The 56,578-nt window shown below is 44.1% G+C and overlaps 2 protein-coding genes across 2 annotated transcripts; one reads left to right on the plus strand and one right to left on the minus strand.

Annotated features, from left to right (window-relative positions):
- Positions 1-11,818: 11,818 nt before the first annotated feature.
- eloal (elongin A, like) lies at positions 11,819-39,096 on the minus strand (the record flags this gene model as incomplete). The annotated part of the gene is made up of 11 exons (XM_084322037.1): positions 11,819-11,890; positions 18,144-18,259; positions 27,033-27,417; positions 28,863-29,043; positions 31,049-31,146; positions 33,031-33,195; positions 33,294-33,393; positions 33,830-34,823; positions 34,941-35,053; positions 35,173-35,229; positions 39,016-39,096. 11 exons carry the CDS (start codon positions 39,094-39,096, stop codon positions 11,832-11,834), a joined length of 2,349 nt encoding a protein of 782 aa, XP_084178163.1. The 3' UTR covers positions 11,819-11,831.
- A 2,196-nt stretch (positions 39,097-41,292) lies between these two features.
- Positions 41,293-47,222, plus strand: klhl31 (kelch-like family member 31). Its single transcript, XM_084321751.1, has 3 exons — positions 41,293-41,413; positions 43,504-44,706; positions 45,349-47,222. Exons 2-3 carry the CDS (start codon positions 43,532-43,534, stop codon positions 46,085-46,087), a joined length of 1,914 nt encoding a protein of 637 aa, XP_084177877.1. The 5' UTR covers positions 41,293-41,413; positions 43,504-43,531; the 3' UTR covers positions 46,088-47,222.
- Positions 47,223-56,578: the final 9,356 nt, after the last annotated feature.

The following is a 56,578-nucleotide window of genomic DNA, read 5'->3' on the forward strand; positions in this document are numbered from 1 at the left end:
AGTGGTCAAACGGTTCAAGAGATACACTGAGGGGGTGTGGCCTAAGGGGGCGTGGTCTACGGATCGGGGGAGTGGTCAACATCGACCAATGAAAGGTGGTCAACATCGACCAATGAAAGAGGATATCCCTACTGAGTACAATGACACAACCCGCAAGACAGAGGGCGCTGTCAAGCAATTCAGTACTGCAACACAGAGGGTGGGTAACTTAAGGTTAAGTCGATGAGAGGTCATTGGCAGGTCAGCTTGAGCCATGAGCCACACAGGTGATGCAATCACGAATGACTTTGCATTTTCACTTTGAATGTATTCCAATGGGGGCAGATGCATGACTGCATTGTCACGATGATTAAAAGCAAACTATAAGAGATGAAGCGTTGTGAGTGCGATATTGTGGCGATATTGTGGCATTCCGTCGACAATTGTGGCCCTGGTGGCGATCGGAACAGAAGGGGAAAAAAGCTAAAAAATCATCGTATTTCTAGAGTGGGATTACATTGGTGTCTATGGGGAGGAGAACCTTCAAACAAATGGTCATCAGTTGAGATAGAAATGTCCAATTCCATTTATTTTTCTTTTGTGAGCGAACAGACAGCCGTGTCATCGTTTTGATGTGTTTGTTTTTTTTCTACGTCCAAAATTGAGATCACTCTCGCAATTTACCCAAGGTAGTGGAAAAAAATTATTCCAGCTCCCGCTCTCTAACTTGCAATGCATTTCCAATGAGACCGAAATGTTCCCGTTTAAAGTTTCGTAGCCAAACGGTGCGGAGTTTGAATAGCGCTGTTGCCATAGGCAAGCCGGTCGTTTTGATACCTTTCACCTGTATGGGGCGCGAACGCTCTGGCACGGGTAGTGTTTGCAAAATCGGTGGAATAAAGAAGAAATAAATAAAAATAGTATAGATTACTATAGTGTGGGTGGCAACCTGGCTTCGCCGGGTCACCCACACTAATAATAATAATTGATATTGTCCTTTGGTTCATTACAATTTACTCAAGCCTATGTCAGGGAATTTACCCGGATCAAAGATGTAGTCAGACAAATGTAGACGTAATTAACACAGGTTTATTTAACTGTTAGCTTACAACCCAGGAGAATTGGCTTGAGAGACAGGGGGATGGTCTCATAACTGGCTCCCTGAGACAAGGGAAACGTAGATATATTTTTTTTTAATAATTTTTTTGTTCTCACTTTTTCTGTATTTTTGCTCCCATCCCAATTTAGTCGTTATGCCAATTCCCTTCCTGGTCGTTGCGCGCATTGTCCCACTGTCGGCCTAGGGAGGGTGTATAACTACCACATGCCTCCTCCGATACATGTGGAGTCAGCCAGTCGCTTCTTTTCCCCTGACAGCGAGGACTCTCACTGGGGGAATGTAACGCATGCAGAGGTTCACGCTATTTCCCCCCGATCCCTTCCCTGCTGAACAGGCGCCCCGACCGACCAGTAGGAACCGCAGTTCACAACGACCAGGACACATACCCCGCCGGCTTCCCACCCCGCTAACACTGCCAATTGTGTTAGTAGGGACGACTGACCAAGCCGGAGGTACCGCTGACAGCTGGATTCGATCCCAGAGTCTCTGCGGTGGTAGGCGAGTGCATTCTCCACTGCGCTACCCAGCCGCCCCGGTAAACGTAGATCTTTATAGTCAGAGAAGATGGGTGTGCTCAGGTGAGAGGGACGATTGGATTGGAGGAGTCAAGGGGGGGGGGAGTTAGGAGGAGGGGGTAAACATGGGTTGGGGGAGGCTGGAGAGGGTTGAAAGGGGGGGGGGGGGTGAGAGACAAAAGGTGGATAAATGGGGGAGGTGTGGGGGGGAATAATGGGAATGGGAGGGGGGTTGGAATGACTGGGAAATGTTTGAGGGAGGAGGGGATCATTATTCCACACCTAGTAACAGACACAATATTTCTGACACTGATGTCCATAGATGTCCCTAGATACCAAGAACATGCAACTGGACCTTGTAGAAGTGGAGCAATCTGGTATGGTCTGGTCCATTATTTTGACAGAACTATTGAGAGATAGTTAATTATAATTGTATCAATCTAACCCTAACTAACCTTACTGTCATGCACTTGTCCTAATATACTAACCTACACTGTAGCACTCGAACACTTTGATGAACATTGTTACTCAGCTGATAGTTGTACCCTTCCTGCTGTCTTGTTGTACAGAACTTGTACAGTAAGTCGCTTTGGATAAAAGCGTCAGCTAAATGACAAAATGTAAATGTATCATACATCTTTTACATGCCATCTTAGATTTTCCTCTCTTCACTAAACTAAACTATGACAAAAACGTTTAAAATTTAACACAAATATTATACCACAGGCAACGGATCAATCCAACGTTCACATGGATTGTAAAATGTTTTATAATTGTCTCTGAATAAAGAAAATGTGATTCTATATGTTTGCAATGACCAGTAGGTAGGTACTGTTACATCACCATTTGAGTGTTTGGTTATTATCACAATCCTTTCCTCAAATCCTGTACGCATCCCTCCCGACAGGGTCAAATGTGACCTTGTGAAATTCCTCGCTTGTTGTTCTAATGATGTTGGACTCAAGTGTCAAAATGTAAAAGTGCATGATTAAAAAATAGCCCCATAATGATTTAGACAGGATGGCCCCTGCATGGCGATACCTGCAGGGAGGAAGGAAACGCATACAGGTAGATAACAGGGAAGTAATAACAGGGAAGACTGCGATCTTAGCATTGTCGCTGGATGTCATCTATAAAATCATCTCCCGCCTCGACTACTGCAACGCACTGCTAGCTGGCCTCCCGGCCACTGCCACCAAGCCTCTTCAACTCATTCAAAACGCAGCGGCCCGCCTGATCTCAAACCTACCAAAGTCAGCCCATGTCACCCCACTTCTTAGGGACCTGCACTGGCTCCCCATTGCTGCACGTATCCGCTTCAAGGCCCTCGACCTAGCATACCGTGCGGCAAAGGGAACCGCTCCCGCCTACCTCCGGTCAATGGTCTCTAACTACACACCCTCAAGACCCCTACGCTCTGCATCTTCTGGCCGCCTCACAGACCTACTCCTATCCAAGCTCCGGGAGGGTCATCAAAGAGAAGCCGCTTATTCTCAGTCCTTGCCCTACAATGGTGGAATGAACTACCCACCCCAGTTAGGACAGCCGAATCCTGTCCAATCTTTCGCCGTCGACTAAAGACGCACTTCTTCAACCATTATCTGAAATAATAATTAAAATTAAAAAAAAAAATCTAACCCTAACTAACCTTACTGTCATGCACTTGTCCTAATAAACCAACCTACACTGTAACACGCAACACTTTGATGAATATTGTTACTCAGCTGATAGAGTTGTGCCCTTCCTGATGACCTGTCGTACAGAACTTGTAAGTCGCTTTGGATAAAAGCGTCAGCTTAATGACTTTTTCCACCCACCATTGTGAACTGTATAAATCAATAGGCTGGCCCTCCCTCCACACCAGGAGACTTCATCACTGGCTTCTACTCATCCACAAGACTCTTCTAGGAAAGACACCTCAATACCTCTCCAGCCTCCTGCACCTTTCCCATACCACCTGAGGTCCAGTGATCACATCACTTTATCAATTCCCAGGGCCCACACTGTCTTTGGCTAGAATTCCTTTCATTTTGCTGCAGCAAATGACTGGAACTATTTCCAAAACTCCCTTAAAAAGCCTTCGTCACTGCCGTCATTTCACGCGTTTAAGCAGAAACTGCAACAGTCCCTAGCCGACTGTTGCACATGTTGATTAATAATAATAAATTGTATTTGTATTGCACTTTTCGTTCACTAAGTGCTACAGGGTTAAAACAGTTCAAAAGATTAAATAATTAATAATACAGAATACAAATAAAATAAGAAAAGTTAAAAACATAGTATAAACAGAAAGTTAAAGACAACAGCACAAGAAAAAATAAAATCACAAGGAAAAAAAGAAAAAGCTAGCAATCAAAGGCCTTTTGAATTAAGGTTTTCAGGCCTGCTTTAAAAGAGTCCAGGCTCGTTGGTGCCCTCAGCTGGATGGGGAGGCTGTTCCACAGGTGTGGTGCAGCCGTGCAGAAGGCTCGGTCCCCCATGGTGCAGAGCCTGGTACTGGGGACCCGAAGGAGAAGGCTACCTGCAGATCTGAGGGTACGGGTGGAGGATTGTGGAGTGATGAGTTCCTGTAGGTAGAGGGGTGCGTGTCCGTTTATGCAGTTATGGGTGAGCATCAGGATTTTGTAATTGATCCGGGATGAGACGGGGAGCCAATGTATTGAGTGGAGGATGGGGGTTATGTGCTCGTGTTTACGGACTCTCATCAGGATCCTGGCAGCGCTGTTTTGGATGTATTGCAAATGATGTGACCTGCCTGGTTACATAAAGGTTAAAAAGTGATATAGACACAAAATAGACAGGCATACAATTTGCAGATAATTTATATTGAACCTACCCTGAACGTTTTTAATTAATTATTTTTTCTTTTTTTCATTATTAAACCTCTTAACATGCGGGCAGAAAAGTGGCCATTTATGTTTTCGTTTTTGAGGACTGCATACCTTTTTTGCAAACCAAAATAATATACTTTATACTTATAGCACATTAGGGATGGGTACCGAATTCGGTACTTTTGAGGTACCGAACCGAAACACGTCGGTACTACCGAGTATCGAATCAAGTGAGAAACCTAAAAAAAAATATTTTTTATTAATTTTTTCTTTTCATGTCAACGTTCACACGCACAATATATGCTTACCTAGGATTTGACTTGATTCAACAACAAAGCAGTCGGAGCAATGACAAGCCGAAAACTGTCGAAATTGTAGTTATTTGAAGTTTGGATTTTTTTTTTAGGACTGAGGTAGGTAAATTAAATTTCTTGAGACTAAAGTACCGAAAAAAGGTACCGTTGGGTACCGGTATCGATTCACAGGTACCGGTATCGGTTCAAATGTGAAAGGTACCCATCCCTATAGCACATGCATAAGCCTGGTCTCCTTCGAAAGATACAATAAAGAACTTGAGTTGTAGAAAAAGTTGTTACTCAAGTTTTTCTGTAGTAGTTAGTAGTCCAGAAGTAGTATTTCCCCAGAAATTCGTATGGCTTAAAAAACTCCCGAGATCCATAGCCTGAAGTCTTATGTAGTACATGTCCAAATTTCATAAAGATCCGTTCAGAATTATATATAGTGATTAGGAGTGATTTTGGTAAACTGTGTACAAAAGAAAAGCTCAGTTTTCTCATAGACTTCAATTCATGCTGCGGTTTTTCTCTTCCTGTTTTCGCTCGTAACCTTTCACCTAGATCCCTGATTCGTACATCCCCAGCTGGGGTATAATTGGAAAGCCACACTCATTGGCTACAACCCTGTCCAATAATTTTTGAGATCGCCAAATGATTGACAGAACTAGAGCCCCAAGAGTCGGGAGTAGTATTTGTGCAATATCATGTACTTTGCGCAAGCCTCAAATATCGGCATATAACTCGAGAACCGCTGAACGGATTTTGTCACCTGAAAGGGCTATCGACAGGCAACAAATGGGGCTTTAATTCGATATATATATTGTATTAAGAAATGCACAACTGAGCCAAAGTGCCGGTGGGCAAATCGTCCTCAAAAGGGCCCACATGTGGGCCCTTGCAGCTTGTTAAGGAAATAAAATAAATACAAATTAAATCCTTCCAAAACACTAATATGAAAGTTAATTTAATAAGGAAAGCGTTTTTTTTCCTGTTAACTATTTGGGAAATTGACAGATGTACTAAATACTATGGACTTTAAAGCCATGTTACAAAACCAAGTGAGGCAGCACAGATGGAGAGGCGCAACAAACACTGGTATTTGTTCATTTTTAAGGCCCTTATTGGTAAGATACCTCCTTATACTACATCATTATTGAAATGGAATGTTGGAACCTATGGAACCTGTTCTAGTGACTGGCTGGTCCTTAACTCATTGACCGCCAGGAATTAGTCTGCCCCCGTTCTAGCACTGCCACGCTTTAAAAGATAGGCGTGCGTCACCTTGTTTGTAGAGCTATAACTATATTCTATATTATAGCTATGGATACAATACTATGGCCCATTTGACATCACCTATCTATCGTTCAATATGTGAAAAAGAATACATTTTTCCATCCATACGTTCCCGTGTTATACCGTGGTGAATATAAGTATGGTTTTAGAGCGGTCTGGGGTAATTCCCGAAATGCTGAGTTATAGCCTTATACGTCAATTCTATACGTTGCCGTTTCTTGCCTGTACATGCTACTATTCCCAAATCACATCTATGTCATAGCAGGTATTATGTTTCATCATGAATGCATGAAGGGGGGGGGGTCGTTTCTGATTATTTGATTGTCAGTAACGGCATTCGTATTGAACACTAAAAAACGCTTATCAGCCCGATCGGTATAAAAGCATTGCACGATCAAGCAAAGATTTACGTCAGATAGTCCTTACCTGTGATCGGGAGTATTCCAAAAATAATATTCCAATTGTTTGATTGCCATCTGGTACATCCGATGTCCATTTGGTCCACGGCATAACCCACCACAACATATGGATCGGGGATATTTGACGCGCTTCAATGGAACCGGGAGAACAGCTCCACTCGGCCGACAAGGAAAAGTGAGCCCGGTGACATTTGACCATTGCACAGGCCAAGATACAAGGTTACAAAGGGTGCTCGATACCGCCGTCTAGCTGGATGCGGCCGGTATTGCACTTTGGCGACCTCAGACTCATTCCATATGGTCCCTGGATGAATAATGAATACAAATATCGAAATATCGAAAAACGATCAAATAACGTATATATACGTGGTTGGCGTTCAGCGGTTGTCGGGCAAACACGTATATAATCTGCATTTAGCTACGATGCCCCTCTAGCTCATGGGAAGAGCAAATGGCTCAGCAGCCAGAGGGCAGAAAATCAGATTCCAGGGCTCGAGTAGACATACAGTATGTTTTTACGTTTACATTTTAATGTTTAATGTTTTTATGTCTTCCATCGAGGACCACCTTGGAAATAAGTGTTTTAATTAATGCTTTTAGGCGATATCCTCAGAAAAACAAATCGGTCATGATAATTAGTTTTTATGATGCGTTTGTAATTTCCAAATAAAAAAATGTAATCATGGAATGAACTCCAACAATCCCGACAAATGTTGATTCTCCCCTCTGTTGCAGAGAACCTTTATCACTAATCATTGATCAAGTTGTACGGGTCTTAATCTATTTCTTATCCTTGCTTTTGGTCTACCCTCGTCTTTTTGTCATTTTATATGCTGCTATGCTGCATTTACAGAATGATTGCTCATCTCATGCATGTAAACCAGACATAACGGTAAATGAGGGAAACCTCAGTTGCCTTTTGAAACTAGGTTTCAGGAGGTTGTCATGTATTTGTCTGAACCCTGCGATCACTAGTGTTAAGGTTTTGCATACATAATATATAACATGTTTTTTCTTTTTTTTTTATTATTATCTTTCTTCCCCTCCTTTTTTCCCGATTTTTCTCCCATCCCACCCTTCCTGGTTGTTGCGTACTTTCCCCTACTGTTGGTCCGGGAGACCGGAGACTGTCACATGCTTTCCTCCGACGCATGTGCAGCCTGGGGCAGGCCAACCTGGCCGCGCAGGTTCTCACCGGGGAGAGTGTAGCGTGTGGGAGGCCACACTATCTCTCCTCAGATCCAACCCTCGCTGAGCAGGCGCCCCGACCGAACTGTAGGGGTCGCTGTACACAACGCCCAGGACCCACCCTTCAGCTTCCCACCCCCTGATACAGCCAATTGTATCAGCGTGAGAGGACAGCCAAGAATATATAACATGTTGATGAACAGCAAGCAGCAGTCAGTCAGAGCTGGACCACCACCTCCATAAAACAGGGTCACGTACCCAAATACTTCAAAATTGCGAGAGTAACCCCCCTGCACAAAAAGGGCAGCAAATTAGACCCAGGCAACTACCGCCCTGTTTCTATTCTTACCTCCATCTCGATCCTACCTGGAGGGGAGAGAACAGATGGTGGAGGTAAACGGTACCCTATCTCCCCCCCTCCCAGTGAGCTGTGGTGTTCCACAAGGAAGCATACTAGGACCGCTACTGTTCCTAATTTATGCAAATGACATGTCGTCAGCTTGTGACTGCAACTTGTTCCTGTTCGCGGACGACTCAGCCCTGCTGGTCTCTGACAAGAACAAGTTACAGGTTGAAAAAAGCCTCAGCTCGGAACTAGGCAAAATCTGCACCTGGCTCGCTGACAACAAACTATCATTACACCTGGGTAAAACAGAGTCCATTCTCTTCGGTTCAAATAACAAACTCAGCAAGGCCGACGGCTTCTCAGTTACAGTGGGTGACAATATTGTCACAAGGAAATATGAAATTACATACCTAGGTTCCATCCTAGAGGCAAATCTTTCCTGTGACAAAATGGCATCCAATGTAATAAAAAAAGTCAACCAACGAACTAGATTCTTGTACCAAATCTCCTCTCTGGTAAACACGAATACCCTGAATAATCTGTCAGGAGCACTCATTCAAGGGTACTACGACTATGCGTGCACCTCATGGTACCAAAGCACCTCAAAGGCACTAAAAACTAAATTACAAACATCACAAAACAAACTGGTCAGACTACTGCTTGACCTTACCCCTAGAACCCACCTCACCCCTGCCCACTTTGACAACCTAGGATGGCTTAGAGTAGACGACAGAGTACAGCAACTTGCAATGGGCCTGGTCTACAAGATACACTACACGACCAAGGTACCCATGTACATGTCGAAATACTTCCCAAAGGTCAGTGAATACCACGATCACAACACCATGAGGAGCTCCACAAATCATGTTAAACCCAGATTCGGCTCAAACAAGGGACTAAACACGTTTCGCAATTATGCCACATCAATGTGGAACGCCCTACCCACAGCTGTAAAGGAATGTGAATCACTACCCACTTTTAAAACCACTCTCAAGGAGCACCTACGGGAGACTGCAATTCAAAACTGGTCCCTGTAAATGTTGTAAATGTCCTAACCCAACCCCCTCCAATGTACAGTAAATGTCCGAACCCAGTGAGACCCTCTTCTTGGGACCAAGTAAGGTTTAGTCGATAATCCAATGTAGTTACCCCCCCATCCCCCCAACCACCTCCAATGTAGTCCCCCCCCCACCCCCTCCAATGTAGTTTCTTCGTCAAATGTATATACTCTTTTTTTAAACTTTTTGTATCACAAACATTACTGTATTTGTAAATCTGGTATGTCATAAATGTATAGATGTAGCAGTACTGTCTATCTGTATGTCATATATGTTATGATGAATTGAAAATGGGGGACCCTGATGTAAACAAGACGAAAGTCTTTCTCAGGTCTGCATCCCCTTAACAATTGTGTGTATTGAGCCGTACTGTATTGTACCCATTCTGCAATCTGTTAATAAAATGTTCAATCAATCAATCAAACCACTTGAACCTTTAGAAGGTCCAGCATGTAGGGCTGAATACTCATTGAAAATCAGCAACGTCATGTGGAATAATGTGCTTTTACTTGATGTAGTGAAGAGTGAGTTTACCTGCCCGGCAGAAACAAGAGAGTTCTGCGTCACTTTTCAAGTCCATGCAGCAGCTTTAAGGTTTTCCAGAGACTCCCAGAGACAGCAGCAGCTTTGAGCTGAGAAGAATCCTCAGATCGGCAGGCGGTTTTGCATATTGTGTGAACTTTTGACAAGGAACGCCAAAAAACTAAACCGGAAAACAGCTCCCTGCATCGATAACCAATCAGATGTGTTTGCCAAGTTGTGTTCCTGGGGTTGCAGCAGAAAACTGACCACCATCACGCTCCTCATCAAAAACTACACACACAATGTGCAAAACCACCTGCCAATCGGAGACTGGGAATATCAAGAAACTTTACTTAAATTAAAAAAAAGAAAATTATTCAGCTTAAAGGGGAACTCCAACATTTTGGGAAATTAGCTTATTTGCCATCTACCCTGGAGTTAGACAAGAAGATACATACCTTTTTTGTCTCTGTGCGTGCATTTTAGCTTTGGGAATAGACGCTCCGTTAGCATAGCTTAGCTTCATCACTGGAAGTGAGGCAGGACAGTAGCCTTACAGTGCCTTACAGTGTATTGCAAGGTCTGACATTGACCAAACTTGATATGCATGACCTTGGTGGGCAACTAGGTCAACTCCTGAAAAGGGGGTCAATGTCAGACCTTGCAATCAAAAGTTAGGGGGCGCACTGAAATTATGGCAAGGGTTATTAGCCCCCTAACTTTTGATTGCAAAGTCTGACATTGACCCCCTTTTCAGGAGTTGACCTAGTTGCCCACCAAGGTCATGCATATCAAGTTTGGTCAATGTCAGACCTTGCAATACACTGTAAGGCACTGTAAGGCTACTGTCCTCCCCCACTTCCAGTGATGAAGCTAAGCTATGCTAACGGAGCGTCTATTCCCAAAGCTAAAATGCACGCACAGAGACAAAAAAGGTATGCATCTTCTTGTCTAACTCCAGGGAAGATGTTAAATAAGCTAATTTCCAAAAAAAGTGGAGTTCCCCTTTAAAGGAAAACTCCAACATTTTGGGAAATTAGCTTATTTGCCATCTACCCTGGAGTTAGACAAGAAGATACATACCTTTTTTCTTCTCTGTGCGTGCAGTAAGAGTAGGAAGACGTGCACCGTTAGCCTAGCTTAGCGTCAGCGGAACTTCCCAACGTCTTCCTACTCCTACTGCATGCACAGAGAAGGAAAAAGGTATGCATCTTCTTGTCTAACTCCAGGGTAGATGGCAAATAAGCTAATTTCCCAAAATGTTGGAGTTTTCCTTTGAAGCTGCTGGTGCCTCTGGGACTCTGCGGAACACCTTTGCCACGTGGGCGGCATCATGGGCTTGAAAGGTGATGCAGCGCTTGCTCCATTTCTGCTGGGCAGGTAAACTCACCCGTGTCAATTTCTCCAACGTTGCCTACTGCACCTTTATTAAGTAGCCTGCATGCATTCCATATCAAATACTTTCAAACTAGAATTTTGTCTGGAGGAACCATTACTTTGACCAGAGTACTATTTTACTGCTCCCAAGTAGTTCAGCCCCTGACTCTTTTTTTTAAGCTACTGATCCCGTTTGTTTATTTTAGTGTTCGTTTCTTGCAAATGCACTGCGCCTTGCTTCACTTTTCATTTTTTATTTAGTTTTATTTTCCTGTTGTTACTATATATATATTCATATCTTATCTTTTATATAGCTTCTCTTTTTATGTAGCGTCCTCGAGTCCGAGAAAGGCGCTTCTCTCTCTAAATCAAATGTATTATTATTTATGTATTTCTACCTTTATGAACGCAAATTAATAGTCTACTTTCCCCACCACCATGTTATCCATATTGATGTTCTTATTCGCTAATATTAACCATCACTGCTGAATGTAATATTGCCCAATGCCCATCTCTCCACAAAAAAACCTCAACACCACACCAGCCTCAGTCATCATACCCTCATTTCCTTGAATGTCCACATGAGGGAGCCAAAGCCTACCAAGAGACTCCAGTCAACCTGAAGAGTTTAAACCAGCCACCCCAGAAGAAAAAACATCATGTGTCACAGGACTTTGCTCATTTAATAATGAATATTATTAATCATTGGACAACAAAATAATATTGACATGGCCGTTACTTCAGCTTTTGAGCGTTTCATCGAGTAACACGAAAAAGAAAGGTGACTATCGAGATAAACAATCAATTTCAAAGTTAATGAGTAATAGAAAAGCACACTGTTCCCCGTCCACAGCATCTAACCAGCAGGATCCATCCCGTCGGACCAGTTATCTGCGACCCAGCTTCTTAAAGGCCTTTAAGGACTTTGCCATCATTGGAGCGACTCCTGCATGAAGAGAAAGTACTCAATTGTAAGCAATTCATGGAATACGGCAAAATAGAACAAAATGGGTTTAAAGCCCCAATCCAGAATCCTTTTGACTGTATACATGTGTGGTACTGTAGCCTATATTCATGTAAACCACCGTCACATTTGACTTAGGAAATATTCTTCCATGGAATTTGGATCATAACGTCACTCAAATAATACCAACATAAACAGTTTATGGCTTAAAAGAAAATCACATAAAATGCTACAGTAAGTCAGTCCATTGGAGAATGAAACCAATTCAGTGTTGATCTTCAGTGGTGAGGCTCCCTTTTGGTTATGCTGAGGTACCCTCCACTCAAAAAACTGTTTTCTGCTGTTAACTCCTCTTGGAGGCATGACTTTGACTATACTCATGTATAGTAGTGGGAATGTGAATCACTACCCACTTTCAAAAACACTCTCAAAAAACACCTAAGGGAGACTGCAACTCGAAACTGGCCCCTGTAAATGTCCGAACACAACCCCCGCCAATGTACAGTAAATTACCAAGTATGGTCTTGTCAATAATCCAATGTACAGTGTTGTTTGTACAGTGTCCCCCACCCACCCCTCCTACCCACCCCCCCACCCACCCAACCACCTCCAATGTACAGTCCAATGTACAGTCCCATAATCCAATGTACAGTGTTGTTTGTACAGTTATACAGTGTCCCCCACCCCTCCTACCCAACCCCCCCCCCCTACCCCCCCCCCCCCCCCCCCCAACCACCTCCAATGTACAGTCCCACCCCCACCTACCCAATCCAATGTACAGTTTCTACGCCTAATGTATATACTCTTTTCTTTCTGGACTCTTTTTGTATCACAAATACAGTACTGTAATTGCAAATCTGGTATGTCATAAATGTATAGATGTAGCAGTACTGTCTATCTGTATGTCATGTATGTCATATATGTTACGATGAATTGGAAATGGGGGACCCTGGTGGAAACAAGACGAAAGTCTTTCTCTGGTCTGCATCCCCTTAACAATTGTATGTATTGAGCTGTACTGCACTGTACCCATTCTGCAATCTGTTAATAAAGTTTTCATTCATTCATTCATTCACTCAAGGGGGGGGGGGTCTTCTCTGTACTTCCTTGTAATCTGAGCCGCTGTGTGACGCAACTAATCCTGGGAACCTATCATGGTCTCTGTTGCCCAGCTGACCACACTGTCATCCAGGAGATGCCAACTTGTGAAATGCTAACGTGAAACTCACATTAATAGTAAAACAATATTTTGCTTTTCAGCAAATCTCTTATAGTTATAACAAGATTGTGGAGCCCAAGAAGTGTTAAGGAGTTACTTTTGACGGTAAATTCTATGGCTCATTCGTGGGGTGCAAAGGTACCCCAATAACAGCTGAAGAACAGAACCCCCCCCCCCCCCCCCCACCAGGGCTAATTGTACAGTAGGCCGTCCCTCCTGGGGTTGTGAGAATGAAGACCCCAGCTGAGTCATCACTATGGAGTGTCGATACTGCTGGCAAAACAAACGGCAACCCTAGAATGACAGCAACACAAGAGACCAAGCAGGGAAAGCTATATGAAGACGGGAAGACATTCCTGATTGGTTCCTGTGAAGGTGTGTCAACACCTAAACTGAGTGGGTAATTAGAGAATGTGTGATAATTACAAAGACCAGTGAGTTGAGGTCTTCTCTCCAGAGTTTAAAGTGATGTGATGTGATGTGCAGTAGCCCCGATTGAACCTCTTCTACGAACCATTTACTTTTATACATTTCACCATTTAACCTCTTTTGTTGTTCTATAGAAGGAAAAAAAATCCGGTCGGGCTGTGTTTCAGCCGTGTTTCTCTGGGAAACACGGAAAACAAACTCAAGGTGTTTTGGTTTTATTCATGGTAGAAGCATCGCTGGTGTTGTTGTGATGTGTGCTGCTGTCAGACTGACTGGTCATAAGGTTGTCTTACCGTCATACTGACTGGTCATAAGGTTGTCTTACCGTCATACTGACTGGTCATAACTTGGTTGTCTTACCGTCATACTGACTGGTCATAAGGTTGTCTTACAGTCATACTGACTGTTCATAAGGTTGTCATACTGACTGGTCATATGGTTGTCTTACGGTCACGGGGCTGGCACACTGGACGCAGAAACGGCCCCGAAGTACAGCCGGGGGCCAGGATTGGCAGCCAGTTTCATTTTGACGCCCTTGTTATTAACAGATTAGACTGGGCACACCAACTGCGCCACGACCGGCTTGTGATCTGCAGCGCTAGTTTCAGCATCTGGTCAATTTTCAGCGCGAGGGAATAGGACATATTCCAGATTAGAAATGAAATGTCCACGAGTTATAATTTAACCCATGACGAATATCAGCTCCATCAGAGTAGACTGAATGTGTTATTTTATAAATCACAGGTAGAGCTGAAATTCCTCATGGGTTAAATAAAAAAATCAAGAGACTCTTGGACATCTGGCCCGCCTGATCTCAAACCTACCGAAGTCGGCCCATGTCACCCCACTTCTTAGGGACCTGCACTGGCTCCCCATTGCTGCACGAATCCGCTTCAAGGCCCTCGACCTAGCATACCGTGCGGCAAAGGGAACTGCTCCCGCCTACCTCCGGTCAATGGTCTCTAACTACACACCCTCAAGACCCCTACGCTCTGCATCTTCTGGCCGCCTCAGACCTACTCCTATCCAAGCTCCGGGAGGGTCATCAAAGAGAAGTCGCCTATTCTCAGTCCTTGCCCCACAATGGTGGAATGAACTACCCACCCCAGTTAGGACAGCCGAAACACGTCCAATCTTTCGCCGTCGACTAAAGACGCACTTCTTCAACCATTATCTGAATTAAAAAAAGGAAAAAAAAGGAAAAAATAAATCTAACCCTAACTAACCTTACTGTCATGCACTTGTCCTAATAAACTAACCTACACTGTAGCACTCAACACTTTGATGAACATTGTTACTCAGCTGATAGAGTTGTGCCCTTCCTGATGGCTTGTCGTACAGAACTTGTAAGTCGCTTTGGATAAAAGCGTCAGCTAAATGACTAAATGTAAATGTTAAATCCGTCTCCCATTTGTACCAGTCTTGGACCAGACAAAGAAAGTATCTCCATCACCTGTGCTGTTCTCTCTACACACTGCCCCACATCCCCTCCCCTCTGTGTGTGTGTGTGTGCGTGCGTGTGCGTGTGCGTGTGCGCGAGTCTGTCTCTGCACACACACACACACACACAGGTGAGGGGTTGTATCAGCTCTACCTGTGACAGTGGAGCAGACTGGCGCAGTAGGGGAATCACTGCTAGTGTGAACAACCAGGCTCACTGCTCACACCAGAAATTAGTTCATGGCACTTCTCTGCAATTCGGCCCTGGTCTGTTCCTAGCGTCAGACTAACTGGTCATAATGGTTGTCTTACCATCAGACTAGTCATATGGTTGTCTTACCATCAGACTAGTCATATGGTTGTCTTACCGTCAAGACTGGTCATAATGGTTGTCTTACTGTCAGATTAGTCATATGGTTGTCTTACTGTCAGACTAGTCATAATGGTTGTCTTACTGTCAGACTAGTCATATGGTTGTCTTACTGTCAGACTGGTCATAATGGTTGTCTTACTGTCAGACTGGTCATTATGGTTGTCTTACTGTCAGACTAGTTATAATGGTTGTCTTACTGTCAGTCAGACTGGTCATATGGTTGTCTTACTGTCAGACTAGTCATAATGGTTGTCTTACTGTCAGACTAGTCATATGGTTGTCTTACTGTCAGACTGGTCATAATGGTTGTCTTACTGTCAGACTGGTCATTATGGTTGTCTTACTGTCAGACTGGTCATAATGGTTGTCTTACTGTCAGACTAGTCATATGGTTGTCTTACCGTCATACTGTATGGTTGTCTTACCGTCAGACATCCATATGACCAGTCTGACAGCACACATCACAACACCACCCACAGTTAGTCTAGACATTTATGAATGTTTTAGAGTAATTTAAGTTAAGACTAGATGAACCTCTTCTGAAGTATGTATGTTTAGCAATAAAAAAAAACATTGGACCAGCTTGAAGTGTTTGTTGGCCTCAAGTCTGCTTAGACCTTACGTCTATTTCCCAGAGAAACACGGCTGTTATCCAGCTTGCTTGATCCAGCAGAACAGCCCCCCCAGAAAATGTATTTTCTATAGGACAACAAAAGAGGTTAAATGGTGAAATGTATCCAAGAAGAAGTTCAATCAGGACTACATCACTTTACTCTGGAGAGAAGACTCATTGGTCTTCATAATCTCATATCATCTTCACTCTAGGGCTGTCCCCGACTAAGGATTTGGATGGTCGACTATGATTGGCCAAAATTTGCCGTTAGTCGACTATTGGTTAAAAAAAAATATATATATATATAATATTCCATTTGGGCTGTGGGGGGTGCTTAATGTCTGAAGGAGTCGACTGAAGGCTTCTTGTCCTCTGCAAAAGCATGCAATTGGTCCACTGATGGATACATCTTGATATTTGTCTAGTATAGTGTGTTCATTAGACGAGTGAAATCCTCTTTCAGTGCCTCTGTGCCTGTTTTCCTAGGCAGTTAGCCTCTGGTATGCGTGCCATTAGCGTTAGCCACGCTTCTAGGCCTCTTTTCTTTTGGAAAGAATGATACAAAAAATTATAATAATAATAAATATATATATATTTTTTGTATTTGACTAAGAGGTTGGCTAGTCGACTACGGCTCCTTTCGACCGATTAGTCGACTAATAGACTAATAGGGGTCAGCCCTACTTCACTCACGCCTCAATATTCAAATCAGTTTAAACTTTTTTGAGAGAAGACCTCAACTCATTGGTGTTTGGGAAATTGGAGAATGTGTGATTACAATCAGTTTGGGTGTTGATGATGACACACCTTCACAGGAAGGAACCAATCAGGAATGTCTTCCGGTCTCCATATAGCTTTCCCTGCCTGGTCTCTGTGTTGCCGTTTGTTTTGCTCTCCCACCACCAGCGGTATCAAGGCTCCACAGTGATGACTCAGCTGGGTCTTCTCATTCTCACAACCCCAGGAGGGACAGCCTACATAGAGGCTCTGTTCTCCAGCTGTTCATTAGGTTCATTGTAATGTACTCCATGAATGAGCAAAATCACATCAAATTAAGTCATCGCCAAACTTTATAAAAGATTTAATAATACAAAAAAAAAGGATGTAATTGTTTTGCTATATTGTGAAATCTTTCCCCCGATTGAAATAATTATATTAATTAGAAAATATCTTAGCCGGGACACCATTGGTGTGGAACTGAACGGCAAGGGGGGGGGGGGGAATTTCTTCGGTATTTCAACCAGCCAGGGGGTGTCTGCCGTCTATAGTTGTTGTCAATAGTTAGTCTATAGTTATATAGAGGTTGTATGTACAAGTACAAGTGTACAATGTACAGTCCATTACATCACAGCTGTGATTTTGGTCACAGGTTAAGAGCTGCATTCGTTGAAACAAATTCTTGCATACACATGTGTATAAACTTGAAATAATGACCGATATATATATATATATATAAATAAAGTTGTTGTTTACTGTACTTGATAATAATGCATCTTTCAAGAGTAGGACACTGAGGTGAACATACTGTACAAATCTAATCTGACCAACAGAAAGTGGGGTTGTATGACATTTTAATAGAGACGAAGGAAGGCCCGTCCTCAGCGTTATTGAAAAGTGTGCCACAATCCACACATTAACCTAAATAATATTTATATTATATATATATATATATGCCAGATTACAAATACAAATGTACCCATGTATATTAACAATTTTGCATTTATCAGCGCTCCACATTGCTTTCAGTTTAGCTGGCCGTCCGTACTAATACACATTGGCCGTATTAGGGGGTGGGAAACTGATGGGTGGGGATCGGGCGTTGTGGACAGCGACTCCTACAGGTCGGTTGGTGCGCCTGCGCAGTAGAATCAGGAAGTGTCGGGGGCAGCGTGAGCCTCCCTCGCCACTGAGAGATCGAGCTGCGCAGGTGAAAAGATGCGACTGCTGTTACCTCAAGTACCGGAGGGGACTTGTGCTATGTATGACTTAGTCCACATTGCAGCCGGCTTGTGGGAGGCAAGAAACAGCGTCCGTGACAGGGGAGGGTTGAATTGGATGATACGAAATTGGGATGGGAGAAAAATATAGAAAATGGGAGAAAAAGTGGATAAAAAAAAAAAATTGCATTTAAGAAGAGTATAATAATACTGTCTCAACGTACTTGTTTTCTTGCGAGCGTCTTGTATATTGTTGGTCCTGGTGTTGTTGCTGGTCGAGGTGCTGGGCTTAGGAGGCTCTTGGTAACTTGGCCTCAGTTCAGTTTCCTGCCTCTTGACGCTGACGAGTCAGAGAGACGGCAACAGTGGAGTGTAAATGTGAGCAGATTATCAACGATTACGTGGCATAACAAAATACAAATGCCTCAACATACACACACACACACACACACGTTCTGGTGAAGCGTTTTGTTGCACATTAACCCATTCCGTGCCAATCACGATGATAGTCGGGTTAACTCGCCACCGCTTGCGTGCCAATCACGAGTATAGTCGGGTTTTAATCGTCATTTCTTTTATTAGCGATATCCATTCATTTTCATCCATCCAACCTGATGGTTATCGTTGCGAATGGGTCCGAGCTCGCAAAAGGGCAAATACCGCCGCCTATCGTCTCCCGGATGGTATTGCACATCATTGGATTGGATTGGCTGGGGATGTGCATCTGAAAAAAAACGCAGATCCGGGTTTCCCTTCTCGGGCAAGCAGCATCGTGTTACCAGATTGACTGGGGAGGCTGGGAGCAGCGTGGATTATGTGTTTTGGACTATAACATTGGATCAATACACTTTTTTTGAACGATTTTTCAGCCCGCTTCAAGTTCAAGTTCAAGTTCAAGTTCTTTAATAGTTGTCATACAGAAGTACAGAATACTTTCATACAAAATGCTTCTTACTGTTACGCTCCAGAGACTGTGCTAGACAAGATAGTATCAAATAACATAATAACATAATATAGCATGAATTTAGAAGAAGAAAATGAGGTCACAGTTGTTCGGTATAGACATATGTACAATGTTCTGAGTTACCATATAATATACAATACACAATACTATGCTTCTCTAGCGTGCATAAGGACACATATACTATCGATAATCTAGCGTTTATTTGAAAACGATTCATAAATCAGCGGAAAAATGACAACGTGTTTTGTGTATTTCCACTAAAGGGCTATTATTGCGTCTTTCTCTGGAATTACTAGAAATCTCAAACGGTATAAAACGGAAATGTACAGATGAAAAAAACAATCAGTTTCGTACATGTTGACTGCAAGCAAGTCATTGATAAGAAACGGGTGTATTAGACCCATAGCCATAATTTAAGATATAGTTTAAGCGTTCGCAAATATCCCCGTCCTCCCATTGATTAAAGCGCTGGCCTACAAGCCCTAATTTGGTCATAATTTAATAATAATAATTTGGCCGGCTCTGAATGTGTTAAGGGTTAACCTTCTGTAGTATGGTAGTGAAAGGGTTAACCTTCTGTAGTGTGGTAGTAAAAGGTTAACCTTGTGTAGTGTGGTAGTGACGGGTTAACCTTCTGTAGTGTGGTAGTGAAAGGGGTAACCTTCTGTAGTGTGGTAGTGAAAGGGTTAACATTCTGTAGTGTGGTGGTGAAAGGGTTAACCTTATGTAGTGTGGTAGTGAAAGGTTACCTTCTGTAGTGTGGTAGTGAAAGGTTACCTTCTGTAGTGTGGTAGTGAAAGGTTCATCTTCTGTAGTGTGGTAGTGAAAGGTTAACCTTCTGTAGTGTGGTAGTGAAAGGTTAACCTTCTGTAGTGTGGTAGTGACGGGTTACTCTTCTGTAGTGTGGTAGTGAAAGGGTTAACCTTCTGTAGTGTGGTAGTGAAAGGTTACTCTTCTGTAGTGTGGTAGTGAAAGGTTAACCTTCTGTAGTGTGGTAGTGAAAGGGTTAACATTATGTAGTGTGGTAGTGAAAGGGTTAACCTTCTGTAGTGTGGTAGTGAAAGAACCTTCTGTAGTGTGGTAGTGAAAGGTTAACCTTCTGTAGTGTGGTAGTGAAAGGTTAACCTTGTGGTAGTGAAAGGTTAACCTTCTGTAGTGTGGTAGTGAAAGGTTAACCTTCTATAATGTGGTAGTGAAAGGGTTAACCGTATGTAGTGTTGTAGTGAAAGGGTTAACCGTATGTAGTGTGGTAGTGAAAGGTTAACCGTATGTAGTGTGGTAGTGAAAGGGTTAACCGTATGTAGTGTGGTAGTGAAAGGGTTAACCGTATGTAGTGTGGTAGTGAAAGGTTAACATTCTGTAGTGTGGTAGTGAAAGGTTAACCGTATGTAGTGTGGTAGTGAAAGGTTAACATTATGTAGTGTGGTAGTGAAAGGTTAACCGTATGTAGTGTGGTAGTGAAAGGTTAACATTATGTAGTGTGGTAGTGAAAGGTTAACCTTCTGTAGTGTTGTAGTGAAAGGTTAACATACTGTAGTGTGGTAGTGAAAGGGTTAACCTTCTGTAGTGTGGTAGTGAAAGGTTAACCGTATGTAGTGTGGTAGTGAAATGTTAACCTTCTGTAGTGTGGTAGTGAAAGGTTAACATACTGTAGTGTGGTAGTGAAAGGGTTAACCTTCTGTAGTGTGGTAGTGAAAGATTAACGTTAGGTTATGACTATAACCAAGTTCTGTTAGTTAGGGGCGATGCTTGGCATCGCTACTGCACTATCTCGCGTACGTGCACGCGTACTGAATAAACCACAAATGTACCTCTAATACCAGTATTAGTCTGACCACACCCCTCATCAGCTTACCTTCATAAGCAGGTGTGTGGTCACCTGCTCTCCTCCTTCCCAAGCTTTCACCACAAGGTGAGGACAAGGGCTGCAGCGGCGTCCGATGCCAAGCATCGCCCCTAACTAACAGAACTTGGTTATAGTCATAACCTAACGTTCTGTATCGTTAGTGGCTTAGCTTGGCATCGCTACTGCACAAGGGAGGCCAAGCGGAGCCACTTGGCTGACAAATACACCCCGCTGACAGCCCCCCAAAACCATCAGAACAGGGAGGGCCGAGCCCCCCCGACCCCCCCTAATGGAGGGTAGCCCCCCTATTAGGGACGTCACGGGAGGGCGACGGACCCGACCGTGCGAAGAGGCACTCAAGCAACTCAACGCACAGGGTGAGCAGACCGTGGCTTGACCCCACGACTACACACACGCACAACCCGCATGCCACCCGGGAACGAACGGAGGAACAACCTCGTTACTGCCCCCAGAATCACGGGGTCAAGGGCAAACCCAACCCCGTGGCAAGGCCGTAGCAGCGGAGCACGAAGGAAGACCCAGACCCACCAAAAGGACTGGACTCCCTGGAATGGGGGCCCGGAGAAGTCCATGATGCCAGCATCAAGACCCCACCAGGTGGGCACGTAGTGCCCCGCCCCCCACATCGCCAGCGTATTCGGACAAAGGCCCCTCAGTTACTGCACCTGGTATTCCCAGGCGGAACCAACCAGGCCAGAACCTGCCCAGCTTCCGAGATCGGACGAGACCGGGCGTGTTCAGGTCGGTATGGCCGTAAGCCGAGCGGGCCCCGTCCCCCCAATAGTACACCGCCTGGCACACTGACCCTGCAGAATAGGCAGTCAGCATGGCCGTAAGCACACAAAAAAGGTTAACCAACGGAAGCAGGCAGCGCACCGGGGAAAAACCAGGCAACAGGCTGTTAACCCTAGCCTGGAGACTGCGGACGAGACAGGCGCCAGAGGGGACAGCTGAACACAGCCGCCCCGGCGGAAGGAGCGTAAGCTGGCGGTGTTGCATGACCAAGCCTCCATTTAACAACCCCCACCCAGAGGGGTCGAGGCAGAGAAGGCTGACACGATTGGCAGACGTCATGAACGTGCAGGGGCACCCTCAAACGGTGAACCCGGGAGTTGACACTGCTCCAACACACCAGGGAATCAACCACCTCGGTGTTACCCAATGCGGTGGTTGTTCCTATAACCCCTCAAGAAAAAACTCCAAAACACACCTGCGGGTATACACCGGCTATACCGCAGTACAAGTGTTTCAGTTTCCAAAAAAGGTTAACCCAGGCCTACGGGTCGCAAACATCACTTCGGACCGGGCCTGGCGGTACGGGAAGCACAGGGTCACCAGAGGAGGTCAAAAAACCACCCCCACAGGCCCCTCTTCGCCATGCGTGAGAGAGGAGCGAAAAATAATGGAGAACCAGCCCCTAAGCACACCGTACCTGGTATTCCCCGGCGGTCTCCCAACCAAGTACTAACCAGGACCAACCTGTGTAGCGGCCGAGATCCGACGAGATCGAGCGCGTACAGAATGGCATGGCTGTAAGCCATGACGACAGTGCTGAGTAAAAACATACCCAACCAGGGTCTCCATAGCGCTTAACCCTGTGACACCCAGACCGACCTGGCATTTTTCCCCCTGAAAAAAGCCCAAGTCCCTCAGGGTACCAGAACAGCAGATCTGCATCCCCGGCGGACAACGGGTTCAACTGATCTGGACCAGCGTGACCAGAACCAGTCCCGTGCCCTAACCACGCCGACATGCCTACTCCAGGAGAAGGGCAGATATGCGTGTTGATCTTAACATGAAAAGAAGGCGCCACCCAGACGTCGGGACGAACCGCGCCTGGTGGCCCACCCCAAGGGCGTGAGACCCCACTACATATGTTCAGATCCATCCCGTCATCATCCCCCAGACATGAACGAGAATCCGTCGACAACCCACCCAGGTCATGGGATGTGGTCGCCGGAAGAGGAAAAACCCCCATCTCAGTTGCTTTATAAAAACGCTGTTTCAACCACAAGCAACTAAGGCGTGCCAGTCAATCGCCTGTTTACAGCGAGCTAGCACTATACGTGCGTCGGGACACACCCCCATCAATGAACAGGCTATTTAGACCTGTCATTGAATCCCCAAGGCGCCCAGGGGAACGACAAGAGGGGTGTGACACTCCCTAACTCCAACACTTCTGGAATAGAAAGAAGGAAGCATCAACAGTATGTATCCCAGTCTACACAGCCGGGGTAAAAAATGTTCACATTTTTACATCCCACCACCCTCCCATAGGAAAGAGACGGGGATCCCCAGAGAGACTTCCCACGCGAGCTGTACAGATTGAAAAGAATATATTGCACCTTGAGCCATGTAAAAAACTGGTTTTAGGGCCTCCGGGGAAGAGGCACCGAACCCATACACACTCAATAAACGAATTGAATCGAATATACATACAATAGAAAAGGACCCTTCTAGAGGGTCCACTCACTTTGACAATCTGAGGAGGAAGGCTCTGTACTCTGATGGAGGCTTCCTCACATGGAAGAAGGAGTCCGAACTCACAGAAGGCCTGAGTAGGCGCTTGGTGAGGAGGAGCCCTGACCACCCCCCCTGAAAACAGATCCATCACATGGACCTGAACAGCACACGGAAGTCCTACCAACAGAGACGCGCACGGTGACGTACTCTATGGCGGGGGAATTCCTGCGGTGCACACGCCCAATATACCAGGCCGTGGGACCAGGAACTCCCTCCCCCCCCCCCCCCCCCCCCCCCGTAACGTGCCGAACCGCCACGTGACGGGAACCTTGAAGGACAGGGGGTGTACCCCTGACCGACAGAACAATGGGGAGAGGAAAGGTTACCAGTTCACCCCTTTACGACCCCACACCCATGATACGACGTAACGACAAAAAGAGAATATGACACAGTCATAGTCAGCTCTATGAAGCGTTTCACAGCTCCACACAGCGCACGAGCTAACCTGCTATCTGATTTTTACTAAGGAAAAACACAGAATAGAGAGGGCTCTAAGAACCCCGGTCCAACATACACATGTGCTTCTGTGGCCAGTACAACCCAGTTGTAGGTCACATGACACACACAACCCATCATCACCTACAAAAAATGGCAAAAACACTCAACAGAGGAACGCCGTTTTTTTCACAATGAGAGAATACATCATTCTTGATTAGTATCGACCACAGGCCTTGCTAAGCACACATGACAGCAACCAAACCAATTTCCCTTTAGGAAATAAGTTTCTCCAGCAGATTTAGCACAACCTCAGCAATCAAGCTGAGAGTTACATCGTATCCCTACCACACAAAAGACACAATTAATGCACAACATGTCTGATAGGAGGTGATAAAGTCCCCAGGGAACCGGGGGGGGAAACACAATCCTCCTATTTTACCCTCAATACGGCCAGTTAAAACAGGAAAACCTGTTAATGTGTGAACTCACTGTTCATTGTCATTACAGTCTGAGAAAGAACATTCTTTTACTCACTCGTCACCAAGCATAGCTTCATAGGTTAGTTGCCTTAGTAGTGAGTACACGGTACACATAAACACCATGATGTTTCTCACACAACAACCAGATCAATACATCACGACCTGCACGGAGAAGCTAACTGCCAGTGACAAAAACAGCTCACACACAACCCGCAACGTATCTCAAATGCATTGCAACAACACACGTTTTGGGAAAAAACACCGTTATTCACAATACATTTAGCAAGGTAAAACCAGAAGACGTGTTATGAGGTCTGGCCAACCCCGTACCTGCCCGGAACGCAGATCAGCGAAGTGCAGTCACAAGCCACCGTAGAACACAGCCGTCCCGTGTTGTTCGATCCGGGCAGCGTCGCCGCTCCACCAGTCGCTACAGTCCTCTTTGTTGACGCAATCCCCGTCTAGGCTCAGGCAGGGTCGACGAACATCCCCTGTCAAGGATGACGTCGTGGTCAAGAGTGTAAAACATGTTAAAATCAAAGCACGTTCAACAGAATAGCATCAAGCTAACGGCTGCTCCAACCGTTCGGGTGCTATTGCTTCCGCTCGCGAGACGCCGATCTACGACGCACGCGATCAGGAGCGAGCTCCCGGCGGCGCGCGAGAAGCCAAGCTACCCCGCGCCAGGCCACCGACCGGCTAACCGTAAGCTATGAACATGTAAACAATGACATAACACTCACCCAGACAGGCCGCCGTTCTGAACCCTCCTCACTTTTTAAGAGAAAAGAGAAAACAAGACGTCAACACCGCTTCACAACGGTGACATTAACACGTCCGGCGGAATCAGCACAGTACCAACTGGCCTGTATAGCTGACTTTGAACATGAATCTGCCGCTATCGCACATTACATGCACATATCCCCTCGTGAAGGAATACTCTCATTTGGATATGAAAGATGGGGTCTTAACACGGTGACAGAGAGAATCCACTCGTCCAGAACACACAGGGATCACCAGTGTCAATGGTCGCGGCCCACTAGTTAAAACTATAATGGTCGCCAGACCAAGGCCTTCTGTCGCCTAGACGGCTAAACAAAGGACCCTAGCCTGGGGCCGGTTTCCATAAACTTTGTCAAGTAGCCCCCATAGCACTAACAGACAAGTGGAGCCCGCCAGCAAACACTACTCACCCAACCTGGAACGCACCGCTCCTCACAACAGCGGCATGTCCGACAGTTCAGCTGTGGCCTGACAGGTTTCACCCCAACAAACACAGCAAGGAACTGCAGTTGAGAAGCATGCAGCGGCGTGCTCCCAATACGAAAACCGGTGGAGGGTTTGTAGAATGATCATCATCTTCTAGACACTCCAGTACGAAGACAATATCGCCGTATTTTCTCGAAAATAGTGAGAGAGAAAATAAAGATATGATGTCAACGTATCCTTGTTTCCCAAGCTGTTCCTAATCCAATTTCTTCCATCATGGTGTCAAGTGTGGGGATCTACCGAGGCACCTCTTCCTTGTGGTGAAAGCGAGAAGGAGGAGAGCAGGTGACCACACACCTGCTTATGAAGGTAAGCTGATGAGGGGTGTGGTCAGACTAATACTGGTATTAGAGGTACATTTGTGGTTTATTCAGTACGCGTGCACGTACGCGAGATAGTGCAGTAGCGATGCCAAGCTAAGCCACTAACGATACAGAACATTCTGTAGTGTGGTAGTGAAAGGTTAACCTTCTATAGTGTGGTAGTGAAAAATGTAACTTCTGTAGTGTGGTAGTGAAAGGTTAACCGTCTATAGTGTGGTAGTGAAAGGGTTAAGCTTAGAAAAGGTGGGCAAACCATTTCACCAATAAGATAAACGGGTGTTGGGTGCGTTTACCCTCTACTACTACATCCATGTGAGGAGTTGTGTTTTGAAACGGTGGAACAGAGCAGCCACAACCCTACAGTAGGTCAGGTGCTCATGCTCACATCTTGCAAAAGGGCAAACGGGTGGATATAATACTGCATGATTTGGTATTCTTAGTCCAGGTTGTATATCAATGCTTATGTAAAAAATGTAAACAAAGCCGGAGCTTCTTTACAATAACATGGCCGTGAAAACTCACCAACAAACTATAAACACATTGACAAAACTATACCAGGGGTGTAAAGTACTTGAGTAATTGTACAATTACTCAAGTACTGTTTTTGGGGATTTGTACTTTACTCAAGTATTATTAGGTTTGTATACTTGTACTTTTACTCAATTACATTTCAGAGAAGAGAAAAAAAACGTACTTTTTACTCCTTACATTTAAAATGCAGACCTACAAAGTACAAATCTCGTAGGTCAAACTATTTTAATTAGTATATTTGTTTCTCTGGCCGAACTAAAGTTAACGTTATTAATCCTGCTGCGGGCCACACTTTATTTAAAAACAGCCAATCAAATCCCCATCAATGGAAAATTAACCCGCCCATTCCCATGCTGATTGGTCCTTGTGCAAGACTAGAAAGCGGGGATCTTTGATTAAACACCTGCTATCAGAAGAATAGACAGTCAGAAAAGAAGTTTGTACTTTAACTTTTTAGTACTCAAGTACATTTAAAAGTAGAAACTTTTTGACTTTTACTCAAGTGTGTTTTTAGCCAGATACTCTTGACTTTTACTTGAGTACGATTTTGAGACGGTACCCATACTTTCACTTAAGTATAATTTCGGGGTACTTTTTTCAGGGTACTTTTTACACCCCTGAACTATACACACAGTGACAAAGTAGCTAAATTACCAAAAATGAACCAAACAAATACAGAAAACAAATGTCAACCCTACGGCGAGGATGCTGGAGCTCACCTGGGCCTCTCTGGTGGGTGAGGCTGCTGAACAGGACTGGTCGCTCCGTGATGAGACGACTGACCGCTACCTCCGTGATGAGACTGACCGCTACCTCCGTGATGAGGCTGACCGCTACCTCCGTGATGAGACTGACCGCTACCGCCGTGATGAGGCTGACCGCTACCTCCGTGATGAGACTGACCGCTACCTCCGTGATGAGACTGACCGCTACCTCCGTGATGAGACTGACCGCTAGCTCCGTGATGAGGCTGACCGCTAGCTCCGTGATGAGGCTGACCGCTACCTCCGTGATGAGGCTGACCGCTACCTCCGTGAATCTTGTGCGGAGTTCGTGCATTCCTGGACGGCTTGGTTTCGGTGGTCACCAACTTCACCTGTCGGCCTGGAGACGGAGAAGAAGACACAGGAATGTGCCATAGTGCATGTTCATGAGTGCTAAACAGCAGAACATCACAAGCCTACTGTGAGTCTTTGCCATGGTAAAAAAAAATATTGAAATTATAATGAATTGCCCCACGTGGGATCAATAAAGTCATCTGAATAATGCCGTCATTCTATTATAACATTGATATTTTAGAATATATCTATCTGTACATATCCTACTCTTACTAGTTACGCTGCTCGGCAGTAGTAGTCATACCGTCTTTATTTATTATACTACAACTCTGTATACATACATCTGATTAGCACTATTAGCACACTCGGTAGTACTAATTTGTATATTTTGTACCCAGTTTAACCACCTGTACATTGTATATTGCGGTTGCACTTTACCGCTACATTTGCACTCCGATTGGATGCCAAACGTCCTTTTGCTGTACTGTACTTGTGCTGTATGTTGACAATAAATTAGAATCGAATCCAAAAGAAAAGAAATGTAGGCTTGTAGTGTGTTGTGGAGTAAAGTTAGTGTCATCTGAAATGGTGAGTTCAACATACTGTAGGAAAATGTAGGGTGGGATATTCAGGGACGTTTTTGTCTGCGTTGACCCATTTCCCGGGACATTTTCAGAAACACAGGGGCAATTTGCTCATATTCCTAAAATAATAATATAATTTTCCATGCTTGAAAATTATTATTCTTCATATACGTCCTGGCATATTCAATTTACTTTCAAAACCAACCGTTCGCCCCTTTTCACCAATCCTCATTGAAGAACACAACCACACACGACGCACTCGTGTCATATAATTTTTTTTTTTTTTATAGTCATGCAATTTCTTTTGAAACAATATCCAAAAGATGCGTGGTCAGCACAAGCGTCGGGCGTGAGGTTCTCACTGAAGTCTCACTTTAAAATCTATTCATAGTCCACTCTGGACGGCCAGGGGGACAGATGGGCTCCACGTTACCCCAGTGCCAGCCAGTATTTATGGGCCGCCTTATTTCAAACCATGCAGTAGAAACCAACTGGTGGGACTATTTTAAAAACACCAAAGGCCCCACTTTGACATTTACTGTCTTTAAGTTTAGTCATCGCATTGGGCCGGAAGCCTCTACATTAGTCCTGTTTAAGTCAATGTTAGCATTGCATAACAATGCCCCTCTGTTTGAATGTGATAGTTTACAACGGACCGTCCAGGCCAGAAGGCTTGTACCACTCCTCTTGAACTTAAAAAAAAAAAAAAAAAAAGGAACATGTCAACATTATAGTCTTCTGAATATGGATACGGACCACTAGCCTGACTGTTGGCCAAAAACACCTCTCCAGTGCGTGAACGGGATTAGGAAGAGCGGGGAGATGGTGGAGGATTCATACGTTGAGTTTTTGTTTAGTTTATAATACAAAATAAAAGAATATAAAGAAGACCTTGTATACTATACACCTTTCGGTTTCCTAGATTGTGCCGAGACAATGCTTTTTGACAGCAGTTCAAATTTCCTCTCCCTCTCCTCCGACAGCCGGACATACATCTCCTTCCAGGACTCGTATTCCTGGAGCGGAGCGCCCCGGAAATTGCGCTGACAGTGTCTTCCCCAAAGGTCATCAGTCGCCCCAACGTAGACCTGTGAAAACACAGTCTACTGAAAACACCAGGGCCCCGTTCCCCGTACCTGGCTAATTGAGTTAGCCGGATAATCTCCAGCATAGCCTGACTTAAGCCAGACCTTTCTGTTCCCCGACGCTCGATTGTCTAAATCACCATGACAACAGATCAAAACGTTTGAGCCTGGTCGGGAGCAGGGTTTAGTTCAGTTAGCTGGATGAACCATGGCCACGCCCCCGCAAAGAAATGCCAGCTCGCTCCCTGAAATATTTCTCACAGTCTAGAACCATTATACCATTCTGAATTATGTTTTTGTGCTTCGTTTTCCTAGAGGGGGCTTTTGAAATGTATAATAATAGAACTAAATGCTGATAATAAATCATATTGAGCCTATAGATTTACTTTGTCCTAAATAAAATAATGCACGTCATATACGGCGCTCGGAGTCGCGATACACGCTGCATGTGGTTATTTTAATAACTGCGCATTGCAAATGTGAATCCCGCGGGGATATTTTTAATGAATGAAACCTATCGGCCGTTTGGCTCTGATTAGTTTCATATATTCTCCGCTGTAGATTTGCTTAACGAAGCGCCCGGATTGTGTTTCATTCAAGCATAAAATTGAAGTGTCTATGCGTGGATTGTGGTTTTTGTGTGATATTGTAACTGGGATTAAAATGTCTGATGAGATGCGCTGTTTGACGGATTTGAGAAATTGAATGAGCCGTTGACGTCACATTAATGCATTTGAGAATAAAGAGATAAAACTTCATTCAAAAGAAAAATATTCGAAACACGGGTCTCTTGTGCATTGATGGATACACAATGGATATATCCCGTCTGGCACAGTGGTGCAACGGCCAGTGTTCGCTCCTGGCAAGCGGGCGACCCGAGTTCGAGACCCCGCGTTTCCAATATAATCTTTTTGGAATATAATATTAATGATTATACGCAAAAGTAGCCTAGTTTTAAGTTAAAATATTATAAATCTACATGCATTGAGGATGTCATTCTTTATATACAGTAGCTCTCAACGTGCACCAAATTGAATTATTCCTACATTGCAAAAAGAAGAAAAAGACTAGAAGAAGTGGGATTCGAACCCGGGCCGTCTGCGTGAAAGTCAAAACGACCAACCGTCACACCACAGTGCAGATAAGTAAAACATCCACCATACATCCATCAATGGGTAAGAGAGCCGTATCCTTATTCTGAAACAGTTGAACTAATTATTTTCGCTAGCAAGATCTCATTTGATTATCCATTCCATAAACCTACTGCCAGCAGGCAAGTTTAAAGAAATATAATCTGATTGATTGGGGTAATGAGGGATTTAAAATTAGCCTATAGATTATGCATTTAACTTGTCGGCGAGGCTATTGAGCCGTACTGCAATCTGTTAATAAAGTTTTAAATCAATTAATCAATCAATGCCGTTAGAAAATCAGGATTTCTGCTATCGATACTTGCTGGCTTTTCAACTGAAGCGGCCGCGCGCACTTATCCTGGGTCTCAAGTCTGGTTCGAGTTAACGAGACTGAATCCACCTTCGAGGAACAGGAAAATCCCGGCTTCAAACATCGGGTTAATTGAATCTGGATAATGGGACTCTTGATCGACTTAGTTGAACCAGGTACGGGGAATAGGGCCCAGGACAGACCTGTGAAAACACAAGTCTACTGAAAACACCAGGACAGACCTGTGAAAACACAAGTCTACTGAAAACACCAGGACAGACCTGTGAAAACACAAGTCTACTGAAAACACCAGGACAGACCTGTGAAAACACAGTCTACTGAAAACACCAGGACAGACCTGTGAAAACACAGTCTACTGAAAACACCAGGACAGACCTGTGAAAACACAGTCTATTGAAAACCACCAGGACAGACCTACCAACATTATAACTACTGGGAAATAAGATCTGCTTTTCAGTTCTACATTAAAAAGAGATAGAATGTCGATTTAGAATACAATGAACTGCAATATTGCCACACAAAATAGTTTGAATAGGATTCTTACTGGGTTGAATTCTTCAATACGCAACAGCTGTTCTGGTCTGCATCTCTCCAATACTGGCTCGATGATTTCAAACGGGACCCCTCCAATTTCATGAAGCACTGAAAAGTGATCACAAAGCCTTAGAAAAAGGATAATTCCTTCCCTCCCTCCCTCTCTCCTCCACTGGTATTCAGATGGTTCCTTGGCCAGAGAATAGTCTAAAAGAACCAGGCCAAACTGGGATTCCTGGTTTGGTTTGCTGGGTATAAAAACACACAAAGATTAATAACATTTAGCCACTGCTAAAGCTAAATTAATGTCAATGGGGCAACAATGACACGTTACACAATTCCTGGATAGATCTTACATCATGTTAGATCAACAACAACACTGTTTTAGACAAAAATAAGCGTATTTTATTTAAAATAAAAATTAAACCAAAATTGTTGTCACTTGGGCTTGTCTCAGTGCCCAAGTCCTGCTAACATTTGTGTGTATATTCCTGGAGAACTAAACCATGCATTGCAGTTCCACCTGGTTCCCATCTAAAGCCCCTTTTCGGACATCGCACTGGACTCCCGTTCTTAACCGCACATTAAATCGGAGGGGCCCCGTGTGTCCGAACACAAAACATGCAAATTATTACACGCAAAGTTCACCCTCCCAGCTCCCTAGTCATAGATCTGCATGATTACAGCCCACCCCCATGTCTGAACACAAGCAGATCATTGTCCGCAGTATTCACATAGCGAGCGGGTGGGCGTATCGATTCATATACACACAGCGATGTTGCATATAGAAGACGGCCATTTCCTGCCGATAGTTAAATGAAAACGCATGGGTTGTTGTGGATGAAATGTATATCTGTATTATTTTCATCCTCTTCAATTTCCTCCCTGACCCAAGAACAAGACACACACGGGGCATTCGTCTCATCAAGATTAGAGAGTTTGTGCGAGGCGCAGCAAAGTCGTACATTTATAATAAATGTGTGCTTCTCAAGTGTTTTCGCCTGTATGAAACAAGTATTAAGTGGTCATAATTTTTTTTAGCTTTTGCTCAATAATGCTGTGAAACAGGAGATCTTTTAAATATTAAGTCAAGATGATAGGCCGGCCACTTTGCTCCACTGTCAGACTGAGAATGGATGAGGGATATGAAACGCTGTCCGACTGAGGATGGCCGAGATATGAAACGCTGTTTGCTCATCATCCCTCTACCTAGGTGCCACCCCTCGCCTAAACCAAGCGCAGTATTTCCATAATGTCCGAACATGTGCCCCCCGGAGAATTGCATGCCGTGTGCTACATGTCCGAAAAGGCAACTCCAGGCAATGCGTCCCGAGTGCGTGTTCGAAAAGGGCTTAAATATACACACTCACACAGGTGGCAGAGACTCACATGATACGAGACACACACAAAAGGTAGGATTACAGTCACATACCTGAGAGATGCACACACACACACACGTATGAGACATACACACATACTTACGTGATACACGTACCCACATACACATATCTGAGACACACATTCATACATGCTCTCACGCACACCTACATATATCTGAGACGCATCCTCTCACGTGCAATATGGAGAAAGATGGCATCCCGATAGAAGATGCAGCACATACCTGCTCGCAGGTAGATCGGTCTACATGTAACGTATGTGCATCAGGGATATATATGCACAATGTATAGTAATGTTTTTTTTTTTGTAAGTGCTTTTTTAATTTCCATGTCAGTTGTTAATGTGTTTGTATGAGTCTTTTACATGTTTTGTATGTTGTTACAAAAAAGAAAAAGACGAATCTTGGATGTTGCATATTATGCTGTGGAAAGATGTATTTTGAATATTGGAAAGATTTGTGCAAAAATATCAATAAAAAAGAAAAAAAAGAAGGGGGCTTAAATATGACATGGGAGGAGGCCGGGGGTCATCCTTTACATTAAATCCACTGATCTACAGTATGAAATATCAAAATCTTTTTTGGGTTCGACTCACGGTCAATGTTGTTCTGAAGCGTGCGGATACATTGCTGGTACAGGCTCATCATGGCCGGGAGGAAGGTGGTCTTGGCGCCAGAGTAGACTTGCATCTTCTTGTTCAGTCTTTGACCAGTGAAGGCAGAGCCTTCATCCGGGATGTCGCAGGAACTGGAGATGCTCTCTGCTGAAATGACGTCGAGAGCTAAATAAAAAAAAACATAATTGCCCTGGAAAATGTTCCTCGTAATGTACCAACACAAGGGTATTTGACACACTAACCTCTCCTCTCAAAATCCTTATTAACACTGTACGGGATATCCCATTCGGGTAGATGTGTAGGCAAAGGGATATGGAGCAGGTCAGCTACAGACCCCTGAATCTTGAATGAGAAAATGCATACTGTATGTTAGCCGTGACCACCCCGTGCAAAATTCAACGTATGTTGAACATATTATGTGGGACCATCCCGATTACCATTTTTTTTTTGGGGGTTTCGAAGCTTCAGTGGCAATTATCATTGAATATTCAAAGATTAGTTCTTCTCTCACAAGAGTGTCAATGCGGTGGGTGAATGAGAACCGTGGGGTAGACTGGTAGAAATGTGATGTCATTGTCTGAGAGGAACTGATCAAAATTAATACAAATGTAGGCACAGTTTTTAAAGAAAAAAACAAAGCATTGTAATAGTGATTGACATTTAATACCATGGCAGCTATTGAAGCTTCGAAACCGTCAGGCCAGTCCTACGCATTATGTACATTACAACAACATGAAAATGTAAAAGATTTGTTATTCCTATTCAGACATAATGTTACCTTTTTGTCTGCGACAACATCTTCAGACACTGTGGGTGACTTGATAGAGTTCCTGCTGGGCGCCTTAGTTGGTTCTCCTTGTTCAGCAGTCTTGGGTTTTTTGGTCGGTTTTTTGGTCGTTTTTTTGGGAGGATTCTTGCTAGTAGCTCCAGATCTTTTCTTCCTCTTGGGGGCTTTCAAGTCGTAGCTCAAACAAGACTCAAAAGACACCTCAAGGTCATTTTCCATCGATTCGTCGTCTTCATGTTTTATCTTGGTCTTTTTCGTGTCATTTGGTTTCTCCTCGTCATTTTCCATCGATTCGTCTTCTTCATGTTTTATCTTGGTCTTTTTCGCGTCATTTGGCTTCTCCTCGTCTATACGCTTCCTTTTGTCTTTGAGACGGACCCGCTTCCTCTCACTTGGACACCTCTTTGTTTCAATTCGGCCCTTGGAGCCACAGGGCATTTCAGAAGTTTCGTCGTCGTTCGCCTTGTCCCTAGAGTCGGTTGTGCACGAATCGTCAACCGGCCGTTTAGATTTTGGACTCGCCCGTGGTTCCTTCTTTGATTCTCTAGTTTCGGCTCGGAATTTCTTTCCTCTATCAAAGTTGTCCTTAGATTTCTCCCGGGACACGGGCTTGAATTCCCGGTGATGGTGGTCCTCGGAATTGTTGTTTTCAAACATAATGTTATCATTGTCCAAGTTTCTGTCACGCCGTCTCTTTCTCTTAGAAGAATCGACAGAATCGTCCGTTCGCTCTGCTTTCTTTTCCAATTTTCGGTTAGAGTCCTCTTTGTCCAAGATATTGTGAGTCTTCTGTTCATTCAACAGGTTTTCCTTCAGATTTCTTTGCCTAGTCTCCTCTTGTAGTTCTTTCTCCGAGACGGCAGCTCGTCTGTCCTCGGCTGGTTTTGTTTTGTCCTTTGCCAAACTCCCGTTCTTTGGACAATTCTGGTCATCCGATTTTCCTCGAAAATGCACTTCAAGGGAGGCGTCTAAATCTGTTGTTTTGCTGCATCAAGGTAAGATTAAACATCAAAATGACATCAGAAACAAACTAACTCAACCATGAATCATCAAACTCCAATAGTTAAAACAAAGCAAAACTAATAAGGACAATATACTTAACCTTGCTGCTTCCTTTGGGACCAATTCCTTCCAATATTTGACGAGCGACTTGGCGAATTCTCCAGCCAACTTGTGTTTGCGCAAAGAGTTTACAGTTTTGCCAATCCCCGTTTCCTAAGTGTAATGAACACGCAGACACAGGATTAGACAAACAAAACTGTGAGCTTAGAATCAAAACACATGTGTAAATAGTGTGATCATGAACAAAATCCATTCATCAAACTGAGTCTTACAGCAAGAATGTCTAAGGTAATATCCAATCCTTTGAGTTTCTGTAGGATTTTCAGAACCTGTAGAGAGAAACCAATATCAATACCTTGATCCATTGTTATGGGTTTATTCTAATACAATGGTTCTCAACGTCCCAAACGCCCAATGTTCCATAACACCCCCCTATCTGACATCCATGTTCCATAACACCCCCCTATCTGACATCCATGTTCCATAACACCCCCCTATCTGACATCCATGTTCCATAACACCCCCCTATCTAACATCCATGTTCCATAATGCCCCCCCTATCTGACATCCATGTTCCATAACACCCCCCTATCTGACATCCATGTTCCATAACACCCCACTATCTGACATCCATGTTCCATAACACCCCCCTATCTGACATCCATGTTCCATAACACCCCCCTATCTGACATCCATGTTCCATAACACCCCCCTATCTGACATCCATGTTCCATAACACCCCCCTATCTGACATCCATGTTCCATAACACCCCCCTATCTGACATCCATGTTCCATAACACCCCCCTATCTAACATCCATGTTCCATAACACCCCCCTATCTGACATCCATGTTCCATAACACCCCCCTATCTTACATCCATGTTCCATAACACCCCCCTATCAGATGTCCATGTTCCATAATTCTCAATTATGATTATTTTCTGTTTATCATGGGTATCTCAGCCATTAATGTTTCCATTTTGCTTAGTTTGTTGGGGCAATTAAGTCCGTCAGTGTTGTGTGTCAAACGAGGGCTTCCAACAATGGGTAGGGTAGGGTCTAATAAAATCTTTTTCCTTGATTCAGATTTTTACTCATTTTACTTTTGACCATGCGTGCATAAATGAAAAATTACAAAGGTAAACCTTTTCTCTGCAAAAAAAAAAAGTTACACTTTCCCTGTTTCTGAAGTGGGATTTTGATTGTGCTCACTGCATATAGGCTCCTCTCTGGTTCCAGTCAAGTTTTTGTCCCGATTTTAAAACAATGATAATAAATAAGTTCCCTAGAAACCCTATTCTAAGTTCTAACACCTTTTATATTCACAATTTAAAACTCAAACTGTAGTATTAGTCATATATGTACATCACACTCAGTGCACTGCTGGTTCATGATGGTTCATGAGAACTTGTAAAGAAGATGGATAGAAGTGCCACATTATGCTCAACCAGCATATTTAAAACTTCACGCCGCCCTCAACCCTACTTGGTAAATGGTGCATTTATAGCTGCTTTTATCCAAAACGCGTATAGGTGTATTTGGAGCACAGTGTGTGAGTTCTATACTGAAGCTCTTATATTCACATTTTAAAACCTCTGACCAAAGACCTGTGTGAAATACAGCACTTGTCTGAATAACACCAGGCACTAGGCTGCATGCATAGTTATCAACAGTGAGCCCTCAAGTCAACAATAGATCGTTTACGAAAATACAATAAAATAAAAACACGAAAAAAATTAAATATCTGCAACCGAGCCATACATTCCAAATATGGCAATCACTAGTTTTTGGATCACTAGAGGAGGGCCACAGTTGCTGATTGTGCATTCAGAGTAGGAGCCATGTATGGGAACAGCCCCCCCCCCCCCACCCCTCCGTCCACACTCCCTCCGCCCACTTTAAGACTGCCCACGTTACTATGAACTATAAATGGGCAACGCTAATGCTGCCACCTGAGTTGTTCCCTATAAAAACAGGGAAGCGAACGAGCGATTTTAAAGCATTCAAAACAGCCTTAACGTAAGCAGCCATGATCTTAAAGTTCCCGTGTATTAGCCCCGTTTCTCATTGTATCCATTCTCCTAAAAGCAAATGTCACTCCCCGGTAACTTTCAATGTTGATGGAAGTTGAACAACTGGGGGAAGTGCTGCTAATTTTAGCACCAAAGCGCCCTCCCACCCCACACACACACACACACACACACACACAGTAGAGTAGCCGGGTGGCAGTATCCGTGCACACGTCTATAGATCTAATAACAGTCAAACACTTTGCTGACGTATACACAACTTTGGGAAGTGATCTCTCCACGTACGGCGGGCATAAGCACATCGGACCGAACCGGAGACGTCAAGGTTTTATTCATGAAACCAGTCATTCATGTTTTGGCTCTCTGTCCTTCAGCAGAATGGATTTTAAATGGACTAAGTAATGACTATGTGGGTTAAAGTGGGGCGACAGTGGCTCAGGAGGTAGAGCAGTCGTCTGGCAAACCGGAGGTTCCCGGTTCGATTCGCGCTCCTCCCGGGCAGCGTGTCGATGTGTCCTTGAGCAAGACACTTAACCCCTAATTGCTCCCGATGAGCAGGTTGGCACCTTGCATGGTTGCCTCCGCCGTCGGTGTGTGAATGAGTAATATGTAAGTAACAAATTGTAAAGCGCTTTGGATAAAAGCGCTATATAAAAAAGCAGCCATTTACCATTTAAAGTCATGCTGCAGGTTTAATTCCAGGGCGTTTGTTTACATACATTCTGGGTGAACAGTGTAGGCATTATAGCCTTTAAAAAAAATATATATATATGATATACACAATTGTAGCCCTACAAATTAACATACGCTTAAATATAGTCATAATATTCGGCTGCAAATCCATAGCAAGTAATGACGAATGCAACACTTGCTAACAAACAAGAGACAAATGCTCCTCATTACATTTGGGTTTTTATGTGTACAGTGGACTCTTTACATATATATATATATATATATATACACACACACATGTTGTCTTCAGAGTGCCCAGTCCCTGAGGGTTCAGGGGAAATATAAAACATCACTCTAGAGTCTAGTGTCACTATAAGCTATAACTGAACACATTTTTCAGTCACTTTTCCTGACCACATTCTCCATCGATTCCATAGTAAAAATGTGGCACAAAAAAAGTTACTGAAATTGCACCCATCTGTACCTCCACTTATACTAGTGACAAAAAAGGGTGATCAAATGTATATTTAATTTGAACCCTTGGGACTGTACACAACAACACTATAAGTCAAGTAACTACAGTACATATATCATACTGTAGTATTCTGGTGGAGAGTCCATGGCCTACACTTAATATAAGTCTCATTAAAATGTATTGAGGGGTATCGGCCTCTGCTTTGTCGACAATTTCACTCCAAAACTGGGCAAATCAACCTGATGGATAATATAGGTGGCACTGCATGTAAGGGATGAAATGTTTTTTTTTTTCATTTAGGATGAACTGCCCCTTTTAAGCTGAAAATCTGCAATTTAACCATATAATCATTGTTCTACTGCAAAGACTTGCTGGAGTACAGAGCTAACAACAACAACATTGTTTTCACTGTACTCAACATTTTACAGACTAGCTTATGGTATAGTAGTATCGTTTTTTTTAAAGGTTGGTTTTGGGGTTGAAAAAGAGCAAACAAAATGCACAATCTTGATAAAGGATACTTTACAATTTACACCAATCCCTTGATTGATTGGTTGATTGATTGATTGATTGATTGATTGAAAATGGGTACAGTACAGTACAGCTCAATACACATAATTGTTAAGGGGATGCAGACCAGAGAAAGACTTTCGTCTTGTTTACATCAGGGTCCCCCATTTCAATTCAATTTCAATTCATCATAAAAAGTTATTAACGTCAACATATCATTGACCATTCTTTAGCTAATCGACGGTATAATGTCAACAACGGTTGATAAGTTATTTTGAGATAGGCCTGCGTGTTTTGATAAGACGCAACAACAACAACAAACGCTACACCGGCGGTGGTGAGGAGTCGAGATGACAACGTGTCTCCCTGCTGTGTTGTTGTTGGACTGTGTGGTTGGTTATACAGTAATTATTCAAACAAGCTATACCGTCTCTGATGATTCTGCCGACTCCGTGAGTTGAAGTTTGAAGCGCAACACTTTCCTGGACACATCAGAAGAAGTGGCCATCATCACGGTCAGCATTCACCTGCTGCATCCGATTACAGGCCCGGAACACCGACACACACACACCCACTGACGACACTTTATAATGGGCGGGACCCGTTCACCTGAGCTGATTAATATACAGCAGTCCTCACAATAATACACACTCATTTTTGAACACATATTTGAACAGGCTCTCCTACCAGACATGCACAAGTAAAGGAAGTTAAAAAAAACGTGTGGGCCCGCCATGTATTACAACTGTAGGCCTGTTTATCATTATGGGGGACCCTGATGTAAACAAGACACAAGTCTTTCTCTGGTCTGCATTCCCTTAACAATTGTGTGTATTGAGCCGTACTGTATTGTACCCATTCTGCAATCTGTTAAATAAAGTTTTCATTCTCATTCATTCATTCATTCATTCATTCATTCATTCATTCATTCATTCATTCATTCATTCATTCATTCAATGAATCTCGTCTGCAAAGATCTGCAGATGAGGCACAATTTACACTTGGTGATATATATTCGTTAGCACCTCAAAGGCGCTAAAAACAAAATTACAAACATCTCAAAACAAACTGGTCAGACTACATGCTTGACCTTACTCCTAGAACCCACCTCACCCCTGCCCACTTTGACAACCTATAGGATGGCTTAGAGTAGACGACAGAGTACAGCAACTTGCAATGGGCCTGGTCTACAAGATACACTACACCACCCAGGTACCCATGTACATGTCAAAATACTTCCCAAAGGTCAGTGAATACCACGATCACAACATGCAGAGGGAGCTCCACAAATCATGTTAAACCCAGATTCGGCTCAAACAAGGGACTAAACACGTTTCGCAATTATGCCACATCAATGTGGAACGCCCTACCCAAAGCTGTAAAGGAATGTGAATCACTACCCACTTTCAAAACCACTCTCAAAGAACACCTACGGGAGACTGCAATTCAAAACTGGCCCATGTAAATGTCCTAACCCAACCCCCTCCAATGTACAGTAAATGACCAAGTATGGTTTTGTCAATATTCCAATGTACAGTTTTGCTTGTACAGTTGTACAGTGTTCCCCCCCACCCCTCCTACCCCCCCCACCCAACCACCTCCAATGTACAGCCCCCACCCACCCAACCCCACCCCACCCAACGTCCTCCAATGTACAGTTTCTACGTCAAATGTATATACTCTCTTTTCTGGACTCTTTTTGTATCACAAACAGTACTGTATTTGCAAATCTGGTATGTCATAAATGTATAGATGTAGCAGTACTGTCTATCTGTATGTCATGTATGTCATATATGTCCTGATTAATTGAAAATGGGGGACCCTGAACAAGACGAAAGTATTTCTCTGGTCTGCATCCCCTTAACAATTGTGTGTATTGAGCCGTACTGTATTGTACCCATTCTGCAATCTGTTAATAACGTTTTCAATCAATCAATCAATCAATCAGTTCTTCTCTGAAAGGCATCTCAGCAGGTCGTGGACTTGGGGTTTAATGGGGCTGTGTGTGTGTTGAGCTTTCCTCAGACACACTGCTATGTGCCCATACTGGCTCTGCTCCTGTCTCAATGCATCATTACTCCAGCAATAGGCTAATCATAGAATAAAAAAATTGAAATTGGCATGGACGTATAGAGCTAAATAATGTGGACAGTACACCTGCATTAGTATTTATTAGCCATCTTAACATTCGCGTAGCTTAACAGCTACGGGCATCTGAATGAGCATACATAAACAGTAATGTAAATCTGGTATGTCATAAATGTATAGATGTAAGCAGTATAGGCTACTGTCTATCTGTATGTCATGTATATGTCTTATTATGTTATGATGAATTGAAAATGGGGGACCCTGATGTAAACAAGACGAAAGTCTTTCTCTGGGCTGCATCCCCTTAACAATTGTGTGTATTGAGCTGTACTGTATTGTACCCATTCTGCAATCTGTTAATAACATTTTCAATCAATCAATCAATCAATCAATCAATCAATCAAGCAAGCTATTTCAGAAATATTTTCGAATTACGTTTTGGGCCCTAAAACCTTTTTTTTTATCCTAGGTGCCTGCCAAGTGAGGATAATGGTTATTATGACATTTCTTGATGCAATGTCAATATGAGGGCATGGCCTTTTTTTGACACTTGACAGCCTCCGACAGTCCCCCATGTCTCGCTCATTGCCCAACATGTCATTCTGTCTCTCGGAGAGGAGGAGTTAGGTGCCGGTCTGTTTCAGTAACGGTGCCCGCTGGTCTTTCTCTCCCCTGCACGCTACCTGGAGGTGCAAGAAGCCCCCCACTCACCGGCCTCCTCAACACTCATTTCTCAGGTAATTGTAAGCTTGAGCCCCATCATGGGCATGTTACAGTATGTCTATGTCAAGACTATATAGCAATGGAAATACACATTGCTGCTGGTACATTTCACTATTTGTCATTTTAAAAGTTGATATGTGTGTATAGGATCATTTAGCCTAAAAATGTATAGCTATAGCAACGCATTAGAATGTATTTGAAGCTGTTGGCTATACACCTACGGGAGATCCATTTACCATCAGCAAAAATCGAACCGTTTTGGGGACATTTTCCTTATTTCCTAACGGAGACAGTAGTTTAGTTTAGTCTAATTGTGGAAGAGCAATATTTGATTCGACTTGTATTGTGTGAATGGTGCTGGTTTTACAGTCGAAGTTTGTCGAACTATAGGAGAATAGCTTAAAACAAACCGACAAACAAACAAACCTATAACAAAACATTACATTTGAACTAAAGCAATCAGAGGACATGAGAGGCCTGCCCCCCCCCCCCCCCCCCCCCCCCCCCATGTGTGAAAGTCTATAAAAGGAACGTCACGGCAGAGCCATCCAGCGTTGCTATTCCTGGCCCCTGGTGCTGATACATTGTGACAGATGCAGAGAGAGGAATGTTGACGCGCAGAGCTGCTCTCTATAGCATCTTATGGTGTTTCAGACACGTTGACTTGTTACACAAACGCATTTTAGTGGGGAATGTCGCTTGTTTGCTAATTATCATCATCAAGTGATGATGAATTGAAAATGGGGGACCCTGATGTAAACAAGACGAAAGTCTTTCTCTGGTCTGCATCCCCTTAACAATTGTATGTATTGAGCTGTGCTGTAATGTACCCATTCTGCAATCTGTTAATAAAGTTGTCAATCAATCAATCAATCAAGCACCGTCAGTTAAACATATTCCAATAGAGTGATTGATTGATTGATTGATTGATTGATTGATTGATTGAAAACTTTATTAACAGATTGCAGAATGGGTACAGTACAGTACAGCTCAATACACACAATTGTTATTAAGGGGATGCAGACCAGAGAAAGACTTTCGTCTTGTTTACATCAGGGTCCCCCATTTTCAATTCATCATAACATATATGACATACACGACATACAGATAGACAGTACTGCTATACATCTATTTATGACATACCAGATTTGCAAATACAGTACTGTTTGTGATACAAAAAGAGTCCAGAAAAGAGAGTATAATACATTTGACGTATATTTGACGAGTAAGGAGCTTCTACTGTACGGGACGCAAAGATATCTGTGATGGGACTCTCATGTAATCCTAGAAGTTCTCGTTGCGAAATGTGTGGGTCGAGAGACCAGAGTGCATGTGTGGCATATAAACGGCGAGTTTCAATTTCAACGGTCACACAATATAGTCTAACGTGTCCCCCTTGCACAGCACTTTGTTAGTCAGTTGCGAAAGGCTTTATGAATAAATTATTATTATTATAAAAAATGTCAATAATATCTAATGTTATGGGACCAGATACAATAGGTCATTAGAATCAGAAATGTCTTTATTTGCCAAGTAAGCTTGCACATACAAGGAATTTGTTTTGGTCGTTTGGTGCAACATTAACAATCAAGGTAGAATAAAATGGAACATAATAAACTATATTCAAATAAAAGTAGAATAGAATAGAATATAGGACAGGGCTGTACACTTGTGCAGGACGTAGTAGAGTATACACACTAAATTAGAATCAAAATACAGTGGAATAGAATATTTAGCAGGGCTGTGCAATAGAGCAGTATTGTGCAAAAAGTATGAACAGTGACAAAAAGTATGAATGAACAGTGAACAATGTATTTTAATCTTTTTGATTTATTGATCTTAGCCTCTTAATGATGCATATTAAAACATTGCAGTGATACTGCACTAGGGTCCATGTTTTCTTTCTGTGTTATTGCATGTGCTATCTATTAATAGTATTCCATTGCAGACATCTTGGTATAGGCAAACAACAGGTGATTATCATAAAATGACAACAGTAGCCAATGAACCCTAGTCTCTAGGAATATCTTCGATAGCCTATACATCTATGTCTGCGCGACATTTTCTTTTCTGACTCGTTTCAACGTTGTCCCCTCTCCACCAGGTCTGGGCTGTGTTCTGCTGCTACAGCCATGGCTCCCAAAAAGAATAAGGCCGCCAAGAAGAGCAAAGGAGACCTCAACGAGATGACCATCATGGTGGAGGACAGCCCCGTCAACAAGATCAACGGCCTCAACACACTGCTGGAAGGCGCCAACGGCTTCAACTGCATCTCCACCGAGGTCACGGACCCCCTGTACGCGCCCAACCTCCTGGAGGGCCTGAGCAACATGAGGCAGGACAGCTTCCTCTGCGACCTCACCGTCGCCGCCCAGTCGAAGTCCTTCGACGTCCACCGGGTGGTCATGGCCTCCTGCAGCGTGTACATCCAGAACATCCTGAAGAAGGACCCCACCCTGCAGAAGATCGACCTCAGCGACCTGTCGCCCGTGGGCCTCGCCACCGCCATCACCTACGCCTACTCCGGCAAGCTGACGCTGTCCCTGTACAGCATCGGCAGCACCATCGCCGCCGCCATGCTCCTGCAGATCGGCACGCTGGTGAAGATGTGCAGCGACTTCCTCATGCAGGAGCTCAGCGTGGAGAACTGCATGTACGTGGGCAACATCGGCGACACCTACGACCTCAAGGAGACCAAGGCGGCGGCGCAGAAGTTCATGCGGGAGAACTTCATCGAGTTCTCCGAGATGGAGCAGTTCCTGAAGCTCACCTACGAGCAGATCAGCGACTTCCTGTCGGACGACTCCCTGCAGCTGCCCTCCGAGATCACCGCCTTCCAGATAGCCATGAAATGGTTGGACTTTGACGCCAAGCGGTTGAAGTACGCCGCGGACCTCCTGACTCACATTCGCTTCGGCACCATCGCCGCGCAGGACCTGGTGAACCACGTGCAGAACGTGCCCAGGATGATGCAAGACGCCGAGTGCCACCGCCTCCTGGTCGACGCCATGAATTACCACCTGCTGCCGTTCCAGCAGAATATCCTCCAGTCCCGCAGGACGAAGGTGCGCGGCGGCCTGCGCGTGATGCTCACCGTCGGCGGACGGCCGGCCTTGACGGAGAAGTCTCTGAGCAAAGAGGTTCTCTACAGAGACACCGACGACGTGTGGAATAAGCTGACGGAGATGCCGGCTAAGAGCTTCAACCAGTGCGTGGCCGTCTTGGATGGCTTCCTGTATGTGGCGGGAGGCGAAGACCAGAACGACGCTAGGAACCAGGCTAAGCACGCTGTTAGTAACTTCTGCCGGTGAGCGAGCCATTTATTATTTATGTTTTACTGATGTGTGTTCGTTCTGGCATAGCCTATACTCTTCGTACTCTCTCTCTTCGTACTCTCTGCTCTTCGCAACACGAGGGCAACCAGCAGTAACTGCGAGTAGTGAAATATATAAAAAATAAAAAAAAATTACCTTCTGTTTCACCAAAGTTATTTTTTTTACAAAGTAGATAGTGTACTATTATTATATTATATACATGTTTCTCCATTTCACCACTCTTGCAGTTACTGCTGTTTGTCCTCGTGTTGCGAAGAGCAAAAAAAGTTCAGTTTTTAATAAGGATGCTCGATATTGGCTTTTTTACCGATACCGATATACCGATATTGTCCAACTCTTAATTTCCGATACCGATACCGATATATGCAGGGTCCCCCCCCCCCCCCCCCCCCCCCCAATTTCTTTTTATAATTTCAGGTAATTAACATTACATATCTCTTGTTGTGGAATTAACACAACATTATGCATACTTTTGACAATAAATAAAATCTGAATTTGTTCTTACTTGCTTGCCTGGGTAAATAAAGGTTATAGAAATGTAAAAAAATATATATATAATAATAATATCGGACATCCCTAGTTTTTAACCAACACGATCGTGTTTCTTCCTGCAGCTACGACCCCCGCTTCAACACTTGGATCCACCTCAGCAACATGACCCAGAAGCGGACCCACTTCAGCCTCAACACCTTCAACGGCCTCCTGTTCGCCGTGGGCGGCCGCAACACCGAGGGCTGCCAGGCTTCCATGGAGTGCTACGTGCCCTCGACCAACCAGTGGCAGATGAAGGCTCCCATGGAGGTGGCACGCTGCTGCCACGCCAGCACCGTCATCGACGGCAAGATCCTGGTGTCCGGCGGGTACATCAACAACGCCTACTCCCGGGTCGTGTGCTCCTACGACCCTTCCACCGACAGCTGGCAGGATAAGAACAGCCTGAGCTCCCCGAGAGGCTGGCACTCGGCCGCCACCGTGGGAGACCGCGCCTACGTCGTCGGCGGCAGCCAGCTGGGCGGTCGCGGGGAGAGGGTGGATGTCTTGGCGGTCGAATGTTACAATCCTCACAGCGGGCAGTGGGGCAACGTCACGCCGCTCCACACGGGGGTGAGCACCGCGGGCGTCGCCACCTTGAACAGCAAGGTCTACCTCTTGGGAGGCTGGAACGAGATCGAGAAGAAGTACAAGAAATGCATTCAGGTTTACAACCCCGATCTCAACGAATGGACTGAGGACGACGAGTTGCCAGAGGCCACCGTCGGCATCTCGTGCTGCATCATCACTCTGCCCACGCGGAAAGCGACGGCGCGAGAGTCTAGGGCGAGTTCGGTTTCCTCGGCGCCAGTCAGCATGTAGAGTATTTATTTACATTATGTCGTTAAATGTCCTCAAAATTCTAAGTCTTGGTACCCCTTTAAGGTCTGAGATGAACAATTCTGTCATGTTCCCCCATTAACCGTCTCAGTTGATCAGAAAATGTATTGAATACACAGAATACACCAACATTGGGATATAATCGGGTCATCCGGTTGATGTGTTTTTGTTTATTCAAACCACTTTCAAAACTCAGGCAACCGTTGAGGTTTTTAAAAGCGATATATAAATTCAGAAACCTCCATGGGAAGTTTCAGTTGATAATTAAAGGGAACACTGGTGGTGAAAATGATTAGGTCTGACTTCACGTGTGTCAAATTATCATTATGATGGAGACATACTGTACGTGCCAGGCTTAGAGAAAATCGGAACACGCAAAAAAAAACAATGTCATGGTCATTATTATGCCTTTTGGGGTCCAATTTAGTTTTGATCATTTTACGAGGCCTATATTATACAGTCCACGATTTGTTAAGACACACGTGCGAAATCCATGCTTAATGTAGAACTTATGTTGTAATGTACTGCGACTGTCTGTATACCGCTCAGTGGCATGGAACTGAATACACCGGTGTTGTCTGACGACAGGTGGGAAATCATCTGTGACTATATCCTGTGGTACAGGTGCGATATATAAAACAACTGTGATTTTCAAATACTTGAATAAGGTCAATTCTGCTGTCCGGGTATTTTGAATAATATAACCCCACAACCAAATTCATAGTGGTAATGCGTTTTGGATGAGGAATGGTAAAAGTCGTTGCTGGAATAAGAAACGGTACATACTGAAATGACACACAGTAGATCTACGGCACCTGCCAGGAGTAGGGGCTTTTGATGAATAGGACTTTGTATTTTAAACACTACACATAAGCAGTGCTAACTGTGCCATAACACAGGGTTACTATTCCTCTATACGCATTTATGTACAGTAATAATCTTGAATCGGGAGGCACCGTGTGTTTGTCAAGAACGCTGTTGGTTTGAAGGAATGGGCTATGTTGGGAAAACGCTGGAATGGTGCGGGCCGAATGGGGTCATCGTTTTTGTAAAAAGAAAAAGTGAATTTTGGGAATAAGCTATCAGCCTGAGCTGTCATGGGAGTGGAAACTCAAGACTTCCCCCGACTACTCACGTTTCTTATTGTTTAATTTTGTTTGTTTGTTTCTAAATTAAAGACTTGGAAGTGTATACGTCATGGATCTGCAATTATTTATTAAAAACCTGATGCAAAAAATCACTTGTTTACTGGCACACTTGTTTTCCAATCTCTGGTAAAAGGACACTACACAAAGGGGAGCTCCAGTAGCTCACCACGTACCGCGAGTGCTATTTCAGCGCCGTGGACAACCGCGCTCGCGCGGATCTGGGGCTGAGCGCGTTCGAATCCCGGACGGCAGCCGTGCCTTTCCCAGAGTGTCTTCCCCCCCATCTGAACCCTTTCAGCCTGCTTCTGTCGGTCGAACTTGACCAAGTATGAGTGCGATGAAAAAGCGATAAACGCTAAAAAGAACCAGCTGACTGGTCAAAAGTAAAAAAAAAAAAAAAGAAAAAAAAGGACACTACACTCGGGCGCCCGTGAGACACACACCACGTCGTACCACGTCGCAACGCGGCCGTCCCAGGTTCGACTCCCGGACCCGGCGAACCCTTGCCGAATGTCTTCCCCCGTCTATCTCCCATTCTCCCTCTCTCTCTCGCTCTACCAGACTGCCCGGTAGTAAAAACCAATAAAAACCTACCAAAAACATAATAAAAAAAAAAAAGGGACACTACACTTTACAATCCTCTTTTCCTAATGCGGTTTATGTTTGGCTTTGGTACAGTGAAAGATATGACTTCTGATAAATAAATTAAAATGCTCTACTGTGCATACAGTAAATGGTTCATTGTTTTTTTGAGAAAGAGATTAGTTTAGAGTGTTGCTCCCTTTAGTGGTGAATTCTGCCTTTTAGAATTCTGATTGAATGGACCAGTGGGCTAAATAAAGATGGCCTCCTTTGTTGTCTTTACGCGTGTCATAAGTTTGGACAGAGAAAAAATGGCTTGAACTTTGACCCATGTGGTGTAGGCTAGAAGGCCTGGATAATCTGATAGTCCACCTGGTCCGTTTTGTTTTCTTGGTGCATTGTCTGTGAGGACTGGGAGTTATAACGCAAAAATATCTACACCTTTGACATTAATTAAAGATCTACAAATGGTGCACTGGAGCTCCTTGTGTATAGCGTGATAGCATCCAAGGGTTTGATAGTGTTAGGGTATCTGAAAGACACTGGAGCTATTTATTTGGTCTGTGTTGGTGTTGCCCTCCCCCCTGTGGTATGCTGGGGGGGGGGGGGGGGGGGGGGGGGAAACCAACACAGACAAAATAAATAAACTGGTCAATAAAGCAAGCTCTGTGGTGGGAGCGGACCTGGACAGTCTGGAGGTGGTGGCAGAGGGGAGGACGAGGAGGAAGCTGTACGCTATCCTTGAAAACCCCTGCCACCCCCTCCATGATGAGCTGACCACAATGTGGTCCACGTTTAGCCACAGACTTATCCCAGAGGGGGTACCTGGGGTCATGTGCTACACTGTAAAACATTTTTAATATTAACTTACATTTCTCCAGTAATATCAACCTAAATCTCTCCAGTAATCTCTCCAGTAATATAAACGTAACTCTCTCCAGTAATATCAACTTATATTTCTCCAGTAAAATCGAGTAGTAGATTGTTGAGATCAGAGGCTCTGTGTAGGATTGTTAGTAACTGTCTAACTGTACATATGGCTGTTTACACTAGTAACTGTTTACCTGCATATATAATTGTCTCCACCTGTGATTGCCTAGTTGCATATATATCTGTTCCCACTGGAGGGCGCTCTAGGCGGAGCCACCCAGGTACTCTACCTTATGGCAACTATAAAAGCAAACTCTCCCCCAATGTCTCTCAGAGAGAGAAGACTTGTGTTACTGCTGCTTACCATGTGAATAAAGACAAGTCACGCCAGTTCAGGCTCAAGATAGAAACCATGCCTCTTGACCACATTATTGTCGCCCTATGGCTGAGTTCTGTTAACATAGATTTTCAACTAAAGTCAACTTAACTTAAGTAAGTAGTTAATACAAAGATGTATTTAGTTGCTTGATCTATTCTATTCTGATCCAAAATGTTGCCTTGATTCTTTTAAGTAGATCAAGCACAATATTCGTATTATGCTTGGATTCGTATAGTGCGTGCTTTGCATTGTGATGGCTTTGCTGTTAAGGTCTGAGAGGTTGGGGATGCATGGGAAGGCCAAGCATTTTGGAGGCATTTGTGTGTGATGCGTATGAGTTTGTTCCTCTTGGAGGCAGGTAACAGTAGAGGAGAATGGGCTGAATTATCCTTTCCTCGAGAGAAACAACAGAAAGTGCTTTGAGGTAGGAACAGGGCACCACCACCAGGCTAGCAGCAGCCACCCAGGCTCCACCAGCCAGGCAACATCAGCCTTCACCAGGCCAGCAGCAGCCATACCAGGCACCAGGCTTCACCAGGCCACCAGCAGCCATCAAACACAAGGCTCTACTAGGCCAGCAGCAGCCAGGCACCATCAGGCTTCACCAGGCCAGCAGCAGCCATACCAGGCACCATCAGGCTTCACCAGGCCACCAGCAGCCATCAAACACAAGGCTCTACCAGGCCAGCAGCAGCCATCAAACACAAGGCTCTACTAGGCCAGCAGCAGCCATCAAACACAAGGCTCTACCAGGCCACCAGCAGCCATCAAACACAAGGCTCTACCAGGCCAGCAGCAGCCATCAAACACAAGGCTCTACTAGGCCAGCAGCAGCCATCAAACACAAGGCTCTACCAGGCCAGCAGCAGCCATCAAACACAAGGCTCTACTAGGCCAGCAGCAGCCATCAAACACAAGGCTCTACCAGGCCAGCAGCAGCCATCAAACACAAGGCTCTACTAGGCCAGCAGCAGCCATCAAACACAAGGCTCTACCAGGCCACCAGCAGCCATCAAACACAAGGCTCTACCAGGCCAGCAGCAGCCATCAAACACAAGGCTCTACTAGGCCAGCAGCAGCCATCAAACACAAGGCTCTACCAGGCCAGCAGCAGCCATCAAACACAAGGCTCTACTAGGCCAGCAGCAGCCATCAAACACAAGGCTCTACCAGGCCACGTGAATACTTTACCCAAGGCAGTTGTCCTTCCGCGTTCGGTTTGCGCGCCCTGATTGGCCTCTCGGCGGCCAATCGCGTTAGCCCTACTACTCGCTCAATATACTATCACTTCAGTTCCACAGCCCCATTTCCTCGTATTGAGAGATGAAAACAATACGTTATTTATATTGATTGATTGATTGATTGATTGAAACGTTTATTAACAGATTTCAGAATGGGTACAGTACAGTACGGCTCAATACATACAATTGTTAAGGGGATGCAGACCAGAGAAAGACTTTCGTCTTGTTTACATCAGGGTCCCCCATTTTCAATTCATCGTAACATATATGACACACACGACATACAGATAGACAGTACTGCTACATCTATACATTTATGACATACCAGATTTGCAAATACAGTACTGTTTGTGATACAAAAAGTGTCCAGAAAAAGAGTGTATATACATTTGACGTAGAAACTGTACATTGGAGGAGGCTGGGTTGATGTGATGTCGATTGATATGAATAGCGCGTTGCGTTAATAGAGAGGCGAAAACAATACGACGTTAACTGAAAGCTGATGCACGGCGCTTGAGTGATAGTAGTGTATTGAGCGAGTAGTTAGGCGATAGTAGGGCTAACGCGATTGGGCGCTGAGAGGCCAATCAGGGGGCGCGCAAACCAAACGCGGAAGGACAACTGCCTTGGGTAAAGTATTCACGCTACCAGGCCAGCAGCAGCCGGCTGCCTACCACCTAGGCTGGGCCTTCAGCAGATGTTGGGGTTCATCTTCAGCCCGTGATGATCCATATGCGCATCATTGTGTTTTGTTTGGGCGAGACCTCTTGCTTTCTGCTTCACTGAATCACTGTAGTAACTGTAAATATGTCACGTATAGAGGAAATAGAAGTGATGAAGACGCTGTTACTATTACAATTAGGGATGCCCTATATTATCGGCCTACCGATATTATCGGCCGATATCGGCATTAAAATGTGATATCGGAAAATATCTGTATCGGTTTAAAAAAAAAAAAAAAAAAAAAATTACATTTATTTAACCTTTATTTACCCAGGCAAGCAAGTAAGAACAAATTCAGATTTTATTTATTGTCAAAAGTATGCATAATGTTGTGTAAATTCCACAACAAGAGATATGTTAATTACCTGAAATTATAAAAAATGTTGGGGGGGGGGGAAACAACGCATATATCGGTATCGGTTGATATCGGTTGATATCGGTATCGGAAATTAAGAGTTGGACAATATCGGTATATCAGTATCGGTAAAAAAGCCAATATCGAGCATCCCTAATTACAATGGTTTATGAACTGCTTGAACAACAAAAACTGTTCTACAAAGATCTCATACAGCAGCGAGAAAATTATTACAAATCATTCCTGCAATTGATTGTTGACTCCACACACGTGCGAGTTGACAACTTGATGAAAGATCTACTCAATGTTTCCAAAGATGTTCAAGACCTCAAATCTAGTCGGCAGTTCTCCCAGGCAAATGTGGATGATTTGAAGTCTGCTAAACAAGATGATTTGAATAAATGGCAACAGATATTTTTTTGTGTCTACTTTTTCTCCCCATTTTCAATTTTTCTCCCTTCCCCAATTTCGTATCGTCCAATTGTACCCTCCCCTGTCTCGAACGCTGTTAGGCCACGCCTCCCACTGGCCGGCTGCAATGTGGACGAAGCCTTGCATCACGAGTCCCCTCCGGTACACGAGGAGGCAGCCGTCGCATCTTTTCACCTGAACAGCGCGATCTCTCAGCGGCGGGGGTCTGCGTGGGAGGGACACGCCGCCCTCGCCGCTTCCTGATTCTACTGTGCAGGCGCACCAACCGACCTGTAGGAGTCGCTGTCCACAACGTCCGATCCCCACCCACCAGCTTCCCGTCCCCTAATACTGCCAATTGTATTAGTGTGAACGACCAGCCAAGCCGGTAGCAACACCGAGAGCTGGGCTCGAACCCAGCACCTTGCCCACTGCGCCACCTAGCCGCCCCGGCTAAATGGCAACAGATATTGAATAACATCGCCACAATGCAATCTGAAATGGTCAGTCTTTCCTCCAAAACAGATGACCTTGACAAGCAGTCTAGGCGCAACAATCTTGTTTTTGATGGTTTACCAGATGATAAATCTGAAACTTGGAATGACTCCGAAAAAAAGGTCAGGAAAGTACTTACTGACCATCTCAAAATAAATGCTACTCAAATCGAATGAGGACTACACTGAGAGTGTCAGTTTTGTGGTATATAATCCAGAGTATATAATCCAGAGTAATAAGAAAAAATTAAAAATAATAAGCAGGAAGTCATTTGCGTGAAGAAAGCTAGAGGCCTTTGGGAAGTGTCGTTTTGAAAAATTCCAACGCTCATTGAAAGCTCTGGATGTTCTCTTCTCAAAATGACTACATTTTCCATCATTCAGCGCGGGCCGCTTATTCAAAATGGCGGATCACATTAACCTATTGGTAAACAAACGTATTGATGAAAATATACATTATAACTGCTGTTGTGACATGGTTATGATGTTTATTCTTGAATACGTTTGAAAATAAAAACGATAATTATGTCAGACAGTCTGGCGAGCTTGATTTATGACGTGATGTCATTTGCGGTCCGGCCCCGGACGGAAGAGGTTAACTATACACACCAGGTACCAATGAGTGCAATCAATCAGGGCAGATAGACAGGTAATTACCATCGGGTAACACTAGGGGGCGTTTGCTCCCAGAGGAGAGCAAAACCCCAAACGTTACAACTCCAGGATTTAAATAGATGGTCGAACCTTCCCAAGTCATTATTTACAAGCCCGAGCATCCATAGTTAAAATGAACGTACCGCCCCAGGATAAACTTTGTTCGCTCAATGCTCCCCTTACCCCCCCCCAATCGACCACTGGCGCAAGATACAAACTATGATATCTAAATTTATTTGGAACAACAAACGTCCAAGAATCAAAATAACCACCACTCAACGTAGGAAACCGAGGAGATGGGGGTTTAGCAATCCCTGATTTTAAATTATACTTCTGGTCCTTCTCGCTGAGACCCCTGATGGGCCGGTTTGATCCTGAAATTGCTCTGTCGTGGCGTACCTTATAGAGGAAGCAGCAGTCTTTCCGCAAAGATTACAATTTAAGATATAGTACACTCCAACACCCCTATATCAAAATGTCAATTACAATATATGGCCCTGTGCTGTCAAGTGCCCTTGGCACCTCGACTCTCCAATATTTCATAACCAACAACTACTATACTTGTTGAAAGGAGTTCACACCCTGGGGGATATTTATGATAAAAACGGCCTTCGTGCGTTTCAGGACCTAAGAGATTTTTATTACCTCCCCGGCGTATATCATTCTTCCTCTACTTACAACTAAGGTCGGCGCATGGGGTTCCGTGGGCTCAAACACTACACCCACACCCCTTTATTAAGCTTATCAGAGACAGAACAACCTCTGGAGGGTTTGTTTCAGATTTCTATACACTCTTAATCAAATCCACATGTAAAAATTAAAATCTATCACTAGATTATAGTCTGGCGAGGGGACATCCCAGAATTAGACCCTGAGTTTGACTGGGATGATATTTGGTCTAATGTTACATTAGCTTCTCGTAACCCTATAATCACCAGCAAATACATCTTAATTATATCCATAGGACAGAAGAAATGTCTTTTGTGGTGTCTATGATAGTACTGTCCTGTGATGTCTTGTGTGTTATTGTTGTTACTGTATTGTGTTGTGTTTTGTTACATGTGAAAATTAAAAATGGAAAATAAAAATGTTATATAAAAAAAAAAGTGCTTTGAGGTTTTGACATTAAAGGAACATGCCAACATTACCATCTTCTCCAGAGTCGAACAAGAAGATAGATACCAATTTCCTCTTTGTGCGTTCAGTAGAAAGCTATCCAGCTTAGCGCAAAAATTAATGGAAGTGGATACGGACCATTAGCCTAGCTTAAAACTCCATGAGAGGTGTTTTTGGACAACAGCTGTTTAATTATTCACACCACATGAGAGAGTAATGATGAATAGAATTATGGGAGAGAGCTTGTTTGTTTCCCGTGCTTCTCTTGGTGCCTTTACAACTGAAGTGCAATGTTATGCTCAGCCACAACATGTCACCAAAGACCAGGTTTACATTCTCTGATGTATTAGTGAATCACAAAAAAACACACACAAGCATTTGTGGAGAATGAAGAATGTAAACAGAGTTATTAAAAAAAGAAAGAAAAAAAGTGGTTAGGGTCCATGGCACTTCAATTCATGTTGGTGTGTGTGGTGTGTGCAGGGGCGTAGCTGTAGATTCTGGGCCCCATGAAAGAAGACATTTGTGGGCCCCCAATCCATGCGAGCGTGCGTTAGTGCGCGAAAAAAAATGTTGGGCCATTTATTTATTGATGAAAACGCATAATATGGTTTTTACCTATACATTCGGATCAGCAGTTCAGCACCTGGGTGGGTGAGCCTATAGTAAAGGATGTCGCATTGCGTTCAACCTCCACCGGTTCAGAGTAGTTCCTGCGCCCTGGGGGGGGGCCCTGAGCCATCGGGCTTGTATCTCATCCTGTATACTAGCGCTTGTAGTCCTCTGCCTCTTTGTTCTTAGTTATATTTACTACTTTAATTTCATAAATGTAATTGAGGTTACAAATCAGCTGTGACTTTGTAAACAACAATTAAGAAATAACCAATTTCAGGGCAAGAAAGCAGATGCTGGATACAAGTTGAAAGTCAATGGCTTCAGGTTTTCAGTCGATTTATTCAGCAGGGCATCAGTGGTAGAATACAGCAAATTCACAGGATACAAAATAATCTCTCAGTGACACGGACAGTTTGGTTCTGTCGTCTGTCCCCTGATGTCAAGATGTGTGGCTTATATGTGTTTCAACCGAATCTAAATGCTGTGATGTGATTCGCTTATCACTACCTGGGTAAACTGGTTTGGTCTCTGGCTGAGTGGGGGTGTCTGGGTGTGTGTGAGTCTCTGGGATGGGGGTTTCTGTCATTCAAATGTTAACGACATTATACCTGGTGTGTGAGTCTTAATCTGTCACATGGATTAGTGTGTGTCTCTCTCGTTCATCAGGTTTACAACAAAACTGGTTCCTGGGTTTCAAGTTTCAAGTTTCAAGTTTCTTTAATAGTTGTCATACAGAAGTACAGAATACTTTCATACAAAATGCTTCTTACTGTTACGCTCCAGAGACTGTGCTAGACAAGATAGTATCAAATAACATAGTATAGCATGTAATTTAGAAGAAGAAAATGAGGTCACAGTGTTCGGTATAGACATATGTACAATGTTCTGAGTTACCATATAATATACAATACTATGCAGTGTACTAATGTATCTGCGTCACTTCCTCTCTATGAGCTTGTGACGTTGAACTTGACCGGACAAGCAAGAGAGCGGACGTACACACAGCGTTGCTCTCGTTAACGTTATAGTTTGACGGTGACCAAGTATGTAAAGTGGCTTACCAAGCGGACATTATACCACCAAGAGAGAGTGAGTTTAGTACCCAGCTAATTTGATGTTTAGTAAACGTCTGGGATTAGCATATTACAGCAGACTATAGTATTCCCCATCTATCGTTACCAGTTAGCCGAAGCTAGCTAGCTCGGCGCTAATACCTAAAGTAGCTTCGGCTCATGCTTCGATAGCTGCTCTATACTGGACATATCAGTCGATATATAACACAGACCAGAGAACATTTAGATAAGGTCTGTGTCGCTGTAAAAGGAGTAAAGGACACAACTAGTCCTAAGCAGTAGCCTGTGGTACAGAGGGGACCAGCGTGTCTGCAGCAGCTGTCGGCGTGCGCCGTGCAGCACCACGGAGCGGAGCGAGACACTCGGACCACCACAGCGGAGCATCTGGTCTGCAGGAGCAGACTGGGGGCGCCTATTGGACCGGGCAGCGTCTTCCCGCCCTCATCAACACGCAGCGGTCTACTACTCCTCATCACCTCCATCTCTCTCATCCTGCAGAGGGAATTGTTCCTCTGTCACAGTGGTAACCGCGGCAACTTGGCCAGAACACTTTATTAGAACTATTTGGGCGCCCATCTAAATTTAGTAATAGTATTTAATTAGGCTTTGTGTAATGTGATAACAATATTTTGTATGTATCTTTTTCCCCTTTTTTGCTTATATAAAAGCATTATGTTTCAAACAGTTTCCTCGCTCTTTCTAGTTTAGGTGACTCCATTTTAAGTTATTCACTCAGTTGTGTATTTGGTACAATTAGTTTAAGAGTTAAGGCATCCTACCACACCCCCTAAGGTGATAATTATATACAGTCC

This window comes from Notolepis coatsorum (assembly GCF_963971535.1).
Source record: "Notolepis coatsorum genome assembly, chromosome: 9".
Classification (NCBI taxonomy): domain Eukaryota; kingdom Metazoa; phylum Chordata; class Actinopteri; order Aulopiformes; family Paralepididae; genus Notolepis; species Notolepis coatsorum.

Excerpts from the sequence above, each read along its gene's own strand:
- klhl31 (XM_084321751.1), top strand. The coding sequence starts at position 43,532 with ATGGCTCCCAAAAAGAATAAGGCCGCCAAGAAGAGCAAAGGAGACCTC. Across the intron at positions 44,707-45,348 it reads GCTGTTAGTAACTTCTGCCG|CTACGACCCCCGCTTCAACA; the intron begins GTGAGCGAGCCA and ends TTCTTCCTGCAG.